Here is a 72,089-nt window from a genome sequence, read left to right as displayed (position 1 = left end):
ACAGACCAAGCGCATCCCTGTGAAATTAGGCCCCAGTGCAAATGGTGTGAATGTGTGTGTGTATCACAGAAACAGAGACAGAGAGATTGAGAACATGTGCACTTGTGAGTGTGTATCTGCGTGCGTTCGTGTGTGTGCATGTCCTGGTGTGTTGCAATATGATAAATGTGTTCCACCCCATAATCTATGTGTTTCAAAATATGATGTATGTGAGTATGAACTTTGAATTATTTCCTAAACAGAGGGCCATAAATCTTGTAACTTTGGTGAAGAGTGTGCGTTCTCCCTCTCTCTCTCTCTCATTGTATGAATAATGCAGTCGAGACTGGCCAGCTGCTTAGAGTTACAGAGTGAGACTGACTGCTGATGGGAAACAAACGGCTCTTTCCTGCTCTAAAGGTGGAAAAAAAGATACACTGTGTGGCAGATCAGACTGTCTGAAATGTTTTGCTTTCACCTGGCACCAAGGTCATGTCAGGCGTCAATCCTTTAACACAATGAGTGTGTGAGAGAATGCGTGTGACCTTGGGACTGACGTAGGTGTATTTATGTGCGGTAACACACTAATGACAGAAAGCCATGTAAGCAAACCTGGCCCAAATACACCTGTGATGTTAAGAGGATGTTATGCTGCATAATACGGGCCGAATTCAAGCACACGTATACTTCACGGGGCGTAAAATCCCATAATGCATTGCAAAAAGCTGGGTAAAAGGAAATGCATGTAAGAAAACAATTCATTCATTAGAAAGTATCAATAAAACAGTTTACTCTATTTAAAGACTAACTTTTTTATACACTGCTTTGTGTTTTATGTTTGTTTGAGTTGCACTTCAGTGTCTTCTAGCAACGCTTTTTGACTATACATAAATGATAATGATAAACTTTTACATTGTTATAAAAGATTTCTTTTTCAAATAAATACTGTTCTTTTGAGCTTTCTATTCAAAGAATCTTGAAATGTATTATATTGATATTCCACAAAAATATTAAGAAACACCAATGTTTTCAACATTCATAATAATGTTTCTTGAGCACCAAATCAGCATTTTAGAGTGATTTCTGAAGGATCATGTGACACTGAAGTCTGCTGAAAAAAAAAAAAAAAAGATTTGCCATATCAAGAATAAAATACATTTTAAAATAGTAAAACAGCTTTTAAATCATAAAAGTATTTCACAATATTTCTGTTTTTGCTATGTTTTTATCAATCTTGGTGAGCACTAGAGATTACTTTTAAAAATACACAAAAATATTTTACTGGCTCCAAAACATTTGATCACTAGTGTATGGAAATATAGATTTATTTACATATATTTAAATAGTCACCTTCATTTAATTCCAACACCATGTAATTAACAATAACAATGAATAATATTTTTGGCTTGTTCCTCACTTCTTTTTGAACTTTTTTTGATTCTTTTTTTGATTTCATTGTAAGGTTTAGTTGTGCGTGGGAGACTGCTCCTCTTGTGTTTCACAGATGACAATGATATGACATGAGGGTGTGTAAATAATGTCCAAATTTTTATTTTTGGGTGAACTATTCCTTTAATCTCACTCTCTCGCTCGCTGCACGCACTCTTTGTTTTTACTGTCTTGTTAGCTGTTTTGTTTTCGGATTAATGTTGTGTATTATTGTCAATTTTGTTTGATATTTAGGTTGTGATTATTTTAGATTGACTAGAGGAGGGGTCACGTTAAAGGTTTGTGCCAGATCAAGCGAAAGGATCTTCAGAACACCCTTAAAATCAAATAAAGCCACTTAAGCATGGTGGGGTGAGTTTAACACCTCCCTTATGCAATATTAAACGTACGTCTGTGTTGATTTAAAATGAGTCTAGGAGTGAATGAGGGCGAGTGTGTGTGTGTGTGTGTGTGTGTGATCAAACCAGGATGCTCCTGACTTCGCCCTTGTCAACATTCTCTCCTGTACACCATCATTCATCCCCCCCAGACTGAACCCAAAGAGACCAGCGCAGGCCAGTGCAACTCAGCACATTCCTCCCTCATGAATTTTAATTAAACACGCTGCCTTCCTTTCACTCACTCCCTAAAATAAATGGTCGGAAAATATAAGACATCTGCCCAGGATATATCATTTACATTTCTCTGACGATAAATCACCGGCCGCTGTTTCAGATATCAATTAGATGAGTTGCATTGATTGAATAAATTCAAACTGTCTCGGGCGGCCAGGATATATGAGGGAGGCCTGCGAGGGGTGTGGCTGTCTTCCACGGAGGGGAGAGAAATGCTGTGTTTGATCTGATTAAGTACTTTTAAATCACGTGAACACACACACACAAACACACACAGCGATAGATTGTGTTGAATCTCATTTTTCTACAGCGGTCACAGCTGTTGTCTAAACAGAGGCCACTTCCTGTTAGAGCTTGTTTGAAAAGAATCAGAACATCACTCCAATTTTCAGTAAGAACTAGGCCTTTCAATAGATTAAAAAGTTTTAACTGAATTAAATACATAATTATTGAATTACACAATTTAAAATACTTATCAAAATGTGCAAGAAGCCAAATGAAGAATAAAGAGAGAAAACACAAGAGGCATTAAACAGACATTACAAAAAGCCTTTATAAATCACTGTATATATGCATACATTTTTTATGCATGACTATATTCGTTAACTTGTTTAATTACAATATTTTCCAAACATTTGGGGTCAGTAAGATTTTTAAAAAATGTTTTTGAAATATGTCTCTTATGCTCACCAAGGCTGCATTTATTTGTTCACAAATACAGTAAACATTTTAATATTTTAAAATATTATTACAATTTAAAATAAATGATTTCTATTTTAATATATTTTAAACTGTAATTTATTTTTGCTATGACAAAGCTGATTTTCAGCATCATTACTCTAGTCTTCAGTGTCACATGTTCCTTCAGAAATCATTCTAATATTCTGATTGCTACTCTTGCTGCTCAATTTATTATTATCAATGTTGAAAAAAGTTGTAATGATTAATATTTTTGTGGAAACTGTGATGCATTTTTCTCAGGATTCTTTGATGAATAGAAAGTTCAAAAGAAAGCATTTATTTGAAATAGAAATCCTTTTTAAAATTACAAATGTCACTTTTGATGAATTTAATGTGTCCTTAATTGCTTATAAAAATATTTTTGATTAAAAAAAAAAACTGATAAAAAATAATAAAGAATTCGCTACATGAATGTGTTCAACCGAAAGCCATAGTAATAAAGTTTCCACAATGTTCAATAAACTTTGATTTGATTTTTACGCTTTGCGCAGACAGAAAGTGAATAATGAAAGATACTTATTGAGTAGAGAAAAAGGAGAACAATGGGACCAGGACATGATGCAGTCCAGACTCCAAACCTGCATCCATGGGAGTACTAAAGTAAGAGTACAAAATTAAAACCAGCCAAGTGTCACACGCATGTAAAAATTGGCTTTAGTGAGTAAATAAATAAAACTCTCCAGTTGGCTGGTAACTTTATTACAAACTGCAACATAATACGTTCTCTAACTGTAAGAATAATTATCTGACTGTAGCTGCAGGAAGTTACAGGAGCTAAAGACATGCTGTCTGCTAAAGAAAACATTTGTCACACGTCTTCTAACTTTTACCTCATTGTAAAATTCACCATCATAAGTTCATCAAGCGTGCTAAAAGTTTTTTTTCTTTTTTCTTCAGAACTACATGTGGCAACACATATGCTGAATATTCCTTGCATTAGGCAACCAAAACAAAAAACTCAGCAACAAATTCACAATGTATAGTTGTATTGTTTTTAGTTTTGTATGATTTAAAGGTGGGTTTGATTTAATTTGTATTTAGATTAATAAATGTGTGCAAAACTGGTTTAGAGGTATATATAGTTGGTTGTACGTTTGCATTTCACCGTAATATGCATGCAGTGCATGTGTGTTACTATATTTAAGCTGTATAGTCCCATGTGTGAATTGGTGGTTTGCTGGACCCATTCATTATTGCTATACCAGCTTGTATTATGTTGCTTGTTATTCACCGTGTCTGTGTGACTTGGTAATGCGACATAAATAAAGTCATCTTAAATAATATAATTTGTGTCAGACTTTACCTTACCTCCATATCTCAAATGTTATGCTTTGAGTGGCACAGTGTGCTGTTCAAAGTTTGGGGTCCATAATTAATTTATAGTATTTTTATTTATCAAAGATGCATTTAAATGTATAATCTTACAAAAGATAAATATTTCAAATAAACACTGCACAACCTTTTTCAAAAGTGATAATAATAAGAAATGTTTCTTAAGCACCAATTCATCATATTAGAATGATTTCTGAAGGATCATGTGACACTGAAACTGAAGTAATGGCTTCTGTTCAAAAATTCAGCTTTGTCATAACAGGAAAATTATATATATATATATATAGATATATATATATATATATATATATATATATATATATTACAATAGAAAATAGTCATAATACTTGTAACTCTAATTTTCTGTATTTTTAATCAAATAAATGCATCCTTGGTGAGCATAGGAGACTTCTTTCAAAAACAAACATAAAATAGCAGTAATTTAATTATGTATCAAACAATACAAATAGATTTGGCCTTAAAATATTAACAGCTGGTACAATTTCTTAGTTCACCCACCATTAACAAGTGAAGCAAAAACATCACAACTTTATCACTGCCCCAATATGATTGTTTTAGTGCAAATGCTTTGATGCATATCTATTTAGTTCCACTGGAGTCCGGATTCAGTTCTAATTCCACATTTAATGTTATCAGGTCAGTGGGGACTGTAGGAGTAACAGCCAGGTGCTTATTGCTTTATCTCTGATGGAACGACAGAAGTCACTACTCCATTTTGGACTAATCGAGTCTCTCTGACACTGTAATCTGAACAGCTCTCACCCCAGACAAACATGCAGGCTAATTAACAGAGGCTTCATTAGGATAGAAAGGAAAAAGTAGAAAGGGGACAGCACTGAATGAGATCCCTTAAGTGATTAACAAACAGGGCAATTCAGCACAAGTCGCGATACAGAGCACTTACTAAATAGAACACAAGACGACTGTGAAGTTTAGGACTTTGGACAAATTTGCTCATTTAAAGATGATTTATGCTGCATTGCATACAAAGGTGGATGTGAGACATTCCTTCTCTTAGCTGACCACAGTCCAGATAGCATGGCGCTTGGAAAATTATGTATAAAGAAAAAAAAATGGCGTTTGTTGAACAGAGGGAAGATCATTTACCATGTTATCACATCTGTCTTAATTTAACATCCAGGTCCTATTTTTACAAAATGAAGAAACCAAGATTTATTGGTGCATTTTAGTAGCTTAAGAATTAAGTGTATAGTATAGCTCTTCGAATACCATACTTTACTTCAACATTCAGAAATGAATTGTGAATGTGTTTTAAATAATTATTCAGTTCCTTCATTTGAATTGAGGTAGCAAACAGGATGCAGAATTCCAATTTGAATTTGAACACATACGAGTTAAATTAAAATAGACTACTTTCTGATCAACTGTAATTTTTCAAAGTTTGAATGTTGGCTTGACAAAGGCAGGCTGGAATGCATCAGCTGTGCTGAATTTCCTTGAATTGCCATTCAGTGAATTCCTCCTCCTGTCATTCCAATTCAAATTCCAAGTCAGCTTCCTGTGGGGTGTGACCAATTCGATTCAAATTCCCACTTATTCATTAAAAGGAAGCCACTCTTCAATTGCGAAGAGTTCAAATGTTGTTCTTTTTCACTTTTCCAAGTCTTAACGAGGTTGGACGGAACCCAGCATTAGCTTTGTTTTCAAATTCTGAGAGGGTTTTGTTTCTAGTAAAAGCATATCAATTTGCAAGTCGTCAGTTATATTGATTCGGTTGGCATATCTTGGTCAGCTCTCAGGTATCACAGCAGCACTCTGCGAAGAAGCAACTCACTGTAGACGCCGTGTTAATCAGTCTGTAAGCCTTTTTCAAGAGGACCCAGTAAGACTTAAACAGGTCAGTTTCTGGCGACAGCTGTGTCCAAAGCGTGATTTAAAATGGTCACTTTAGGCGGGAACACATACTGACAGTGTCTGCTTAAACCTGAGAGCACCTGGCAGGAAAGTGGCAGCAAATAAACCTTTTCCCTTTAAAATGTAAACGCCATCATGTCAGCTGAGGTTGTGCAGTTTTCCTCACAATAAAAAGTGATTTATTCAGTGTTGGGTGGCTGTCAACGTGTTTCTCCAGGCCTTCGCCGACTCTAATTTATACTTAAATTGCCTCTGAGGAGATACAGTGGAACAAGCCGAGAGACTAGGGGTGCCTGACTGCGCCCCCTGTTGACTCTTCCGCCCGAGCCCCTGGCCACGCCCCACCCATTTGCCCCTGCCCCCTGCCTGTCTCGGAGGTGAAGAGCTGGAAGAAGGCGTCGTAATGGTCTCATCTCCTAATGCCATTACCATCACTCTGAGGTTAAAGAGATCACTCCCAGGATCAATGACGAGCAGAAGACGCCAGCACACACCAGTCACAGAGTGGTGAATTAATGCTTTGCCTCCTAATTGATCGAAAAGTGTTGCCAGAAGGTTCAAAGGTATTAAAAAAATGACTGTTTTTCTAATTTACAGGCGCTGTCAACCAGAGAGAACAGAGGGAGTGGAATGGTGGTGTCTGGGTAATGGGCTAAGGGCAGACTTACGTAGCATGCTAACAGCCCACTGTTGACTAAATGGCTGCTGTTTTGTGTACAGGTCATGAGCCTGTAATTTATGACTTCAATTTTGAAGGTTTCTTCTTCTCTCTAGATATGGTTTGTCTTAATGACTCACAGAGGCTGCTATGAAATGCATAAACTTTAACCCTTTTTCCAGAGGTAAAGCACCTTCTCTGGTGAAAAGGAAGTTCAGAAATGCTAACCCATCATTTTGGGGTCTTTATAGTCCATTTATGTTAATGACTTTGCACTGATTTGGGTTTAAGGAACTACATATAAGAAATCTGATGCCACAAACTCAAATAAAGTGAGACGTACAGTCATGCTTATGGATATCTAGCTAACAAAAAGTTTAAAAATGTAGTATAAAATAATAAAATATATTATACTCTTCTTTTAAATGTTCAATTCATCAAAGAACCCTGAAAAATATAACATGGTTTCCACAAAAAAAAAATATGAAGCAGCACAACTGTTTTTAACACTGATAATAATAATAAAAAAGAAATGTTTCTTGATAATGAAATCAGCATATTACAATGATTTCTGAGGGATTGTGTGACACTGAACAGGAATAAATTACATTTTAAAATATATTAAAATAGAAAAAAAGTTATTTTAAATTGTAATACTATTTTACAAAATGTATGTATTTCTTATTGAAACAATTCAGCCTGGGAGAGCATAAGTGACTTTTTTCAAAATACAGACACACACACACACATGTTGATATTGGTGATTTACGGGGACTCTCCATAGGCGTTATTGTTTTTATACTGTACAAACAGTATTTTCTATCACCCTACAACCCTAACCTAAACCTGCCCCTCACAGAAAACTTTCTGCATTTTTAGATTTTCAAAAAACACCATTTCATGTTTTTTTAAGCATTTTGAATGACATGGACACAGGTAGTGTCCTCATAAACCACCTTCATATTGTAATACCTGTCATACCAATTTCATTATACAAATTTGTGTCCTCATAAACCACCCAAAACCAATGTACACAATGTAACACACACACACACACACACACAAACATTGTACCAACCCCCCAAACATTTGTGTACATATATAATTAATAATAATAACAATAATAATAATTCAGTATTTTAATAAATACATAATTTACAAGACCTAACAGTTCTGATGGTTCACCAACTAAACCAGCACTAACCAGCATAAACCAGCTAGGACCAGAATGGTAATTCATGCATTCTGTGCTGCCATCAATTAATTAGTGCGGATATCTTCAGCTTCTTTTATTTTTTAATTTCTAACACCATATAGCATAATCACAGCCCTGGGGGAGAGAGAAATAGAGAAAGACAGATAGACTGGGTGTTTTTGTTCTTTTTTATTTTATCTTGTTGTTTTATTGTTCTACAGATGTGTGTTAAGCAATCAACACCAGTTTGTTTCAATCAGCCACTGCAGCCCTACCTGCTAATTTACTCTATGGCCCGTTAGAGGAAAATGTGTGTGCTTGTGAGAGTGACAGAAGAGAGACAGAAAGACAGCAGGATACTAGGATGATATCTCATTAGTGGATTCATTACCTAAAAGGCACCTGGATTTAGTACCCCTGCACCCAATTTGTGAGGTCCTAAATCTATAAAAATGCATTTTTTATGTATTTCAAACTACCTGGAATTTACTTGTTGAGGAGTAACTACAGACAGAGACATTTTAAAGGGTGAAAATGGTCCACTCATATAAAAATAAATGGGAGAAACTGTAACACAGATGTTGTCCCACCTTACATCTACAAGAGCCATTCATCTTTTTCTCAAAGGCATCATCTGTCTGTTTACTGCTGAATGCACATATGCATTAGCTGGACCAGCTTGAGAAATACGGAAATGCTATTTACAATACAAAAACTAGACAATTTTATGATGGCAAAGAAGCAATTTAACCCACATGTCTTCTTTTTTTAAGTCATTCACCCCAAAAATGAAAATGTACACATCCTCAGGCCATCCACAATGTGGATGTGTTTGTTTTTCATCAGTGCAGATCACTTGCTCACCAATGGATCCTTTGCATTCAAATAAGTGCCATCAGAATGAGAGCCCAAACAGCAGATAAAATCATCACAATATTTTTTTTTTTACTGTTTTACGTTATTGTAGATTATGAACTCGTATTTTGGCCAGAAGCAAAAGTTTAAAGTTAAACACTTCAATGATGGATTTGTTTCTTACAAACACACAGCTTTTCAGTTCACAAGACATTAACTGATGGACTGGACTTGTGTGCATACTTGTGGGTTATTGTGATGTTCTTATCAGCTGTTTGATGCACTGCAGAGGATCCACTGGTGAGCAAATGATGTAATGCTAAATGTCTCCAAATATGTTATAATGAAGAAACAAACTCATCTATACCTTGAATGGCCTGTAAAGGTTTATTTTAGGGTGAACTATTTCTGTAAGTGAAATATATAACAAAATACTGCTGTTCTTATTGTTTTTGACTATATAAATGAGCAAGGTTTCTAATTTTATTAGTCTTAATTAGTGGTTTTAATAAAGATAAATGTAATGTTGTTTTGCTGTAGTTGCAGAAATCTGACAGTTATACATCTACATTAAGATCCCTACATACAGAAGCTTCAATGTAGTTAGCGGTTCTTTTAAAAGAGTATAGCTTAATGATTAGTTTGACAAGCTTGTGTCCAAGCAGCTTTCCCAACAATGTTTTGGTGTTTCAAAACAGTGCATCTCTCTTCTTCCTTCCTTAAATTCCCCATTTAGTCAGATAATGTCATGGCGGAGACAGATGTGGATGTGGCTGGCTTGTATTTAGCCATGCCCTTACGCAAGTGCCACATGCCGAGCCAAGATGGAGGATGTACAGCATATTCAGATACATTAACAACCTTGTTACCACTGATAAAGGCCTCACATGGCCTGGAATCTTCTCTCAGGCAAGACAAATCTATAAATAGAGTATACACTACATGTGTGAGTGAGAAAGATTAGCTTTCAACGTGTCTGATTTATATACAGCCGGGGCAATCCCTTACAGTGAGGGTGCAGCAGTCATCTCTTCATGTCTGTAATTCCCAGTATTGCCTGTGCGTGAAAGCCTCTGATACTCTTTTAGCCCCAAGGTGTAATGTTTGATAATATAACTACTGCTTCTGTCAAAGCGCTTTCTGTACATTACAGCCGCCTGGGACTCCAAACATTTATATTAAAGAGCAGAGAATGAGGAAAGAGCGAAGAAAGAAGAGTGGAAAAAATATGCATTGATTAAAAGCCTGAGATAGTCCATCCAATACCGCCCAAAGAACATCAGTTATTTTGCATTCTGACAAGCCGATTGATAACTTATACGCACGAAGCAGGAATGACAAATGCAGATGGAAAGTGGCTTTGACAAAAACGATAACAGCATCAGTCTCCGGGGGCCACGGAGGTACGCATGCGAGCTGTTTAAAATATTTAATCATTTTATGAAGGCTGCAAGATGTTGTTTGACCCTGGAGGAGCGTGAATGTCACATGGATCAGAAAATTGCAGAGACTTTGAAGTGAGACAAGGAAGGGAGCAGTTCCCGTAATGACTCCTACTTGATGTATTGTAATTTTCACATGTTATTCTGTCTCTATGTCTGGAGGATAAGTAGAATAATCTAATCCTGAACAAGATGAGAGAGAGAGCGAGCAAGCTTGAGAGAAATTGGGGTGTTTGTGAAGACTGAAATGTTATCAGATCCGAGCATCATGCCTACAAAATGTTTTGCTTGTCCGTTTTTTCATCTCTGGACAGAAAGCAATAAAAGTGCTGTGTAAAACACCTCAGGGCCGAGGTTGTCAGTGTCAAAGGTATCAAGATTTTTAGCATGTTAGCTTTTTTTTGCTGCTCACAGCCATGTCTGTTCTTCAAAGTGTCATTGATTCGAGTTGTTGTCCTTAACGATAGCTTGGTTTGTCAAGCATATCATTTTTATTTGTGAGTTCCTTTAATGGAGCGTTTTAAAACTGCACTGTTACACTTATTGCAGTTTTGTCAAAAGTATATTTATATTTATTCATTTGGCAGATGCTTTTTTCCAAAGAAACTTTAAGTGCATAAATTCAATTGTAAAATTGGGGTATATATATATATATATATATATATATATATATATATATACATATACATATATATATATATATATACATATATATATATATATATATAATATATATATACATATACATATATATATATATATATATATATACATATACATATATATATATATATACATATATACATATACATATATATATACATATACATATATATATACATATATATATATATATATATATATATATATAGAAATATATATATATATATATAATATATATATATATATATATACATATATATATATATATATATATGTATATATACATATATATATATATACATACATATATATATATATATATATATATATATATATGTATATATATACCAGATCCAGTCTCCTCCAACTAATACGCTCGTATAGGTCGTTTGTCCAAATCCCTGAAATACTACCAATCAAAGCGTATACTACAATTGCGCCCCTTTCTGCAAAAGGTTGTTTTCATATTAATGTTTTGTACTATTTTATTTGCGCTGTGATTTGCGTGTCGTGTAGCTCAGTTGGTAGATTATTGCGTTATACGTTGATATGCAATCATGCTATCATGGGTTCGATCCCAGAGAACGGACGTGCACGTAAAATGTATATGCTCAATAAATCATAATTTAGCATGATTTCTGTGAGGGTTAGGTTGAGGGGGGGGGGGTTAGGTGTGGTCATTCGAACGAATAAGCCACCTAGTAAAATATGTACGAATTACTGTGAGATCGGTGTAAAAAGTCCACACATTGCATTTAAATAAACGTGCGTTTTGATTGGTAATGACATTATACGTCATTTCATGACGACAGATGCAACGCGATATTGTCATTATTTTTACGCCCGCTAGAGGCCGCTTAACTTTAAAACGTAAATATAGGTCGTAATATGGTGCTTGCACACAAACGACCTATATGGTCGTTTTTTGTTGGAGGGACAGGCTCATATATATATATATATATATATATATATATATATATATATATATATATATATATATTTTTTGTTGGAGGACAGGCTCATATATATATATACAAATTAAATTTAAGATATAATATAAATTATTAAATTATAAAGTGAATTAGACTGTAGGTTTAAAATGTTACATTTTGCACACAATGATGCTAATTGTTTTGAAGTATTTATGTTGCCAGGGCAAAAACAGACAGCGTAGTAGTAGAACCGCTGCACATTTCTGTGCAACAAACATTAGCATTTGAACCACTGTTTTGAACAAATCCTTACTCATTAAAATGTCTGTTTTTTTGTTACTAAATAATTATGTGCTTTTGAATTAATTGGTTGAATGAATGATTCAAAGACTTACTCAGAAAGACAGTTATATTTCATTACTGAATGAATCTGCATTTTGAATTAATCACTTGTGTGAATTATTCGATCACTCACAGTTGTTTTGTTTCTTAATGAATCAGTGTTTTAAATGAATCAGAAATGAATGATGCTTTGGAAAAGACAATTACTTGTCCCAACCTGCTGGTGTAACCTGCAGAAAGCGATTACACTGATATGCCAGATTTTAAATATAAACATAAATCCACACCAACCTCCCAGTTTTCTTTTCCTTACAGATATTTTATAGCCTCTAAAACAGCGAAAAAGGACAGATGTCTTCTCAACAAGATCCATATAAAATAGTCATATTTAAGCGTTTTTAAAGAATGGCTTTCTCCATCTTCCTCAGAGAACATTTGTAAAATCATTTCACCATTTGGCCATAAATAATCCATGATAGTAATTTTTGTAGAGCAAAATTTGTCTGGTTGAACATTAGCTAATTGGCTTGGCAACAAACTGTTGCACAGATGAATGGAGATTTCTAGTCTTTAAGTGAACATGTTTGCTCTCATCTACCCGTCTTATTCCAGACTTACTCTTGAGTAATTTTACAAACACACATCATTGCAACGTTCATTAGATCTGTGCGTTCAAAACCCCGCAGGGCAGGTCGTGCAAAAACATACAAGCTCTAAAGGAATAAGTAGTTCTTCCCCTTCCTAGCAGGCCCTGGTCAGTGTGGGGGTTTTGCACTTTGTCCAAGGACTCGGCTGGTCTCTGTCCATATGGCTTTTCCACATTCCTGTCAGCAGGGTGCTGCACATATCAAAGAGTTTCAATCCCATGTCCAGCCAGGGGCCCTGTCCTACTCTGATCATCAACCCTCAATATGCTAGCAAATTAGTCCAACAACATCCGCTATTGCAATCGGCTTATGCTAAATCTGATGTCTGAGAAGCAACTCTGACAATTAAGAGACATTTGTTAATGAAGAAGATTAAAGGGTGATATTAAAGATTTAGAACGAACAAAGAGAACAAGAATTCAGACGTTTCTGAGAGTTGACTGAAGAATGAGGAGCGCACTGTCTTTGCCAGACATATTAGATACATATGCAGTTTAAAAAGACACAAAATGAGAATGACCTACGAGAGACGGAGGGGCTGAAAACGAAAAGAGACTAGGACATGTTCGACATCAATGCTTCAGAAAAAAAGAGAGCGATTTCCATTTTAATGTGTCGATGGACGTATCCTGAGGACGACTGAAAGACCTACCACAGGCTATCATTCAGAAACAATCTCCTGTGCTGCTACGCCATGTAAATCATTGCACAGGGCTTAAGGATATCTGCAAATAAAGGCTTTCAAAAGAGATTGATAACAGCTAATGTAGCCCTCAGGAATCAAGAGACAAGTCATATGCTATATTTCCTTGCCTGAAGGCCAGGCTATTATTGTACACCCATGATGCGTATGGAAAAGGCTCAATGCAATTCAACATCCACTTCATTCTCAGTGTGATGTGTTGGTCCAGGCTGTCATAATTGATGTACATTTTATATAAATGCCTTTGGACTATGGTAAAATGGGGGATGTGTCGTGGGCTTCAGTAGCAGTATGTTTCAGCACTAAAGTCAGACGGAGCCGGATAGCATGTGTGCCCACTAATGCCACACATCCTCTTGAAATGGATAGCAGACATGCCCACATAATTAAACGCATCAGATTAGCTGGGCTATTATGGTAATTAGGAGATGTTATTACTGTGGATGTTGATATGAGACTTGCCTTTAGGCCTGAGTTACCCCGTCCCCCCACCCCCCACAAAACAAAAAAAAAATCCACCCATGCCCCCTGAATGTGATACACAGACCCGCCCTCTGACCCACTTACAGATGCTCAAACTGACAGCACATTCTGATCATTCACATTCACCACTGATTGACTGTGCAGTTTGTTTCAGTGTTAAAACTCGTGTGTAAAAGTTTTCAAAGTTCAAATAATTTATTATGTCTAAGTTTAATGTACAGTAGCCAACAGATAGACAACAGCCAACAAACTGAGATTGGCACATTTTTGCTTGCTTCAGATTAAGAGAAATAAGCAGGTATTAGTACTGAGACTTTATTTCTCTTAAAAGCAATTCCCAACTGTGACTTTAATCTCACAATGTAACTTTTTTCCCCACAATCCCAACCTTATAACCTGTCATCAATGTTGTTAACTACTGTAACTAAAGCTAATGAAATAAAACTTAAACGGAAATTAGAAATGTTTTCAGCTAAAGTTGAAGTTGAAGAACTAAAATAAAAAAAGCTAAATTGAAATAGACATTAAAAACAAAAGCTAATAAAATGCCTAAAGCAAATAAAAACTGAAAATATAACAATAAAAACTAATTCAAACATTTATAAATATATAATAGTATTTAAATAATAATAAAATAGCACTTATTGTCAATGTAACTTCATATTTCACAATCACAGCTTATTATTTCTTATTTTAAACTTTATCTTTAAAATATTTTTTTATTACATTTATTTATTTAAACATTTATTTTTCACTTTAAGGCAGTAACACATTTTAACAGGGAAGGGACTACCTGTTGGTTGAACAATGGATGAAGAGAGTAATTAAAATTTTTTGTTTGATATTCAAATGCAAAGATTTCAGCATTTTTAATTTTGTAAATGAAAGACTAGGATGCTGTCATTTTTTTGACGAAATTAAATTAATTAATGAAATTATCAACACAAGTTAAGACTGAATTCAATTTTTTTATTGTTCAGTTTGTACACAACAGGAGCAGAAAGAATTACCTCAATGTACAGCAAGAAAACAATTCAATTATACAGCAGAGCTTTTTTCAGATCATACAAACCCAATCAGCCCATCTTCTTAAATCTGCCACTTATTAGGAAACTAAAACACACTTAGTTTTTCCCCCTACATCTATAACAGATCAGTCCATATGTTAGTTAGCAGTGTCTGCTATGGCACCATCTCCCCTGCATTCTATAAATACCCTGTACTATCTGTGTGCCAGCGTCCCTCCCCTTGTCGCTTGCAAAGGAAGTGCTGTTCTGTCCACCCAGCCTTGCACTGTGTGCCACTTTGCCTTTTTCTGTGAGTCCTGGCTGCTCTCCCGCCTCACCCACTGTGCCCTTCAAAATGCCAACCCTCTCTCACACCTGCAACGCTGTCACAGTGGCACTCGTCAGTCCTTGCAGTCGCCCAGAAGTGCCATGCCCATTCAAACTGAGGGGGTCTCTGCCCCCTTGCCATTCTGGAGCCAAGTGTGTGAAAATATTACACCACAAATCTTTTATACGGGTAAAAACAAAGGAATTAATTATGTTTTTACACAATATTATATATTATTATTACACTTCTCAGTAACTTACATTCTATGAACAAATGTTTTATAAATAAATATATTTTTAATAAATAAAAAGTAAATAAATATTAACATACTTTTTATTAACTTATGTTTTATGAATAAATGTTTTATAAATAAATATATTTTTAATTTTTTTTTTTTTTTTTTTTTTTTTGCTAAATAAAGATATTTTTAATAAATAAAAAGTAAATAAATATAACTTGATTTTATAAAATTTAATTTAATGCTGACTTTGACAATTGTCATGGCCATAAAACAAACAAAAACAACTCAGACAAAGGACCAACATCACAACTCCATATCCAGATAGCTTAAAGTCGTCTGTGAATGATTCACTGAAACAAACATTCAGGTAAAACCTATACAACTGTAATGTTGAATGGCAAGTGGTAAATGCATGTGACATTGGAAGACTATAAGCTCCTTATTGTTAATTCCAACCTGGGCTCGTACTGTTCATTATCATTATTCGACCAGCAGAGAGAGAAAAAATGGCAGACAGTAAAAACAGAGGGCTGAGACGAGAAGAGGATAGAAATAAATAAATATATAAACCAACAGAAGACGTAAAGATATCGTAGGGAGCAAAAAGCGAGAAACAAAGCAAGAATGAAAATTGATTTTTGAGTTTTGTTTGTTTCAATAAAGGCAGCATTACCTCAAAGCTCTGTCTTCAGAAAGACTTCTCAGAACAAAATGTACTATTAAGACAATAATAGGATTATTATTCCTGTTTGTTTGTTATGGTGGATCAACTAAATCAGGGTTAAAAGAGAGGAGATTAACTCGGCCTCGTTATCGTCGCTTCATGAAATTAGCACTAGACGCAAGACTCATCTGCATATTCATTTACTGTTGAGAGAATCTATCCCTTTAATTAGACATTGAGATGAGATAGGCACTTGTTTTCGATAAACACACAGTGACAAGCACACATCCAAGCATTGACTACTAACAGACTTTTTTTCTTCATATTCTCTTATTGCATTAAAAAGCGTTCACACCACCTGTATGAGGTGGCGAGAAAGAAGTGGGAGGTGATTTCTTCTTAAGTTGCATCAAAGATGAAAAGCAGACGGCATGTAGCAGAATGTGAGTCTCGTGTGTGTGCATGTGTGTCTGCACGCATATGCTCATGCAAAACAGGTACTGTGCCTACATTTGTGTTTACACGCCATTGTACATACCTGCATACATTTCTGCTAGGTTTGTTCTAAATGAGCAATTAAACAGTCAAATGAAATTGTCATTTGATTTTAATTACAGAGTACAAATTGAGACAACCCTTGAAGTCAGCTGTGTTTCTTTCCATTTCTGATGATATGTTGTTCAATGTGAGAGTATAATAAGACAGGCTGTTAATTAAAATCCCGCGTTATTGTCAGATGGAGTGACTAAACATTGTCTATACCTTCACCGAGTAATGCTGTTGACACACAATATCACGCAGACTAAATGCATTAAATCACACCTGCGGTAATTAGAAGCACTCCGCCCATTCACAGCTTAATATATCTGACCTAGGATCAGATTCCTGCTTCTCCGGCGCTAATCAGGGCCCTACAGGTCACACTGTTTACAAAACAGATGATTCTTATTATTAACCAAAACAAAAGGGATTCAAATTGAAGATACTCAAACATCTTTTTCAAACTGCCCAAGCCAGATGTGAAAAGATAGTGTTGAATAATATTACTGAATACAAAAACCATAGACTAACTAACAAAATGACATTTGCAGAGTGTACATCTTTAGGTTGCTGAACTAAATTTAAATTACTGCAGTAACAATCAGCTGTAATCTTTGGCATATATTCCAAGAGTAATCAGGTGGTTACTTCTGAATCACTTAACCATGGTAATTAAAGCTTCTGCCAAAATGCCACTTACTTCAGTTACTGTTAATACAGTGTCAGAAAAAAAAAAATCAGCTTGGTACAATAGGTTTTTTCTGTGGGGGTGTGCTTTTAAGAGCAGATTTTTGTAGATGCTGATTATTTTATTGTGGTGGTAATGTATTTTGTACCCTATTTGAACTATTTATGGTTAAATAAGGTACAAACATGTGCCTTTGACCTTAAAATCTTTATAGATCAATATGGAATTGTCTTTAAAAGCCGCTGTCACATTTTGTGCTCTGTTTACATCCATTAAAGAGATAGTTCAGCCAAAAATGACAATAAAATGTCATTATTTTCTTCTACAGAGCAAAAAAAGATACGTAAAGTGGTACGTATCAGTAGCGCACTTACCCACAAAACACATACCACTGCTGGCTCATGGGGACCTTGATTCTGGCCTACTGCACGTCATGTACCAATCTCCATCCCACATCTCTCTCACCTGCTTTCCAGTTTCTCTACCAATAAAACTGCAAATCAATCAATAAAAACATGAATTAATATGAAAACTGTCCTATATATAGTATGTGAAAAGCATTTATTTATTTATTTAGCAAAAATATTAAAAAAAAAAAAACCTGGATGACCTACAGATTCTACAGTATGCATCCAATAGTCACTTTAGTGGAGGCTGAAAAAAATGTGAGACAAAGAGTTTGTTTAAATCCATTATATTCATTAATTTCATTATTCATTAATTTAGCAGATGCTTTTATCCAAAGCGACAAAATGACAAAAGGATTCTGAAAGATTATAAAGAACACACTTCATTAACAGTATAGAAGCTAATTCTCTACTGAAAACAGTGCAGTTACACAATTTCAATCCAAGTAGTGTGTAAATTGTAGTGTAAATTGCTTTCAGAATATTTCTAGAATTGTGTAAGGTTAATTTTGATTAGCTAGCAGCTATAGTATACAGCTGGAAACTGCAGTTGCATCATCTGTGTATTGAAGTGCGCTTCTTCATGTTCTCTTTAGTATGAACACACTACTCACTATTTTTGCATCTATGCAATTTTATAGACACTGAGTCACACCTTTTTATTTAATTGAAAGAGAACAACTGCACACTCACTTAAGCATAGGCTCACACACACCTTTTTATTAACAAAAGCAAATTTTAAGGGCAATATTCTCATTGCATTCTCTAATAACCCCTGAAATTATTTTCTGAAAGGTGTGAGGTGTGTGTCAATAAGTCAATGATTTAAATTTAGCCATGAAAACTATTTAAAAAATGAAGAGACCTCTTAGCAAACCTCTAGTGTTTGCAGCACTACATTAGATTTGCCATGTTTTATTCCCGCTGCTTTACTGCCGCTCTCTCTGTAATGTAATGACCACTTTAGGCTCATTTTGGGATAGGGCTCTGTTCACATGGCTGCACAGAACGGGCTGGTGCGGCATCCTCCACTTCCTTTCCACCTGCTCTCTAGAGAAAAAAAATCACACGCTGACAATCTCACACAACACTCGGCAGACAGAACACTGGAACATCAGAAGATGGACAAGATGCCATGCTGTACGTCTTTCCTCTCTCTCTCTCTCTCTCTCTCTCTCTCTCTCTCTTTATCATTACATGCTGTGCCCTGGTGCTGCTGAATTTCTGTCCATCACACAGATCAAAAAGATGTTCCCCTGCCCCGCAGCTTCATGGGCAGACTGTTCAAATTAACCCTGTCACTGCTGGGGTTAACAACACAGGAATCTTTTCCCACCTCAGTTAAAATTCATGACACAAACTCATAGTCAAAATGTTTCCAGCACTTTGGCTAATGCTAATTACCAACAATATCAACTTGCTAACATGCTAAAGCGACAACAGTGTAACAGAATAGCTATTGTTACTCATCTACCAGCATGATGTGGTCCACAGCTCCGTCATAAGACATCATTTTCTGATTTTACTAATCCCCTGGTACACCCAGCTTTGGTAATTTTGGATTGTAAATCTGGATGGTTTGAATGAAGCTTTGAATGAGTGATTTATGGACAGATCAGAACACCAGTGAGGAGGAGGTCATGTGATCATCACCTAGTCTGGGTTCTCTTATCTTTGCTATGCTTAAGACAATTATTATTACAGAGAGTTCAAATCTGATGTGTCTGTAACCAAATGCTGCAAACTTGCCAAGCCATAAAAAATGTTTTTTCTTTTTCTTTTTTTTTAAATGGACACAGGCTTCAGACAGGTTTCTGAGGCACATAACATAATGTCTAATGAACCACTTATTAGAATTTAGAATCATTTATTATTATTTTATTATATAAATGCTTGAATTAATGCAGGCATGGTTAACCTAAAAATAAAAAACTAACATCACAAAAATCTTACTGACCCAAAACTTTTAATTGGTATTGTGTATAAAATATTAATTAGCTATTTTATTAAAAAAATAAAAAATAAACAAATAAAAAAATCCTGCTCTCCAAACAATCACCCAAACAATTAAAATGACATGAGAGCACCAGAAAAACTTCTGATTGGCTAAACAATAAATCTGATTTTGAACACAGACAAACTTTCCTAAACTTATATGTGAAACAAAGCATTATTTGGAACATGTATGGAACTTATTTCCTTCATACATAGGATAACTACCAGGATAAGATCTTTGAATTTCTCGCAAAATAAACATGGTAATCATTCAATATAATAGACATTTCATGTACCAAACTTGTATTCAAAGTTTTTAGGATTTTATGCATTTGACAGATGCATTTATCCAAAGCAACTACCACACATTTTTATCAGTTGATGTACTTCCTGGAAATCAAACCGATGACCTTGGGCTCGCTGGTGCCTACTGTTTGAGCAACAGAAATCCAAATGTTCTTTGAAGGGCAAAATTTCAGAATATCTCACCTCCTGATTACTCTACACTTAAAAAATAAAAATAAAACTACTCAGACATAACCACATACATAGTGTTCAATTCAGAAATGCACTGATGGACAGATTTCTACACGAGACATTTGTAAGGACAAAACATTCTTCTAAGCTCCCTGCTCCTGAGTATGTTTGTAACACTCACTCTGGGTGGCACATGGCTCTTCTGACATGTTTGATTTGCTGCCTTCCAACACAGTGGTGTGTGTGTATAAATAACAAAAGTGACTCTCCCGGCAGTGCTGTATGGGGAGGAAGGTGAGGATTGCCAGTCCTCAGCTCGTCTCCCAACTGTCTCACCACTGGCAGTTCTGATCACAGAGTGATGACAGCCTATGATTGTTAAAATACGTGTCACTGACTGGCAGCCCCGGCTTTGGCATGTGCTGAAGCTCAATTTTCCCTTTCTTTTTTTATTTTGTCATCTCCCTCTCTGCTTTCTCCACCATCCATGGGTTTGGTTAACACCAGCCAAATGTGGAAGAAGAAACATACGCAGGTGGGAATTAACTCAGTGTGTGTGTGTGTGTGGAAGAAGTCGCACTCGGTGTCACGTGTTCTGGTTGGTGTGTGTGTGTCTACGTGTGTGAGGTGACAGGAAACAGCATGGGGACATGTCAGCCCTGGAGTAGAGACCGTAGTATCTGAGACAGCTTTCAGATAGAGCTAGATCTCCCTCTTTAACTCCAGAGAGCGACGGGAGTGCATGATTGACAACTTGCCTTGTGGTTGTTGTTTTTCAAAGAGTGTCAATAGAAATAGTAGTAGACCACAAAGAGGTGGAATGAAAGAAGCCTTAAAGGAGTAGATCACCCAAAAAATGAATGTACTGTCATCATTTACTCACCCTCATGTCGTTCCAAACCTGTATGATGTTGTGGGGAAAACAAAAAGAAGAATTTTGAAGAATTGTTCTGGTCGCTGTTTTCAATGCAGTTACAATGAAAGGGGAACAAGGGTTTCAAAAAGCTTCAAAATGGATACAAAAGCACCATTCACTTGTTAAGTAATTACATATGGAATACTGTTTCTGAGTACACGTTTCTACTTCATCTCAAGTGAGAATAAGATCTCAACAGTCATTTATAAGGACTATCCATTTATAGCGAAGCGTTTAAAACCACATGGTATACACTTTAATGTCTGGGTTCACTGGGTGTCACCAATATTTTAACAATTCATAAAAAATGAATCACTGTCTGTCCAGCTATGTTTTCGCTAGAGAGATAAAGGTTAGGGTCATGATTGTTCAGCAGTAGTACAGCACACTTTGAGTGTATATTACTATTCGTTGTTTGCTTTTGAAGGAGCATTTGGACCTGGAAACTGTGGCACATGCATCAGACTTAACAACCAGACAGAAGTGACAAAAAAAAGCTATCAATATGAATAATGCACTATATTCCAAGCCATTTCTAAAGCCATACAATAGTTCTGTGTGATGAAATTCATCACACACAAAAAATTTTTGATGTTCACATTTGCTCTCAAACAAGTCTTTTTAATGAATCATTTGATCCAGTTCACAAAAAAACTGTCTGAATGACTTTGTTTACATGCACCCTTATAATACGATAATGAGATTTACAGTAGGTAATGTTGCAAATAAACATTACCTCATGTAAACACAATACTTTGATCAAACTGATATGATTAGGCTCAATAATTGTAGCAATATACGTAGCGCATGCATGCCGTAACCACATTATTCGTGCACAAGTAAACATATGATCTGTTGTCAAATCAAATCATTGTTGATTCAAATCAAATGTTGATTCAAATCATATAGATCTGATTCGAGTTCAACTTACTGATTAGAACTGGTAGCCTGTAACTTTTTGTTACAATTCTGACTATATTTTCAAAAAGTTTATATCTAGCAAATCTGAGGGGAAATAAAAAAGTGAAATAAAAAGTCTCAATTACATTTTTTTTTTTTTTTTCGTGGTGGAAAATAAGATTTCATAGATCTGACTTTTAAACAAATTAGTTTTTAAAAATAACACCTTTTGGGTTCCAGGGGGGAAAAAAGTCATACAGACTGAAACAACATGATGGTGAATAAATGATGACAGAATTTTTATATTTTGGTGATTGTTCTTTTAATGGTGACAAACTAGCTATCTCTGCTGAGGTGCCTAAATAATTATTTAAATCAATTTCACCCCATTATCCTACAAGCAGTAAGCCTCAATGGTTATTATTTTGAGTTTGAATGAATTAGGAATCGTTATGTGCTTCACAGTAGGTGGAAACACTCAGGAGACTGCGCACTGCATTATCAAAGATAAGACACTTCTTGTAATCGGGCCGCCATAGCATGTTGCAGCTGATACACCCATCCCATGAGATTCTCGCGAGGCAGATACATTTGATAGATTGCGTGGTAAAAACGAAGCAAAACAGCACTACCTACCCAAGGTTTGTGTCAAGTCCCACTGACTCGTATTTCTTTTCGTAGTGATGATTAGGAAGTTTGAAGTGACAGCCACCAGATCTATCTGCTCTTCAACTTTCCTATTTATATAACCATTCATATTCATGAAGGATGAAGCGCCAGTGCATTTAACATTATTGCAAACGTGAACTTCACCCTCGTTGGCAGCTGACGGGGAGAGATTACTCTGGCCGACTGACAGTCAAGTGGCAGGCTAGCGTGCTAAATCAGAGTACGGACAGTGCCCATGAAAGCGAGGCTCATCTACAGACTTGTAAAAACGCCTCTTCACTTCACTTTGGGCATTAAGTGGATTGTTTGCCTGATAAAACATCTCGTACAGAAGTGCACATCTGAGCAGGCCTGTTAAAGTAGTGGAGAGAGTTGCGCAGCCCGATACCCCTTTAATGGGTTTTGCCGCTTGACGTGCACGGTGTACTGTGGTAAAACTTGCGAGAGGCGATGATGTTAATGTTCTTACGTGTGTTAAGCTTGAGTGTGTGTGAGAAATGTACTCTTCACAAGCAAGAAGGCTGTTAACCTTTAAACAGATGGATAATTCCAAACAGCACTGTAAAATTAATAGACTCTAAACATTGCCGCTCAAAGCAGCCAGCCATGTCATCCCGAGCATTCATACATCATTCCAAGCAAGCATCTGTCTGTGACAGTTATGGGACGTGTGCTTTTGAGGAATAAAAATTGCTAACGGTGAAAATGTTTATGAATCTCAAGTACATGCCGGGCATACCTGAGTGTGAATAGGGCCATCGCGGCACTGAGCAATGCTCCGTTCAAGTCATGGGGAATGCTGGGAAGGATTCTCAAAGCACAGCCACATGGATGACTCTATGGACGGGGAATTCACTTGAAAGAATGGACTCATAAGACTCATTCGCTGAGAATCAGACTTCACTGATTGCACCGAACATTTGTGATTCACTTAAAAGAATGAGTCTTTCATTTGAGAATTGGAATTTATTGGTCACACTGAATGTTTGTGAATCACTGAAAGAACCAGATTATAAGAGTCATTAGTTCGGGAATTGGTTGAGCTCTTTGTGGTTTATTAAAATAAATTCAAAATCATTCCATTCAAGGAACTTGTTTTCAGTTCCCAAACATAAAACTAACATTTATAGTAGCATGATGCATGACATATGCACTTTAAATGACTTTTACCCAAAGTTCACCTCAGGTTCACAGGTTTGCTAGCAGAGTAACCACAGGTGTACTGTAAATGTAGTTTATCACATTACTTTTCCAAATGATCCACTCACAGCTTTTGATAACCAGTCTCTAAAAGGTTTTATCATTTGAAACCCGGCAAACTACTTTTTATGAATGCTGTGATTGAAAAGTACTTGTGCTATAGGCTAATTATTTAAAATAAATGCCATTTGGCTTATATTAACTGCTGGTTTGTGGCTTTAATGAGAGAAAGTACTCTCAGCCATGTTCCAAAATTTAGTGCAAAATCTTTCCAGAAGATTGCAAGTTATTAAAGAGATTTTAAAATGAAATGTTCAACAAGCACAAACTGTGTAGTTCAGATGTCCACACATACCTTTGGCCATACAATGCAGTTCTAATTAATAGGATACGGAAAAACATAGCTGGTGACATTGAAAATCCACGGAGGAGAATTATCATAAACCTTTATGACCATACCAAGCTGATCTGAGCTGCCTAAAGCATCACTTCTATCCCAGCTTGTCCAAGTATATTCCACTCAGCACCACTGGCGTGACATAAGCCCATTCCCTGTGAAGCTAACTACCGTTTAACAGATTGACTCCATACACTGCGTCAAACATAACCCAGGGCCAATTTAGTAAGTTAAAGTAATCAATGAGCTCTGTTGGCCCAATATGCAGGATTTCCCCATCGGTTCGGCCTTGTCAACCCCACTATGGTCAGAGCAGGACCCCCAGCCGCCCCAATAAGCCCCTCAGCCCGCCTAATCTTGTTATTACAGCTAAGATAAGGATTAACGCCTCTGCAGGGGAGGCAGTCGCCAATATGACCTCTGATATGCATAATGCATGGATGGACTGATGGATGAGGCCTGTGAAATACCTGCAGAGCAGTACTGCTGCATATATTAGCACTGAGCTGGAAAATAGGAATAGTATCTTTGACCTTTGATCGATTGTGCATGGATGCAACTTGAAAGGTAATGTACTGTTCGTAAAAGCAGGACTCTGGTTTCTTGCAAACACATGACTCAAGTACAATTGAGTTTGATTGTCGGTAATAGAATTATGGATCACTCATGATAGGTCCCAATCAGGGACTGGAGTAGTTGCTTTTCTGCCTCCATTCTCACTGATCTTCCGCCAAGGGGTCAGGATTTTGTAAAAAGTAGTAACTACTAGTAAAAAGTAACAAGAAACACTGTCTAAAATTTTACTCAAGTTACTCAATATTAATTGTATACCGTGTGACAAAAAGTGTGATAAAATGCTAAATTAAATAAATGACGTTTATATTCTCATGTACTGAATCCATAGCAAATGGCATAGCAATATATAAACCTAAAAAATATATATTTTGAATTCAACTTAAATGTATTAAAACAGTGCTTTTCACAAAAAATATCTTTCTAGAGCAGTTTAAAATAGAACTTTGATAGTCCTAAAAATACATTTAGTAAAAATCTGTTGATTTTTTATTTTTTTTCACAGAACCCTGAGAAGTATTTTCTGGTTTAAGTTTGAAAAACCTTACATATAGTAAACATTTTCCAATTTTTTCCATTTGTATTCCGATGGTGCTTAACTGTGTGAAGTGGACATTTATGTTTTTGTCCACTGCCTTTAATATAATTTGCCAATGAAGCACTTAGAAATGTGAATATTTTTTCATTTTTGTGGTGCCATTAGGCAATCAGTGCTCTCATGATGTCATTTTCAGCTCAGGTGATTGGCTCAAAGCAACCTGGCAGCAGAACTGAGCACCTATGAGTGAAGATGAATGATTTCAAATCACATACAGAGCAAGCACTGTTGAGATAAATAGGAATGATAATGGTTCGCTTTAGCATGGCATTACAGCCTCTCATGGTTCCCACTAACCCCAACTTTAGGATTTCTCATTTAGAGTTCAGGTCTGGCATTTCAAAAAGCAGCATTCATGAAAACAACGTCAGTTAATTAAAAAAGGAAGAAAGAAACGAATCAGCTGTGGTTGACTTTTGAAACTCTGACTTGTCAGACAGTGAATTATGTTCAAGCCGTGTTAGAAGAAGTGCACAGGTGTGTTTTTCCAGAAGGAGTAGCAGGAATGAGGAAGACCACTACAGCTCTCTGGATAAATTTCTTCCCCTCTCCATCTCTCCTTGCCTCCCCCCACCCCAGTGTCCCCTGTTCTCTGTGGACCACTGACAGCATGCCTGCACAGAAATGCGGCGTTACCTTCAAATTATGCAGGAGCGACTCGTGCTCGTCCGTGGGTTGGCTGCACGCCGCTCGACATGTGTCAGGGCCGCCACGTCTCCGCTGAGCTAATGATGCTACACCGGACAGCCCACTGTCCTTCTGAGCACGCGTGTGTGAGCCTAGACGTGACATTGTCAGTAGAGACCCTCCATCTGATTAAAACAAAACCAAACCAGAAAAAGCAGGCAGGAAAAAAACACACCGCGCAGACGCGTGTCAGGTTAAGCTGGCGATGGGGTGGACATACTGGCGTTGTTTGTAAAGGTGGGAAGGTGGATGGTGTCGAACACAATTTTGAGTGTCTGACTTGCAACACAACAAGAAAAAACAACAACAACAAAAAAAAAACACTGGACATCTTGTAACGCAGGACATTGTATAAACTTTTCTGGATTTTGTCTGAAAAAAGACAGGACTGAACAACACAGGGACTGAAAAAACTGTGGTTTTGTGCGTTTGTGCGTACAATTCACAATTTCCAAACAGCCTACTTAAACCAAATTAGACAACAGCTGAAGTAAAACATATTCTAATGTATCAGTTTGTTTAAATGTACCTATTCAAAAAACAATTCAGCAAATCCCTACAAGGCCCTTTAGGCCCTTTTTTACAGCAAAACAACAATATTAAAGTTAAAGGGGTCACATGACATTGCTAGAAAAGAACATTATTTTGTGTATTTGGTTTAATGAAATGTGTTTATGTGGTTTAAGGTTAAAAAACACATTATTTTCCACATACTGTGCATTATTGTTGCTTCTCTGTGCCCCGCCTTTCTGAAACGAGTCGATTTCTACAAAGCTCATTGTTCTGAAAAGCGAGGTGTGCTCTGATTGGACAGAATATCCATTGCGTTGTGATTGGCCGAATGCCTCAAGCGTGTGATGTTACGCTCCTTAACATACTGTGATACCGTCTCCCGGCACGATGAGACAAAACCAATAAAACCCATTACAAACGAGGCATTTGTTGCATTCAGTGGGGGCATAATTACTGATTATAATGACTTATAGTGTGTTTTTACATGATGTGTTGCATTGCACCACGTAAACATAAGACCATGTCTGCATTTTACTGAATCATCAGTGGCAAGTTCTATAAATATGAAAACATACTTACAGGCTGTGAGTCAGAACAGCGGCATTGTAGGCTACTCTCCCAGGTTCAGGAAACAGTCCTCCATAAAATGCACAGCACACATCTGAATATTTGGGTTGAACTGTTCTGGAACAGTGTTGTTCTTTCTTTGCGTGAACATTTGGGCACCGTTATGCAAATCTTCCCACACAGTGATGTAGACATGTGGGGGCGTGTTTAAACGAGGCGTTTTAGGAGGGCGTGAACAAGTTTTAACTTTTAAAAGAATATCTCTTTGTGTGTGCGACTTTAGTCTTTGCAACTTTAGGGATCTTATATATTCACGAACAGCTTGTAACACTCCAAAGAGAAAGGAAAACTTGAAATTGCATCATATGACCCCTTTAAATGCTGTCACTCCAAATTATGTTCATTCATTTAAAATGCCGGTTTTGAGAAAGAAAAAATACAGTACTGTCCAGTTGTTTGGGTTTGGTAATTTTTTTATTTTTTATGTTATTGAAAGATATCTCTTATGCTCACCAAAGCTGGATTTTTTAAATTAATTTTTTTAATCAAAAATACAGTAAAATCTGCGGTTTCTATTTGAATGTATTTTAAGATTATCCCTGTGATGGCAAAGCTGCATTTTCAGCAGCCATTACTCTAGTATATATTTAAAAATATATTGCACAACTTATTTAGTTATTGTAACTTTTAATAAGCTTGTCATGAAAGTAACTTCCCCACAGTGAAAGAGAGATATTTGTTGTAGAGTGTACTTTTATTATAAATCAAAGATGGAAACATGACACGTCATTTCAGCAACGGTAATACCCATCTGTCATTAAAGTCTTTCAGTTGTTCTCGATGAATACTGTGTAGTAAAGAAAAGAAACGCTTTACACTTACTGTACCTGTGCGATGCGAAGATAAACAAATGCGTTCAGCCAGTCGAAAGCCTCTGAGAGGAAACAACTGAATCTGAAAGAACAATCAGAAACTTAACAACAAAGTCAGTTACTTTTTCTCAGCTGCTTGGGCCATCAGGGAGTAAAAATACACATTCTTCACCAACGAATAATAATGGCAGGGAAGCATATTTGTGCTCATTAATTCACAGAGATCTTTCTTGTTCCCTCCCTTCTTTTTCTCACTCTGCATCACTCGCTGACTTTCCCTCCATCAATTTAATCTGAAATTGCAGACAAATCCCACAGCAACATTTGCAGAAGCTTTTGTCTCACAAAGCAGTCTAGCAAAAATTCAATCATTCACTGTTGAGTAAATAGCAAAAAAATGGCTTCCATCTGCATACAGACATCTTTATAGAAGGTCAGAAATTGTAAGCACTTCTATAAACTCTGTAACAGGATGAAAACAGTACTCATGATGATGCAATCACTAAAATAAAGCTAATTTAAAGTCTTAATTATGGTATTTTCTTGATTATTTTTCGATATGAGAGAAAACATGAAATTAACTTGATTAGATTGAATTGGCAAGAAAAAAAATATAAATATAATAAATAAAGAATATAAATATAATTGAAAATATAAAATTCATTTTCTCAGATGCTTACCTCTTACCTGAGACTATAATCAATAAATTATAACATTAAATGAAACATTTAACAATGTAACATCAATGACGTTTAAATGAACTGTATAGAAAATCCATTAAAAATCAAGCAAACGATTTACCTTTTTGACAAAACATGTAGAAAATCAGGATGTACGACAATGGATTCGACTCTTTATATAAAGATGCCAGAGAACCTGTGGGTGGATTTAAGTCCGGGTTTTGGTGCCACTCCCCTCCACTTTGCAATCGAGTCTAATACAGCGGCTGAACGGATGGGGCTGAAGTGAAGCTGGTCGTCTCTGCTCGATGTGAATGATGAGCAGTAGAATAGACAGGCTGTCACAGCACACCTGTAGGCCTGGCAGCTGAGTCCATCACCGGGCTGAGCCTTCACAGAGATTAAAAACACTGCATCCATTAGGCCTTGTGTCAGCCGTCATTATTCTATAAAGAAGCGATTTTGTCACATCTCCATTCTTCAGGCTGCTATCCGTACGCAGATGAATAAGCGGGACGTTCCATCTCCAAACACGGCTCACTTTTGACAGGAACACAACCATTTGTGACGCCGTCTTCCCAACACTTCACACATCCACTGGGAAAGAAGCATCAAATAAGTCTTAATGCAATGATCCTGCAGTCCATCACCTGATGGGACTCAAAGTTTTCCAGCCATATTTATTCTCGGAAATGTACGTTTCGTCCTAGAGCTGCCAATCAAACTGGCTCACAATTTATTCTGCCGTTTGCATTCATCTGACAGGCCTTTGTTTTCTACGGTGTTCAACTGTGATTCAATTTTACACATTCTGCCTTGTAGTTTGACAGCTGTCGTTTCACAGGAACACAGGCTTCATTGCGGACAGCTTAAGAATAACAAATTCAGACTGGAAATAGTCAGCGCACAGGGTGTCAAATGAGTTTTTAAAGGTTAAAACATTTATAATTTAATGGAGGAACACTTTAAGGTGTCACCGCTGGTGCATTTCACACTGCATGAGTTTTTAAAGTTGCGCATTTGACTCAAGGAGTCCAGGGTTTCGGTGAAGGTGAACACAATAATACATGCTTTCATGCTGCTCCAAACTTGTGTTTCCTTCTTTAATCTGAAGAACACAAAAGAAGACATTAAGCAGAAGTTTATACAATGAATGGTGAGGTTTTTTATTGGCATCTATGGTTCCATGAAGAACTTTGAACAACTATGGAAACTTTCCATTCCAAAAAAGGTCTTTCATATTATTTAAAATGTTCTTTAGTAGAATGGAAAGGTTCTTTGGGAAACCAAAAAATAAAAAATAAAAAAGTTCTTCTATGGCATCACTGCAAAAACTCCCTTTTGGAACCTTTTTATTTTTATTCACAGACCACAATGTGTAATTTTACAGATTTCATCATTTCAATCTTTCAACTCCTTTCAGTAAAGTGTGCAATTTCGATAGGGAACATTGAAATTATGTTGAGGTCTCACTGCTTTGCCTTTTGAAAACAGCAGATTGTAACCAGTTAAAATTCATCATAGTCCCACCATCAATGAATTCTTTTGTGCGCCATCATATTTATGCTTCACTGTCTGTCTGTGAGGTCGAGCAGCAAAGGAACAGACAGAGATGATTTATTTCCTGTTTGCTTGAAGTGAAATAACAAAACGTGAGACACAAGGTTAACTTGACGAATTCACAGTGATGAGTTGCATCAGTAATGACACTGATGTTTGACATGCAAAGACTCATGACTCCTTCAAGCCTTCATCCTGTCTCGATATGAAACATCTTAGTATTTTAGAGTGGTCACTGCACAAGTGGGGATCTGTTTTGATGTCTAAACTACATATTTAAGTAATCAATAATTTTGTTCATTAATCAATAAACCCCTTTGTCACTAGACTTATGAATTTAGTTCCAAATGCATTCTTTCACAGTCATGATTAATATTTACAGTAAGAATGTACTTGGCAGGAACACATGCTGAACAGATGAAACATGCTTGTTTACTGATAAAAATGTTACTGCCACTTCTTGCAAGTTGCAAGGCATCCAAAACCTTTAAGTCTTTAACACTGTCTCACCTAAAGCTTTGCATTTGCATTTAACTGGAGCTTTAAGACACAAACGTATGACGTGAAATGCTTCTACAACCTTTTGTTTCTCATAGCATGTGATATCTGCGGATTGGCGAGTCAATTCTTTAACAGAGACCTGGCACAGCCCCTTTATCTCCATGTGCGTCGGGACCCCAGATGTGGAAGGAAATGGAAGGCTTAATTTTATAATACACAAGTCTGCTCCATACTCAAAAGGTTTGATTTCAATAACAATATTGCTTTCAGGTTATTATATCGAAGATATTCCAATGCGTGGAAAAGTTACGCCAGAACCATGACTTGAAAAAATTAATAGTTTTAAATCTACTCCAGAACATATTCAAAGCCTAAACCTGCTTCCTTCGTGTGTAAAAATAATTCTCTGGATGACACATTTGGCTATTTATGCAAAAATAGTTGGATACTTTTGGATTTATATGGCTTAATATGTCCAATAGTTTGCACAGATATCCTGGCTTTTGAATGCAAATGAAAAAGAATTGCAGTAATTGAGGAAAGCAAAACTAGCAGATGGAGGCTCAGAATATTCAGTATGGGACCATTGGGAAATCAAAACATGCCAATTTGAGTGAGAGGATACTCTCAAATAGGACAACTAACAAGGGGTTTGATACTGCAACTCCCCAAAGCGGCTTCAAATGGAGATTGAGATTATTGTGCAAACACTGCATATTTCAGCCCTTTTCCTTCTTGTTTCGTTTCCCCTCAAGCCCCCTGTGTCCACACGTATAATCACTCAGTAATTGAGCTGAAAAGAGTAAATCTTTGATTCCCACTAGAAACTGGGCATTTATTTCTAAGTCTGAAAACCCCGTGAAATGCTTGGAGAGAGCTTGTGTGAACAGGAGAGAGAAAAAAAAATATGCAAATCTGCTTAAACTGCATCTATCTGCCGATGTTTCACTCTGCTCTGCAGGTACTCACAATGTCGCAGTTGTCATGATTGCTGTAATTTACATAGAATACTTACAGGGACTGCACCAAGATCCTCAAAAAATAAAATAAATAAATAAATAAAAAAAAGGGAGGAAGGGCTGGATCAATGCTACAGATTCAGTCCTGAGAAGCCAGATATACAGGCTTTACGGAAAAGCGTTAAATCCACAAGTTCTTTGCCCATTTTGGCTCCAGTGAGACAGAGTGTTTCCTGTTTACCAGCAGGTTTTGTGTCTGGAAACATCTCTCTCATTTACATACAGCACAGAAAAAGCGCTGCATTCAAAGAACAAAATGGACAATGAACATAGAAATATTTCAACTTTGAAGTAGCTAAAATAAAGACCATTAAGTAGTAGAAAATTTGTTCACATCCATTAATTGTTGGTTGTTGGAAAAGAGAAAAACACACAAATGACCAAATGGAGAACAACATTAATCAAGAAATGCTTCAGGTTTTATTTTACAATTAAGGGACAAAAACATTTTTTTTCCTTTTTAATTAAGGGAATTGATGGGACTTTTCACAATGGTATGATAAAACATTGAAATGTACTGTATTTCATGTTTTGCATTGCTTGATTCCCTCTCATAATCCATGCATCAACAGCGATGCAACTCCTTCAGTCAATTCATATTTACCACATCAGAGAACTTAGTTCAACTAAAGGATGAATCGTGGTTCTACAGCACTTATACTGCATATACATCTCTGTACATATTATTTCCTTTTCGTTTACTATATATAAAATGACAATATAAAAGAATGCACACCATACAAACAATGTTGAGCTGCGGCAATTGGCAAGATATGATGATGGAAATTTACACATCTTCGCTGATCATTTAAATATATGTGCTGTATATAAGATTTCAATAAAGTCTTTACAGGTTGAAACCAAAGCGAAACCATAGAAAGAGAAATAGTGGTACCAAAGCATACGTTTCAAATTGCTACTGTATAAAATGATACTTAACAACAAAAAACAATGATTATTAAAAACAAAGAAATGCCTTTGAAAAACCAAAGTGTATAATCATAGGCAGCCCATCAAATTCTTCAATATCCTTCGAGGTTTAGAAGACTCAAAATCTACAATGCACTGTTTTCACTTCAAAGGGTTGCAGTTTGATTTATGTCAAGCCAATATCTGAAAATCGGAGCTCAACTTAACAAAATAGCTCTGTCTGATTTTATACATATTCTCATAACATTCAACACTATGGAGTGCATCAATGAAGTCAGTCTTTTTGACGTATAGTAAGAGTTTAGTACAACGCAACTCGATCTATTCAGTTCTTTTTCCATTTTGTTTTAGACCATGCCCATGGATACCATGTTTGTTTCATTCCCAATTCAACAGAGTACAAATTGTAAATTCTGTTTGAATTAAGTCACTCCGAAAGAAAATAAAGAAAAAAAAAAAACATGCACATAACCGACACATATCAGATAAATACAGTACAAAGCAGGAGATAGAAATCAAGAGACTAAAAAAACGAGGGAAAAAAAATCGAAACAGATCATGGTCCAATCAGGCAGTTTCACGACAGAAGTTGGACTGATTTTGAAGGCTCAGTTCAGGTGCAGTGCAGTACAGTGATGTAGTGCAATGATTCTCAATCCAGTCACTTCACTGCCACCAGCCTGCTTTCCTTAGGCTTTTTCTAACTTTTCCAGCTCAGTAACAAAGATCAGGTGGTCCTCCGGTGACTTTCCATGCGTTTTGCTTAGGTGCAGTTTCACTGCGTGCTTGCTGACAAAAGTCCTATTGCACAGTTTGCACTGAAATATGGAATTAGAGTCCTCCTCAGTCAAGCCAAGGACACTAAATGTCTTATCTGTGATCATTTTAGTGACTGCCTGCTGGTCTCTTATGAGGTCTATTGATAACTTTGAGAGGTCCTTCAAGCTAAAGCCCAAGTGGGACTCTAAGTGGTTAATGTATGTGGATGGAGTTCTGAACTGGGAGGCACAATCACTACACAGAAACAGTGGCTGGCCCGAGTCTATGTTCTTCAGAAACTTGGTTCCACCTGTCCGCCTGAGTTGGTACTTGACGTTCGCCAACCAGTGGGAGATGGTGGTCATGGAGAGACCTGTAAACTTACAAATATGTACACGCTCCTGAGGACCTAGGTCTGTAATAATGTACTTTCCATCAGGGGTTTCCCGGAGGCTGGATGCAAACTGAGCCTGAAGAATCAGCAGATGCTGAGGGTTCCAGTTTGATTGCCTGCCTTTCCTCTTCTGAACAGGTGAAAGATCCTCCAGGCCATCCTCAAAAGCACAGCCATCTGCATCCGACTTTTCAGATACAGAGGAAGGGGTTGACGACTTTGGCGTCAGGCGACCCGTGAGGTTCTTCACCATGTCAGATATGTCCATTAGGGCATTCTCCCGAAGAGGAGATGAGACTGATTCAGTCAGCGTGGACAAGATGGGTCGGGTGCTGTTTGTGATGTTGCTGTTGTTGTTGCTGATAACAGTGAATGAACAATTGTTTGTGGGCCCGTTGCCACTTTTAGCCTTTGTCAAGTCCATGGGCTGATCGTCTTCATTGTCATAATATCTGTTTATGGGCTCGACTTGCTTGACCTGAGCTGGATTGTACATGGGCTTTTCCATCATGTTGTTGCTGATCTTGTACAGCATTGCTAGTGGGTCTAGGAGTGGGCTGACTGTTTTGGAGGCCTTACCCAAATGAGTGTTCATGATAGACTGCAATGCACTGAGGGGGTTGACTAAAGGCTGTTCTGGTGAGTGGTCAGTGATGATTCCTAAATTACTGCAACCATTGCTGACTTGCGTTTTGAGGACATCTGTTCCATTCTTTAGAGGATTATCGGCATGGCTTTCTTTGTATTCTCCTTCCCGAACCGGAACGTGCTCTAGGTCTTTATCCACCGTGCCATTTTTTGTTGGCTTGCTAAGATCATCTGGTCTTGGCAGGTCCTTTCGGTCTTTGAGAACAGGAGAGGGTAATTCAGCAGTGAGATGTTTGGAACCACGTTCAGTTGATTTTTCATCCCTGTCTTTCTTTGAATGGATTTTTCCTGTTACTTTCTCCACCAACTCTTCCATGGCTAGGACATTGCTTTTATGGTTTGGAGGTGGTGATGGGCTGCTTGGAGAATGGATCAGAGTGCTGGAGTCAGAGGTCAAAGATTTCAAGTTGCTGGCGTTGAATGTTGGTTGAATCTGGACACTCTGGACAGCAGGTATAGATGATTTCACAGACCCTTGGAACTGGTAGGCAGCATGAATGCTGGGATATCCACCCCAGGTGGGTGCACCAGTCTGAGCCTTACTGATTGCACTGGAAACCGTATTTTCTAATGACTTGAGAATATCTAGTCCACCTTTAGGAGACTCTTCAAGATCCTCTTCTCTTAGATATTTGTAACGGCTGGGTTTCTCTATCTTTTCCACCTTCTCAGCAGGATCCTCTTTCTCTTGCTTGATTTTCTTCTCCTCAGGCTCCTCCACTTTCTCCTCTTCTGACTCTTTCCTTTCATCCATGGCAGATGGGTGTACTGGTGAATCAGGCTGGGACTTGATAGTTGGAGCCGGCAGACGTGTTGTCGTGGGTGGAAGTGGAATGGATTGGATTTTCTCTTCCACCACAGGGTCAAACACTAATTGCTTACCCTTTTTAGAGGCGGAGTTTGTGACTTTGAGAAAATGTCCAGTCACCATCATATGGGCTGTCAACTGCTGCAAGGTGTCATGGGAACTCCCACACTCCATACACTTAAGAATTTGAGCTTTTCGGGCCTCAAACTGCCAGGTATAACTCGCACCGTTTTGGTAGCCGTAACGGTTATTAGCTGTGACATATGGGTTTGAAATCTTCTGATCTTTGGTGGGTGCAGTCTCTGCCAGTGGAATGCCAGGGGTGCTTGAGATTGACTCAGGTGAGCATGGAGACATCAGGTCCTGGAACGCTCGTTTTTTGGTGGAGGGCATCAGCTTTGAGGCAAGAGCTGGCATTGGTTCTTTGAGAGGCACTTTCTGGTAGTGTTTAGTTTTGATCATGTGGACACTCAAGTCCTGTAGGGATTCGAACGAGTGGCCGCAATACATGCATTTCAGGACTTTCTGAGCATCTTCTTTGCCCTCCATCTCCATTAAGGATCGTTTCCGCGGCTTGGACCATTTCTTACCCTTTTCCTCCTCCTTGTCCTTGTTATCATCGCGGTAATGGCCTGTTTCATTCATGTGCACAGTGAGACCTACAAGCGTGTCATAGGCTCCACTACAGTCCTTACATCTGAACTTGCTGGCACCCGTAAAGACAGGCCCATACAGCTTATTGTTTTGTCGGTACAGCTGCACTGTGCTGAATAGACTTGGTTCAGGCATGAGGTGGTAGGGCATATGCTGTAAGGTTTTAGCAAGAGCTGCTTGGTGCCAGTCATATGCAACACCCCCACTGTTAGCACCGTTGATGGGTCCATTGCTGGCATTGTTTAATGCAGTGGCTTTTGTAGAATTGCTGCTTGGCGTCACATTTGTCTTCAAGCTAGCACTAGCATTGCTGCTGCTGCTAGCTCCGCTGCTTGTCATGCTGCTTGCATGGCTGTTTGCAGTGCTGTTGTTCCCCTTGTGGCTGCTTGGAGTACTGTTAGTGGTACTAGCGCTAACCTGCTTGCCTTTCATAATGTCCTTTGTGATACTCGACCAGGAAGCATCAGAAATCAGGTTTGCATAGACTGCTTTCATCTGTGCCAGGCTGTCCTGCAAAGATAGTCCAGTGTCTGACTCCATGTCTTCAACCTCCTCTTTATCCTGGCCCTCTCTGGAGGAGGTGCTTTTGAAGTCAGCCAGGTGATCGCTGGTGTCGCTGAGGGGTGAGGCGTAGCCGGCGTCTGGGTTGGTGCCATTGCTGAGTGGAGAGTTCTGGTAGCTCAGCTGTTCATGGCCATCGTCTTCTTCATTACACAGGTACTCTGCGTCCTGACCGTCTAAGGAGAGTCCGTCATCCTGCAGGTGCTCCTCATCTATCTTAGCTGCCTTAAGCTCGTCCTCCGGCACATAGGCTAAGAAAACAAAACAAAAGGGAAAAAACAGATGATAAGACAAAAGAGCACCCAAAATGTGCAACTTAACATGGATTGTTGGATAAGTAAATTCACTTTAAATTGACTAGGTGTAGAAAATGTATCATTGCACGTGTGCGTGCATGCCTACATAATGATCCTAAAGAGATTTTTTTGTCAATAGTCCTGGCAGAGGACACAGGTTTGCAATTATAAAGTGGCAAACATCCATATCTTGACTATGATAGATAGCACCCTTCACTGCTGAGACTAACAAAGCTATCCTGTGTAACAGCTCAGCAAGGGTAAAGAGGGCAGAGGAGAGTCCTCCTTTGAAAATCAGTCCTCTAAAGCAAAAAAAAAAAAAATTTAAACCGGTGAATTTTATAAGGAAAAGAAAAAAGAATTTTTTTTTTATTATGAATATTAATATCATTCCAAAAAAGCATAATTTACATCCAATATCACAAAATTTACCCCCCACCCCTTTTGTTTACAAAAATTAACTCCACATGAACAACACCATATTGACTACTCTCTCTCACTCTTTCTCATCCTCCTTTTCCCTGTAGTTAGAGGGCACAGACTGTGTGTGACATTGATCCAGTTCTCCCTTGCACTAGCCAAGCTAGACTCCTCTGAGTGTGAGATTGCGTCTGAGTTATTGCCAGGGATGCAGCACGGGGTGCAGCTTGCCTCAATGCTGTTGGCAGAGGCGATGGAAGTTCTCGCAGCGAGTCATGCTAAAATGCAAGTGGAAATGGCATGTCATGTTGTCATGGTCCATGCTGTACTAACTCTCAGGGAGTCAAGAGAGTGTGCAGCAATGGGAAAAAGAGAGAGTGAGTGAAAAGACAGGAGGATACATAACCATCTTTAGAGCACCTTCCTTCTAGTGACAGGCCGGTTAATTGGTCAGTATTTCATTACTGACTGATAACTATGCCTGCTTGCAGGATTAAGCGATTTTGTCTCAAAATCTACTTCCAAATTGTCAATAACTTCATTAACTTAAAAATTAAACATAAGGGTTTAATTGGTTTTTAGAGTTTTCTTCTTCTTGTTTTTTTTTTTTTTTTTTGCCTTAAGTGTTTTTTGTTGTTGTTGTTTTTGGTCCATGCAACAAAAGTCAGTGTGGTCCATTGTTGTTTTGGAGCCAAATTAATTTCATTATTTGTACAAAAACTGCTGAAACATTCTTTAAAATATTTTCTTTTGGAAAAGTCAAGCAGGTTAGGGTGAGTAAATGACATTTTAATTTTTGGGTTAACTATCCTTTAAATAAAGTGACTAGGGTAAATTTGGATTTCATGTCAATTTTAAATTGCTTTATATGTATATCTGTACTATATCATCCACCTGCTCTCTAAGCATTGGCATCGATGTCTACCTCCGTTGTCAATATTTTGACCAAAAGAGTCCCAGCGGATTGATAAGAACCAGTTAATGCATTGATTTTTAGTGAAAACAGCATCGGCCCACAAGTGCCTGTTTCAGAAATACACATTTATGCTTATTTGTGCCAATACGGCTCTTTTTTGCTCTGCATATTACTGCTAAGTGCACATTTATTTGTCAAGGTAAAAAAAGAGGATACTGAAAAATGTTGCCAACAACACACACCAGAAAATGCTTATTTTCCTCAGCTAAATGTGTGGTAATAAGATGTACTGTCAGATGTATTACATGGGGGAAAAGGAACAGAACAATAATGTTCACAAATGTAAGGTTTCATGTTTCAGCCACAAAAAGCTCCTTCACTCTATTGTGTGCCGACAAAGCTATGACAGAAAAAACAGAGTGATAGCCCACTGTCGGCACCCACAGCTGCAAGACAAAAAGAGGGAGAGAGAGAATGCTACTCGTTTAATTCGCTTAATGAAAAGAGAATAAAGGTCCATGAGACCAAGTGCTTAATGAGGAGCAGTAGGATTAAATTCCTGTTTCATCAGCTGGTTTCGATCTGCAGTGGGAGATGAACAAAATGAGCTCTCCGTCATCGAAACACATCAAAGTACCTCTTTCGAGCGTGCTTGTGTGTGTGTGAGAGCGTGCGCATGCATCTTCACAGCATGTCCAGCTATAAAAAAAGCCTCCTGTTCGCTTTGTGAGAGTGCTATTGTTACTATCAGCCATTTTGAACACAACACGGAAAGAAAAGCCACAACAACAGCCTGCACAACTTTGAAGGCAATAGGAAGAGACAGAGCAGGAAAACACAGGAGCAGAAGAGGAGATAGAGGGAGTAAAGAGAAGAAAAAGAGACAGGCAGCGCATGAAGAGTTGTTCCTTTATCTCAGCGAACCACCAGGAGATGTCTGTCCGAGATGCCAAGATCCATCTCAGTGGTTAAAGCAGATGTGCTGTCAGCTTCAAACGGCGTGCAGCTGAGCACACGGAATCAGAACGGACTCCGTACCTGATGTTTGTAAGGTGCCATTTACAGCTGCGTGGAGGAAGATGTAGGGGCGTGAACAGCTGGGAAACGTGGTGTTTCCATTACTCGGATATTCTTTAAGGATGTCTTCTGATCCAAAAGAATCACTGAATCCGCCCTGAGCTCTCTGACGGATTTCTATCCATCAATTCCTCTGAGAAATCAAGAAGGCGGCGTGAAGCGAAAAGGATTTGGTGAAATAAACATTACGAACTGTCAAATAAATCACTTATCCAAATATCGCTTTAAAAGAAATGTTCACGCCGAAACACGGTTCAGTGGATTGAAGCCCTGATAATTCCCTCAAGTCACTGCAGCATTTAAGACAGCTTATCACGTTAAAACAAACAGAGAAGTTTTTCATCTTTGCTGTAATTACAGAGAGAGTGATAGAGGGGCCGTGAGAGAGAGAAAAGTGAGACGGGGGCGCAGTAGAAAGCCTGAACGAGAAGGCTTTTTTCGCAAAGAGATGGGCAGAACCTGACACTAAATCGAGCGCGTCTCCTCAGCCCCTGACACCGCGTGGCATCTGACAGGCACGCGCGTTGGCATGTCACTATCCTCACATCAAGCCGTCAAACACGACTTTGCAATTTTTTGCCATCTACGGCAAAAAAAAAAAAAAAAAAAAAAAAAAAAAAAAAAAAAAAGAAACCCGCCAGACGACGGCAACGACAGCTCACACTTAATAACCCAATCAGAAGTTTGACTGCTGACATCTCTTATCGGGGGCCTGCTTTTAAACATCACGCCAAACAATGAGAGAGGGATTAAGAGGAGAGGGAGGGGGAGAGGGGCTTGTTGTGCATGTCAGTCAAAAATAAGCCCGCATTGTACTGTCGGGAGAAAACGGCAGATAAGTTGTTAAGAATACACACAATTAAGCGAATCAATAGTTGCTATAAAAAGATGATGCTTTTGATGTGGCGGGGAACGAGAAAGAGTTTGATTTACTGAGTGAAGCATGCACTTTCCAGGGACAGCATACAAAACAAGGCCTGAAACTCTTTTTCAACAAAATTAATCAATTCAGGAGGCCAAAACAAAATATTACAGTTTTGTTTCCAATTCATTAGATTCCAGTACACTCCTAATTTACAAACATTTAAATTTAAATATAAATATATATGTACATACAAACACACACACATACAAACACACACACACACACACGCACACACACACACACACTCACTCACTCACTCACATGCCTTTCAGCTAATCATTTAAAACTACATGACAAGAATGACGGCATCTAGGGTCGGGAACCGAGAACCGCTTCTTATTCGTCGCGAACTGCCAAACACAGTTTTCCACAACTGTACGTGCGCTCGCGCCTTTGATAACTGTGCACGTCGTTTTGTCTGACTGTGCATGTACGGCAGTGCGCAGCACCTGCTGCCACTAAATTATATTTTATTTGTCCCATATTGTCATTAATATACATAATGACTTCAACTTGGACCACTAAATGAATATACTGCTATTGTTACGCAAGTATGAGGGTTAGATTATTTAGTGAACAGGTAATTTCAATAGTGATAAACAAAGTGATAGAAAATATTTATTTTCATGCATTTTAAAAATGTGGAAACCACTCACTGAATCACACCATCTCCTGACTGCATTATTATTTGTAAAAAAGGGGCTGTATGGAGTGTGTGTATACATGGTTATAAGTATAACAGTTTATATTTCATTAATTTAGGGACATGATCAAGTGTCTTAGCCCACAAGGGACTATTTTGCCAACCAGCTTATTCCTGCCTGAAAAGCAAAATGTTATTAATAGTGTAAAAAACATCAACTTTGAAGCACATGCTGATTGATGGACCAGCATTACTCAACATTACTTACTACCTTCCAGCAACACTACATTCAATGAAGGTAAAATAGTAAAAAAAAACATAATAATAGTTCACTTAAATTGAACCAGAAAATTCCTAACGATACCCAAACCTACTTATGAAGATCCATATACTGTAATATTTGTTGAATTTTGACATCGCCAACCTTTAAATTTAGTTGACAGTAAGTAATAAACAGTATTGAGCATTGAGTAGTTGAGTATTGTGCATCTTTCCTTATCACTATTTTTTTGATAGTTGTTTAATGATTTTAACGGAACCGGAACCATTAGGTGGAACCGGAAAATTTTGAATAATTACCAACCCTAAGGGCATCTAATTAATATTTAGGCTGATGATATTTAGAATGTGCGCACTCCCCTCAACACAATTTTAAGATCGTTTTTACGTCTGTGTGCTTGTGTGTGTTCATGTATCACACATAACACTCCAGTACGGACAGACAGAACAAAGGTGTGTATGTTCTTGAGTGCCCACCGACATCTAAAATGATCAGCCAGAGCATCGGGGCCTTGTGCTTGTGTGCATGTATGAGGTGTGTGCACGTATGTGTGTTGTGCAGGAGAGCGTGGCCATCTGTGTCCAGAGCGGAGCTGTCACTGTGGCTGCTGAGATCTCACTGAGTTTAGACAGGTGACACAGCAACAGGACATGAACGGGACATACACACACATACGCACACGAGCAGAGCTCACTGTCTCAGCCAACAAAGATCAGCCGCAGATTGAACCTTCTTGCTATAGAAACTCATGACACTGCACACACACAAACACAGCCAATGCCAGCTCTTAGAAACACTGCCCACATACGAGCACTCAAGCATTGAGATTCGCATGCAGTTGCCCAACAAACAGCGGAGAATTAGCCAGCCGTGACTCTAGAAGAGATTGAATTGTTTCTGCAAGGAAAATCTGAAAATACACATTTAAGCTCTGTTTAATAATTATTTAGGGTTGAAATAACAGGAAATGAGTCGCAGATTGGATTAAAATTCAAATTTCCCATATGAACTGCAGAACACAATGCTAACAACTAAATCACATAAACATACATTAGTTAGCATATAACACTAAAGACCTTTCATAGCCATCTTGCTTACTTATGATGCCTCAAAACGTTGCCTACAGAGCTTGTTACGTATCGTAACAAAGTGATTTTGGAGGGTCAAAAACATCTGTTGTTCTTCAAAAATACATCTTTTCTGCTGCTTCCAAGCGGTCTGCTGGACAAAACCAGGTCTGTCTGATTGAGCTGGTTGGTGCGCTTGAGACGTGTCAGGCATAAGTGTTCAAACTCGAAGAGGGGAACAAGTATGCTCACGGACAGAGCGCAGATGCTGAAGGCCTCTCCTTCCTTGACTGTCACTAACACGGCCCACCGACACCTCTCTCTCTCCCCCGCCTCCTTCCTCTTATTTATTTATTTTATCGAGGAGGAGAGGGGGCAATCACTACAGTCATTTGCACTACTAATGTCCAATTCTGCCTTCCCTCAGTCGGCTGATTTAGCCGGTCAGAGTGGTTTTGGAGTGTGCAGAGGAAAGCCTCGCAGTTTACCCGACATTTTAATGGGAAAACTGGCAAGTCTTATTTGGCTGGTCGATGTAGTTTGTCACTGGGTCTCCATTACATGCCACTCAACTTTGATGCCTTTGGACAGGGTTGATCAAACCATGTCTTTTGACCTACACAGCATGCTGAAGGCAGATAGGGAGAAGAGATGGAGAGAGAAAGAGAAAAGGAGGAGGGGAGGGGGGCAGGACACTGAAGGCTGTAAATAAAATGACATTATTATTTCCTCTGTCCTATCATGTAGAAAAGCCAATTATGGTAATGCTCTGCATGTCAGTGAGAATGCAGCAATTCCTCTCTCTCCCTCTCCCCTTTTTCCAGGGCAGTTAAAACAAGGCTTCGGTAGCATGATGCTGTCTGCCCCAGTCAACTTATGGCCTGCTGCAATCTGGCAGGGCTGTCTGTGAAACTGGCGAAGGCAACTGCGCTGCTTCTAGAAATGAATGCAGAATGTGTGTTACAACATATCAGAACTCCTGGGTGAAAAAAAAAAAATCTAAATTTACCACAGTAAACAGAGATAGACAATATGTTGTGTAGGTGTAGTGAATTGTGGCGGTTTCTCAAACAAGTTACTGTAAAGAAAGAGTCCAAAATTAATATTTTGTTAATGATTTTGTTGGTAAATAAAAAAAAAAGCATATTCTTGCATATTATGCACATTAGTTACAAACTGTGCAGGTCATTACATAACTTGCATCCTAGTATATTCCATACGATTTGCAACATTCAATAAAAAAAAAAAAAAGGCATTTTCTAAAAGTAAGTTATTTACTGAGGTAAAGGTCACAACTGATGTTTTTTTTTTTTTGGTTTTGGTTTGTGTTGAATCACTTATGTCACTTCATCAGTGAGGGTCAGATTATCATTCTTACGATTTGATTCAAGCCATGCATTATCTTGCAGTTCCATGCAAGTAACTTTGTTCAAATTAATCTCCAATGCCAATTCTTACTCCCATTCATCGCTTGGCAAGTGTTCCCTTTGGACCCTTCCTGTAAACCTTTTTTGCACTTACTTCCTTTATTCCATTTATTATGAACTGTGAATAATGATCGTTGTTTCTATTCTGCGGATGCTCATTGATTGATGGCTGCTGTTCGAAGTAATAAGGGCACTGCAGAGATGGACAGATTTCTGAGGGGGGTTTGGCTTGTAGATCTGACCCCCACCCTCTCTCTCTCTCTCTCTAGCCCAATGTGAACGTATGAGAAGAGAAAAGCCTTCACATTTTTCACCATCTTCTACACAATCGTCCTCTTTGAGGACTTCCTTTGTGCTCTGTCTCCAGGCTTTTTCATCCCTTTTCTCTGCGAGACACATCTAACTTTATTACAGACTAAACAAAAGAAGGCTTTGAAGTGCAGACGGGCGTTTTACACGGACCCTGCCCACCTCTCCGTATCCGCTGACAGTGATTTGTGCTCCTGCGGACACTCTGGAGTAGGCTCTCTGAATTAATATCTGCTTTGCCTCTTTAAGCATCTCTTGTAAAAGGCTGGCCCAGCCCCCTCCCACCATCCTCCGTGTGGAATAGGCCACCATATGGCGGAATAGCTTCAGGCCCCTGAAGAACTGGTGTGGCATTCCATTCTGCGCTCCAAATTCATCTTTTCGCTTTAGATACTTGCGGACGAGTATGGATGGAGGTATACTGTATAACTAGGCCAACAGAATGCTCTATTAAAAATATGGGGAATTACATCAAACAGAAAGGAGAACACAAGAAAAAATAGCCTGATAATTGTGGACTAATGACTGATATGTAATGACTTAAGTTATTACTTTACATTACATTTGATTCCCTGATGATTAAATTTAAAATGTCAGCATTTTAGTATATTTGGGTGTGAAATATAATACTAAACAATAATAAATAAATAAATATATCTTTGTTAATATAATATAGTTAATAGTTTTTATTAATATTTTTAATAAAATTGTATTTCTATATTTTCTACATTAATTTTTTTTGCAGTTTTATTGTGTGTTTTTGTCGCTTTTATTATATTTATTATTATTATTATTATTTTTTAAATGTCTATAGTTACATTTTTATTTCAGGTTTTAGTTATTTTAGTTCAGGTCTAACAATTAAAATGACAAATTTTGCCTTGGCAACTAAATAAAAAATAAAACAGATTTTATATTTAGTTTCAGTTTTAGTCTTATTTAAATATAATAACCCTGTCAAAAGTGTTCCTAAGTCCATAAGCCATTAAAAATGCTAAAATATCAAATTTGACTAATGCTTTCCGTATCTCTTCCAATAAAAAAAAGAGGAAAAATTCAGTTTTGATAAGTAGATGAACAAACTAAAATACTACTGTGTAAATGCTTTCACCTCACACTGACACATTACAAAATCACTCATTCACTTGCTAACACACACAGACGCATGCACACACACTCCAATGTCAAGTCCATACTTATGCAAAGTGCGGCCTACTTTGTCATTTAATTTTTAAAAACCCTAAGGTCGTATAACACACTTTCCCTGTCATTTGCAAGTACATTAACTCGGTGGCCATGCGACAGCCAAATTATGCTAATGGGCTGCTAAAATGGGTCATATAGACAGTGCATTTTACATTAGCTTCAAACAATAGGGAGGGAAGAGCAAAGCAAAGGTGACAGCAGCACCGGGGGAGTGAGACAGGGTCTGTCTCCTTTAGCCACAGTTACGTCCTCATTCAGAGCAGCCTGTGAATGGAGTTCTCATAAGCCGCACAAACCACAACAAGGCGCTCACGTCCCATCATCCCCCAAGACTGCTGAACACCGATATCAAAATGCTTGCTGAATAATGAAAGGGCTCAATTAACGGATTATTAACAGCAATTTACTCTACTTAGGTAATCCAACCTGCAAAAGTACGGTGAGGTCAGACATATTTTAAAAAGAGGAAGAACGTGTGTGTAGCTAACGTTTGCTTGTCAACTTAAATATAGCATGAATAGCTGCGCTGCTTGTATAAAAAAAGGAAGATAAACCAAAAATCTGCAGTTTACATGTATTAATTTTATTTAATACTTGGCCCTAAGTCAAGATAAAACAAAATTACCTAGAAAAGTGGGTAGCATAAATTAGTATGTGTTATTGTAACACCCTCACTAGGCCAGAGATATATGTAGCTCAACAAAATATCTCCTCAATTTAATGAAGTTAACTTCTTATATATAAAAATAACTTCAAATTGTTGTTTCTTGTCTCTATGTATTTTTTCCTCAATTAAAAATCTTAAATTAACCAATTTGATAATGACATCTAAAACATCTACTCATATATCATAATGCAAAAAAAAAAAAAATCCTTAATTTATATTTACAAAAAAATTAAGACTGATGATCATAATTGTTTTTTTAATTCAACTGTCCTTGTAGATGTGCTCCCCAAATTAACTTAAAAATATTACATTCTTTATAAAAGTGCACAGTAATATTTTTCTGAACGTAAAACTAAGGCCCTGTGCACACGAACACGGGTATTTTCAAAACCGCAGCTTTTTCTATGAGGTTTTGCCGTTTGTCGGCATGCAAACACAGCAACAGGTCACTGAAACCGAACATTTTTGAAAACTCCTGCCAGGGTGAAGATTTTCGAAAACTCTGGTTGCAGTGTTATTGTGTAGACAGTGAAACCAGAGATTTTGGCTTGTGACGTCGGAGCCTGATGTGCTGTTATTTCTGCCTACTGCCTATCTCTGCCTACTTTTTCAGGCTTCTGATTGGCCAACATGGCTTAACAGTTGAGATTATATCGCCACCTGTTGGATTGGCATGCTCTTGATAGCGCATCATAGCATGCTTTCACATTTTTATGTGGAAGGAAATGTTTTTTTATTTTTAAAACAGAAGAAGGAAAAACTATTTATAAAAAAAAATCCTGTGTACGTGTGGACATGGCCTTCTACCATAATTGGAAGCTAAAACACTGTCAAAATTAATAAAATGTTCAAACAAAAGTCAAAATAATTCAATTCAAGGAAATTATTTAAATCTTAAAAATGAGTTAAAAGCTATAAAACATAAATGTTTATGATATATATATATATATATATATATATATATATATATCATAAACATAAATATAATCATCAAGACTGAATATATATATATATATATATATATATATATATATATATATATATATATATATATAAAATCTTTGAAAGCTACTGTAACATATAATTTAAAACTAGAATCATTGTTTTTTCCCTTTTTTTCCCACAGAAAAGTTCCCTCAAGTAAAGAATCACCCCAAGACGTTTCCAGTCTGAGTGAAGCAGCTGTGCTGCATGTTGTTATTGTGCGAGCTCCACACAGTGAATTACGGAGAGCCGAGTAAACAACAAGAGGCTAAACGAGTGCATGTTAGCTAATTAAACAGCACTCATGATTGCTGAGTAATTGAAGGTACCTCAATCTTCACCTGAATACTTCCACAAATAATTACCTTCATGTAATTAGCGCTGTTGATAGAGTGTTTGCGTGCGACACACGTGTGTTTCAGTTGGAATTCAAGATATCAAATCAAATATTTGAATTGCTTGGAAAATTAATGATATTGAGGTAAATTAATGTTTGTAAACAGACATTTCGTTTTAGTGTTAATACATCCCATTCGCACACATAATTAAAATGTGTTTTCGATAAGCAGGACTTGTGGTTTCCATTGAACTGAGGTGAAGAGCTATGCTAGCAGTCAGACGAGAGAAGAATGAATATAACAGGCCTGACTTCCAGGGGTTCTGCTTGATCCTGGTATCTGAGGCAGGGGAAGAAAAAAGCCAGCATGTGCGTTGCAATCAATAATGACTTCAATAAGTGATTTTCCAAACATCCATGCAGCTGTCTCTAATAATCTCTTCAGCTGTAAAATAAACACAAATATTTCATATTGTTTGTTTATCCTCAATCTCCTGCTGCTTGTTCCTGCATTGCAGTGTTTTTATTTTCTTTTTTCCAGGGTTTTTTTTCCTCTATCCAGGTTTGGTCATAGCGGTTGGCGGGCCGTCGTACCGTCAGGCGCAGTCAATAAATCACCTTTCGCCATTGTCATAGAGGAACAGCCCAGCCGTGAGACAATGGCCATTATATCCTAAGCACTGCAGTCTCGTCCCCATCTGGCCCTTTCTGGGGAAACAGTTCTTTCGGTTGAAAAAAAGCTTGCGTTTGGTCACACAGGTTCAAAGCTACCCTAATCCTTAGCTAAACCCAGAGGTTTTGAGTCCAAACATGCCACCCATATAGCGTCTCCCCTACGCCGTGCCCTTGCTGAGAAACAGATAACACACCATCCACCCTGGTGCTCAGAGACACAACAATGTCAGAACAGACAGAGAACCCCCATGTGGAGGGAGCTACGAAGGAAACTGAGAGCAGGAGAAAGAGAGAGCAAAAAAAACGAGGATGAAGGAAAGAATTGTTTTTTTGTCTCTTTAAATCCCCCAGCACAGTCTCTCCACTAGGCCATCACCTAAGCAGAGTACCTGACAGAAAACTCGCCAGCCAAACACACACACACACACACACAGCAGCTGCTCCCATTGCCTAGCAACTACCAGTTGATAGATGATCCTAAATATGGATAATTACCATAAATCAGGCTGCTCAGAAAGAGAAATGATGAAAAACAGTAGAGCCTGCAGTACAAAGTTTGAATCTTACTGGTGACATTTTCCAAACCTGTTACTTTATTTCTAAAAGCAGCAAAAAATAAATCAAATTTAGCAGGAATGCGATACACGTGTTTGTTGATGTTGTCCTATTTATCACAAGCTAAAAACTTCCTGTCAAATCTGTGACTGAAATGCAGCTGTTTGGTAAGAGGTGGGTTGTTTGTAATCTAATCTGGTGTGAATCAGAGGAAAAACAGCCATGAAGCAAGGCTCCGTTCAGCACCTGTAAATGTGGCGAGGAGAGTGTCCAGCAATCGCTCAGTGTGACAAGTTCCTAACTTTGAGGGGTAAAATATGACTGCAGCAAAGTACAAACAGGGTTTGATAGCAGATCATAGATTAAGGTCTAAACCATAACAAAAGTGATTGCAATGAGAGCACTTTGTCGAAAAAGTTTCTTGAAAGAGGACACTTCTGATGAATGGCCATAATCAACGTGACTACAGAAAATAATTCATGTAAAAGGGAAAAATAAATCTACAGGAGGAATCCTGGGAAAAGGGACAAAGAAAACAGCAAAAGGGGAGGAGAGAAAAGATGATCAGCCGAAAAAAGAGAGAGAGAGAGAGAGAGAGACAAAGAAAAAAAAAGAAAGAAAGATCAACTACTAGTATTTAAAAAAAAAAATAGATAATGGCAAGACGTCACAGAGAGGGACAAGAAAAATCAAGAAGGACAAAAAGCACCTACTCTGTCGGGCCGTGACCTCCCCAGTTCAGTCTAGCTGAGTCTGGTTGCACAATTACCCATCAATCAAATGTGCCAGTGCCGTCATCCCACCCCTCATTTTAACACACACATACATTCCCAGTGCCTGACCCTTCCCTGACCGGGAAACCCTGAACATGCGAGAGACAAATATGGGCAGCAGCCGTTTGGTGGAGATCCCCGGACGCACATGTATATACATACAGCGAAACCACTGAAAACCTGTAGGATACAGACAAATATGGGCAGTCAGGGTTCACTGGAGAGCCCCATCACACATATACACTCTGGAACTTTGCCTTTCAACATCCTGTAATGCTATAGGAGCACAGAATTAAAAACATTATTCCTGATTTCCTGTTTTATATGATCTGTGATGGAGGCCCCTGAGGGTCAGATCTCTGTAAACTTTAGCAGCTCTCTGAAGACCAGACTGTTACTACTGGATATCAGGTTGCGCTCCAAAGAGCATTTCCAAGCTGGGGGATGGGGGGGGAAGGTGTGATGGTTTATTATATATTGCTTCATATAATATGTTAAAATCTGCTCTACTGTCCACCTTTCACTGCCTAAACGACTAAAAAAAAAATAAGTGTCTGATGTCATCCATATTCTCTTGCTTGTTCAATTCACGCCTGCTCTTAAAGAAGGGGTTTTTTGTTTTTGTTTTTGCTTTTTGTGTTCTGGGGGGCAAATTATTGGTTCTTGGGTATGTGATATGTGTGGTGTAAGCAGGGAAAACCAATGGATCAGTCACTGTATTTGCTGTGCCAAAATACACACACACACACACACAAAAAAGTATTTTAAATAAATAGAAAATTGTTCATGGCAATAGTAGAGAAACTGGTAGAGAGCATAGCGCTAGCAATGCAAGATACTGTGTTTGATTACTAAAGAATAAACATATTAAAGATATTATACATTAACATGCATATCTTGAAAGCACTTTAAAACACTTTTGGGATAAATGTCAAATGTGTGGCAAATGTGCAATACTACTAAAAATATGCATTATTAAGTTACAACAACATTAGAAAAAATACTGAATTATACTAATTTTCTAAAATCAAAAAGGTTAAACTTCTAAAGACAATAGAGATATGACAAAAAATTGTGGAAAAGGACAATAATAATAATAGAAAGAAAGTACAGTAAAATACACTAATTTAGTAAAATAGAGAATGATAAAAATGCATTAAAAATCTGTAGAGATGGTAGCAAAATGGTGGAACTGAATCAGAAAATAACATGCCAAATTAAAAATAATAATAATGAGAGAAACAATAATATACAAATTTAGTAAAATAGAAAAATTTTAAAATAAATAAATAAACAAACCTGTAGGGTTGGAACAGAAAACAAATATGGAAAAGGATAAAAAAAAGGACACAATCAAGATCTGAACCTGCATCGTCCACATGAGCACCATGGCTCAAGGTGTCAGAGAACATTGTTCACAATAAGGAAGGTATGTGTCTTATGGAACATCCAACCTCCCTAAAGAGAGATGAAAGATGACTAGATAAAAGCAGAAAGGAAAACGTGTTGCTGTATCTAACAATAAACCTCACCTCAGCTTCGACACATTGAGAGACTCAAGCTGAGGAACGGAAAATGATAAATTTGTTGTTTGGTGTCCTGAACACTCTTCGCTGACCCTGGGCCCAGCCACACAAAGAGCTGGAGACTCTTTCTTTTTTTTTCCAGAAGCTTCTGTGATGGGCGTGAAAGTGGGCTGAGAGAGGAGCGGAGTGTATGGAGGGTCCTGAGAGGAGCACTAAATCACACAGAGGCCCACATCACACACAATCAATAACAACACATCAGAGACAGAGAGAGCGAGTGAGCAGGAGAGAGAAGGGGGGGTGGGTGCAAAAAGCTCATCCCTCAACACAACATGATATTCCCAGGCAGAAGTGAATGCATAGCAAAACTCGCTAAACCTTCTAGAAACAAACGACCTCTCCTTCCGGTTACACACACACACACACACACACAAAAACAATTAAACATTCACAGCCTTCCAATTGCCCTCTAACAATACGCTGTCCCCCCATCTCCTCTCTCTTGTTCTTCCCGTGCACCTAAATAATATTCACCATGATAAATGATGCCATAACTCCGATATCCACAATCAATCTGGCCTTTAAAGACACATCCATCTTGTGTAATGTTGATGGGGGACTCAGTCAAACGGAGAGACGTGACTGCTTTGCTGACCTGAGAGTGGTGGGGGGGGGGCAGCGGCCCCACTGACTGATGCCTGTCAGCTCACATCTGGCTGCAAAAATAAATTAGGCTTATGAAGACAAATGAAAAGGCTTGCCCTGCCACCGCAAGGGAGGGAGAGATGAAGGGAGGGAGAGGAACATGAGGAGAAGTGGAGGGGAGAGAGAGAAAAGAGAATTCGTGAAAGGAGGAGCGGCAACCTGCTGAGAAAGAGAGATTTCCTCCTGAAGGGAAGATGACGTCGTACAGCACCACGTAACAATACAGATTTTTCTTCATTTAATCTTGTTCTTTCCATCTTTTATTCATAATTTTCATATCCTGAGGAAGAGCTCAACAAAATGACCTGTGAATGAAGTATCTGAACGAACTAATTAGTTCTAACTAATTCGTACTTGGAATGAAGATTCGTCCTCGGGACGGATGGGGAGAAGAAAGGGGGAATGGCATCGGCCACATTTGTTTTCACACTATGGCTTAATGTATAATGTAAAAGATTTGCACTCTGAGCGAAATATTCACATTCAAAGCAGAAGATTCATACTATAAGCATAAGACTGGTAATCTGAGTATGAATCTTTTGTTCTGAGGAAAATAGTTTGTTCAGAGCAAAAGATTAATACTACGAGAAAACCAGATTCGACACTGAATCACGGAAATAAGCGACATGTGTCAATGTATCAACAGATTTGTTCTCCAAGCCATAGATTCACACTCAGAGCAAAAGGCTGGTCATTTGTGTATGAATCTTTTGCTCAGAGCACAAAATTGCCATTCACTCTGAGCACAAATCATTTGCTCAGAGCAGAAGATCTGAACTGAGTAAGCCAAATTCAACTTCACATCATCTACATAAGCACGGTTTGCCAAACGACTTTTTTTTTCCACTTGCCAACTTTAACACTTTTTTTTATTGATGTTTACATTTAATAAGGATGTTATGCGTCTAATTTAGAACAAAGACTTGCACAAAGATTCATGCTCAGAGCAAAGATTTGTACAAAGACTCATACAAAGATTAATGCTTTAAGCTCAAATAGATTTCTCCAAGCATACGATTCATACTGAGAGTGAGCCAGATTTAACTCAAAGCAGAAGATTCATACTTAGAGAAGAAGACTGGTACTCCACGTAGAAATCTTTTCCTCTGAGCATGAATCTTTGCTCAAAGCACAGAGCAGAAATTTTGTACTGAGAGCAAGCTAGATTCAACTTCACATAAGAAACATGGCTCAATGTATCAGATTTGTACTCTGAGCAAAAAAATTCACACTCAAAATTTTGATCAGAACATGAATTGTTTCTCAGAGCAGAAGATTCATACTGCGAGTGAGCCAGATTTGACTTTATAAATTAATTGAAAATTAACAGAATTTATTGAAAATTAATGATAATTAATTTATCACCTACATAAGCACCGTGGCTCAATTTGCCAATTGTCATGTCTCAAACACTTTGTTTTTAAGATGTTTTGTCTAATTCAGAACAAAGATTGGTACTTTCGTACACAAAGATTCATGCTTGGAGCAAATGAAAAGTCATACTTCATAAACTTAAACTCACAAACAGGATCTTCTCTTTGACATTCTCTCTGGGTGGGGAATGTGAAGATTCCCATGACAGTCACTGCGTCATTAAATGTTTACAGCTCGAGGATCATTAAACACCACATATTCAGAGCTCATTTAAGGGGTCGAAGGTCGGCCACGCAGCGCTGGAACCCAGAGCTCAGAGGCTGAGGAATTCATCTATTCCCACCCCTCAAAGTGAGAGACAGAAAGCACATTTTGAGTGATGGGTGAATGTGCCCTGTAGAGTAGTACACAGCAGTGTGAACTATATTTGACCCCTCTCCTTCCCGCTCTCTCTCTCAGCTGGTGTAAGTAGACTTAAGAATGAAGTTTGCTTGAGATGACGAATGGATTTCCAGCAGAGCAACGCTCGCACAATATAGGATATCTGAGATCTTCAGCTTCATTACACCGGGTTTAATCACTTCAAATACACACGATTCTGTAATTAACGCAGGAATTATGCGGATGAAGAGTTGCTACTGCAAAACAGCTTTTGAGAAGAATAACAGTGAAAATTTTGAAAAAGAGCGAAAGAGAGGAAGGGGAAAAGAACAGCAAGTTGGTGTGTAGATGACAGAAATATTACAGACCCATTTTTTGGCAACAGGCGAGTGAATAGGTGGGAGGGAATTGTGTGTGTGAGAGAGTGAAAGAACGAGAGAGATGGATTATATATGTGTGTGTGTGTGTGTGTGTGTGTGTGTGTCTGTGTGTTGTGGATAAGGGGGAATGAACTCTCCCAGGCTTTGTCATACGAGTTTTCCCAAGCTCTGGCCCCTTTGATAAATGACACATGTCATTCTGTCACAGTGTGACAGTCCAGCTGGGAGGGCCTCTGATGTATGGCCGCACTGCAAAAGGAAATCAGGCTTTTCTGGCATGGACGCAGACCATGCCCTTTATATAAGGTCCCTGCTTTCCTACACGGCTGCTTTTTCGTCTCCCATTCTTTTCTCTTTATTTTTTTTTAACGTGAAAAGAGTGTCTTTTATGAGCAGGGACACGGAACTGAATTTGTAGATTGATTTAAGGTTTGCAGTGGGGGAATAACAAACCCAGGTCAGATGGATTATGGGTAAAAGGCTTTAATTCCACAGCTCTGAGGCATCTCTTTACCTGATACGAAACAAACAGACACAATATCACTTCTGAGAAACTACCGAACTGTACTTGGAAGAAACATGTCTATTTGCAGACAAAAACCAAACATCAGAGGAAGTACTAGAGAAGCAATACTCAAATCAGCCTTGTTGTCTTTACAGCTGTGACCTAAATTTAGTGTGAGAAAAGAGGATACTGTGGAAAGGAAGAGAGAGAGAGGGAGTGCAGGAGGGAGGGAGGTATCATTTAGCATTTTGTTAGTTGACAGTTTGCAGGAAAATCTCAAGGATGGACGTAGGTGAGCCGCACAAAGATTGCTCGCGCAGACTAACGTTTTTGCAAAAGACCAAAACTGATTTAGAGACAATTTTCACATTTTCACCGCTGATGTGGAAGGAAATCGGGATTTAAAATGGTTTTAACCATGGTAACATTTATTACACTCTTATTGGTAGCTGAACGCATAATCAGATTAGTCAAAATATCCAACAAACGAACACAAGAGGCGAGGCTTACTGTATGTAGAACTTTGAATGTCGCATGTTTAAATCCTGTTACAAGTAGCAAACATACACAAGGCAAACATTTTACATGTCTTCATCTGCAATCCTGAACTTTATACAGCCAGTGGGTTACAATCAACAGACAACTTAAAAAGACGAAGGAAAAACATCTGACATATTTTAGTGACAGGAACAGATAGGCACATTTCAGCTCTTACACAACAATAACAGCTCAAAGGCTATAAATCTGCCACCGGGCTCAAAAAACACCTCGCACGCACACAAGCTGTGAGACTGACATCAGACAAACAGGCGGTGAGACAAAAAACAGAGCAGCGGCAATGAAGTTGTGGAGAAATCGGCACCTGGACAACAGTTTAGGGAAAACATACACACAGACACACGCTGTCAAACGGACCCTCCAGGGCGTGGTAGTGCTTTCCTGACCACCTGGGGGTCGTGAACTGTGGATGACCCCGCGTTTGATTTGTGAAGGGTTAAAAGAAGGAGGGAATGGGAGAGTGGTGAGGCTAACTGAGAGTAAAGTATCATTAACCAATGAGTGATGGGTTTTAGACTGCTGGCCCCTCCTCCCTGCACTGTCTGTCCCACAACAGTGTCCTAACATTCGGCTTGAGAGCTGCTATTCACTCTAACATCAAATCACCGCCATTTTGAACGCAAGTGGCTGGAAACGTCACACTCAACCTGCAAAGTGGCTCTGGTTCCTTACTGTCTGGCAGTGAATGCCAAATCCTTCAAGGTACAGTGATTTTAAACGGGCATATCAAGGAAAGCTTGAATTTTCCTAGTTTGTATAATGTATGCTATAAAGACAAACTCCAAATAACTTGCAGGTCCACGCAATATTAATTCCAGAAACTAAAAAAAATGGGTCATTTAGAAATCATCATGGATGTGTCAACCATTTTATATTATATTACAACTTAGCAACTTGGCCCAACCTGATAACTGAAAGTGAAAAATTTGAAAAGAGGTTAGACAATCACAACAGGTCAGCAAAAGTTATTTATTTATTTTATTTAGCAAGGGTGCATTAAATTTAGAAGTGACAGCAAAGACATTTATAATGTCAGTTTTCCCATCAAAGGAATAAGTGGCATTTTAAAATATTACAATAGAAAACAATTATTGAAACATTTTATTTCATAATAATAAATGTCAAATGAAATTATCAATTAAATTATTCAATTTTTCATCTAACAAATAAAGACTTGGTGTGCATAAGATAATTATTTTTTTTATATATATATATATATTATATATATATATATATATATATATATATATATATATATATATATATATATATATATATATATATATATATATATATATATATCCTTTCTGTATCATCCGCGCCAAAAGGATGCGCTGTTTCTACGTGTATTTAGCTTTAATTTGAAAGAAAACAGCGCATCCTTGTGTCTTCATATAACCCAGATTGCACGTCTAATGGCAGATGAAGTATTCAGACCAGAACTTTCATACCTTTTATGGACCATGACACTGTTATTTACTTGACAGTCTATGAGACCTCCCGGTTTTCATCCAAAATATCGTAAATTGTGTTCTGAAGACGAACGGAGCTTTTACGGGTTTGGAACGACATGGGGGTAAGTGGATTAATGACACAATTTTCATTTTGGGATGGAGTATCCCTTTAATTCTCTGTATCTGAGACAGAGTGGAAAATGGTCATGGAAAACTAAATTAATTTTTTTTTGGTGCAAGAAAACATGACAAACAAAGTTTAGGGGGAAAAATGCTTAAAAAGCAAAGAAAGAAAAAAAAAAAACACCTTATATATGCCCCCTTAAAAAAAAGTGTTTTTTTTACTCCCAGACAAAACTATGCCTAATAGGAGCTGTTGCAGTTTTCCAGAGCACACACTTTGTGCAGCAGCTAGATATCTTCCCCTGCGTGCAGTATTGACGGACGATACTTGAAACAGAGGTATATTTACATGAAAGAAACGACACCTCAGTATTTATGACACGTCCTCGCTGAGGCTCGTCACACAGCGGCTGCTCTGACGGCTCTAAGTAGGGCTGGATTGCGCTGCCATAACCAATTTAACATGGAGACGGTGTGCTAGTGAAGAGCTACACACACACACATGCAAAAACACAGATACGTCAACTCTACATTTCAGCAGAACACTGACACTGCTTGTCTCCTATTGTTGGTCAAAAAAAAAAAAAAAAAAAAAAATCCCTGGCAGATTCACTATGTTTTTATCAAATATGATTGACACATCGTAATGTTTTGGTTTAGAACCAGTTTAGGCCTGAGATACTGAATTTCTGACCTGACATGTCAAGACTTTCAATCAGTACTAAAATCTAGAACCTCTATTGTTGATTTAATTCTTCGCTAGATAGTTTGTCTTGCTTTTATAAAGCCCAGCTCTGTTAATGGAAGAGTACATGTTTGCGTTCGTCGTTCTGATTCACCTGACTTTTCTTCTTTACAGCACATCTGTTCATCTCAAGTTCCCAAGCTCACAGACTTCAGGGGCCAAGCAGAACAAGTCAATGATCAATGATGCATCCCTCGGTTAAAGTTCCACCAACCGTATGTCTTTCAGTCAGCTGGACAAGGTTAATAGGTAATCCTCATATGTGTTGCAGCCTTGGCGTATGTGTATGTGTGCACACGCTGAAGTCTAACTGGGAAGCATATGGCTTTTTAAAGAAAGCGGTGGCCAGTGGAGAAGAGGGCAAAAACAGGAAGGGGAGGGGAGGTGGGAGCAGATTTGAAGAGGACACCCCCCCGCTGGTTTCTCAGACAGAAGATTCAGAGCAAAGGCTTAGCACTATGATTGACACTGTCTGGGCGAGTCCATCTCCAAACAAGCTTTAGACCTCTCAGAACATGTGGCATTTGGCATTTGAATGTGATTGTGTCCAAATCACTATAAATACCTATAAAGTTGAGTCTGGGAGACTAGTCACGACATGTTCGCCCATCTATTAACAGATGTGAGGAGGATTCGAATACAGTTCATGTCCCTCAGGGCTTCTGTGCGTGAATGAAATGAAAACCGGACGTTATTTTAGTCGCATTAGTATTTTTTAAACTGATATCAACTCTGCAAGTGTTTTTCAAAGTTCCTAAAATATAAAAGTCAGAGATTCATATTTTGCTTGAATATATAAATCAAAGATTGGAAAGCATATACAGTGATGATATATAGTGAGAAAGGGAACCGTCCTACTATTTGTCCCTCTACAAAAGAAACTGTACCGTTTTATTATATACTTTCCCCAGATGCCTTATCAGCACCATAAAACTGGGGACAAAAAAAGAAAAAATCCTATCAGTTAAATAAAACACTTCTCCATCCAGGAAAAAAAAAAATCTACCAAGATCTACCAGCTATTTTCTGTGTACAGGCAGGCTTTTATCAATGAAGCTAATAAAAGTGACCCTCAGCAGGAGATGGGGGTGACATGTAGCTCTTTACCTAGCTTTAGGGGTGATGGACTGCAAATGCGGTCTTAAACATCACACGAAAAACGAGCAATGAAAGTGTCAGGATAAAAACACAGAAAATCAAGCCATTTTGTGCGACCATTCGAAGATGGCTTGTAAAAAAAAGAGGAGCCGGGTCTTTATGAGAGCGATCCGGAGCAGTGCATTATGGGGCTCAATGAGAGTGTCAACACAAGCTGGAGGCTTATCTTTATCCACTCATTGTGTGTCCAGTGGCTTAGCGCTCATAGAGGAGAATACGCCTCTGATCAAGAGTGGAGGGAAAGGGATCTCCGTTCTTACATCGCCACATCAGGGGGACCCAGGGATTAGGTTCTCTTTTTAGTTCTTGTAGGGCAAAGGTCACACTCAAGCAAACACGAATCCCACTCTCAAGCATAAAGAACAAAATCCACCACTACGTAAGGGTGAGAGGATGATTTCAGACTTGGGAGTTTGTTGTACTCATCTCAACCTAGCACATACGCAAGCTCTGTTTTCACAGGTGACATGATAACCTAGTTACCTCACGGCTTGTGAAAGTACCATATTTACAGGCATAGTTCACTAAAAATGAAAACTCTGACATCATTTACTGACCTCAATAGAGTTTCAAAACCGTATGACTTACTTTCTTCTGTGAAACACAAAAGATGAAGTTCTGAAGACTGCTGGTCAAACTTTTCTATTTAATTACAATAAATGATGACTGAAGCTTACACGTTTCAAAATATACATGCACACACTAATATAAAGTCAGGATTGATAAGATTTTTTTAAGATGTTTTTGAAATCTCTTTTAGAAGTCTCATGCTCTCCGTGGCTGCATTTATTTGATCAAAATGCAGTAAAACAGTATTATTACTAAATATTATTACAATTTAAAATAACTATTTTCTGTTTTCATATATTTTAAAATGTGATTTATTCCTGTGATGGCAAAGCTGAATTTTCAGCAGCCATTAATCCAGTCTTCAGTGTCACATCATAAATGTTTTACTATCACTTCTGATCAATTTGATGCATCTTTGCTGAATACAAGTATTAACCCCCACCCCAGTAATTTTTTCAATGGTATTATAACAATTATAAGTTTGAAAGCTTCAGTTCTTGTTCTTTGTAACTGTATGGAGACAATTTTCTCATTTCAGTATCTACAGAAGAAGTTAAGTACAACCCAAGGGAGAGTAAATGATGACAGAATCTTCATTTTTGGGTAAGCTAGCCCTTTAACAACAAATAAATTCTAAAATTCAAATCTTGCACCATCACACTTGTTGCAGAGCCATTAAGACACCTACAAAGTTCTTGACAAATTTAAAGTTGAATATTAAATAACCCCAGGCATGAAAATAAATGTAGCGAAGGTTCAGCGTTCCTTCACACAGATATTACCCAGAAGCCCCCTATCTGGTCAACCATAACTCTCGGTAACCAGGAGCACCTTCTACAGCAAAGGGCCATTCATTTAGCTGAAACAGACCACGACACCTCACTAATACTCTTGCCTTTTACAAGCCCCTCTCTCACACACACACATACTCAAACCCTATCAGCGTTCATCCAGGGCCAGTCTGAAATGGGGCTGTATTTCAACCCCCACAGAGGTGTTGTACATGTTTGTGTGTGTGTGGGTGCATGTGGGGCCTAAGAGGGGCCTGTCTCCGTTACGGCCACGGGTGATGGAAGGCCCAACAGGGCCCCTAAGACTGTGCACTAAGATTGTTCTAGACCTCAGGGCCTCGCAGGAAACGTATATCCACCTGGCAACAGGGCAGCATGCTATGAATGCGTGTGTAAGTGTGTGTAAGTGTGTGTGCGGGCAGATCTAATCAAGGGCTAATAACAGCACAGAAGAAGTCATTGGCCCTCATAAATCAATGTGTAAAATAATTGCTAATACACTGGTTATCGATTAGCGTTGGGGCGACTCATTTTCAGAGGCTATGGCTACGAACTAACAAAGTGACAAGGGTAAAGTGTTATTTCTCTGCTGCGCAGACAGCTGGGCTGCACAGAGGACTGAGGCAGGCAGTAATTCTTAATTGACACCTGTCAGGATAATGACTGCAGTCCCAGCTGCTGCGGGAGAATTTCTCCCCACTCCTGTTCATCTGTCAGCTCTAATACCTTTCTGAGCACCACTCCTTTCTTCTATCGCTCGCTCCCTTCTTTTTTTCTTTTTTACTTCTTCCTTTTTTTCCCTTACTTTCTGCATTTTTGAACATCACTGCTTTCTGACAAAACCCTCAGATTCGCAGTCTGGTTCCCGAGGCCCTTTCTTGGGATTTAAACGCATAATGTTCTGATATAAAAATGACATATACCAGTTTCACATGCGGAGTAAATAAGCTATCATAACACTAGGTCTACTCCACCAAGTGTGCATAAAATCTGCATTTAAACATTTTGGTTCACTAGTTAACTTTTGTACAAAAACCTGTACAAAATATCTAGGCAGAAAATTTCAGTGAGAAGTTCTCCTGTGCATACAAATTTAAAATAATCCGTTAAAATGGAATTATTAAAATGCAATTATTAGTGAATGAGACCCAGTACTTTGTTTGTTTGAGCATCCCGGATAGCCTAAACAAACGTTGGGAGGCTGGACTAGTTTTTGTCTGACCAATGACAGAAGGGGAAGTGTTTTAAAAAAATGGAATGGAAGTGTTTTTTTTTGTAGTTTTTTTTGGAGTTTTGTTTGGTTTAGGTTATGATTTAAGTCAAAACAATGTATGACTTTGGTTTACAAAAATAAGGCAAAGGGACCAGCAGACAAAACTGCAAAGTGTGCTTTCTCTCTTTCATCTGTCTTTAGCTGGTCTTTTGTGTTCAGACAGACAGGATATTTTGAGTTGAGAATACAGTGGTTGATGGGAGGAGGAACAGTGCGTCCCAGGACGTGACTTCCCCGAGTTTGAGGGGGCTTCATGGGTGTTTACTTAACATCAAAGAGCTTCCTTTCGTTTCATGCTGTCAAAATGAATGTTGCTAAATATGAATGTATGTCCGCAAGGCTTAATCCTTAGTACACCAGGCCGTTCTTGATAAAATGATGTCAACCACTGAAATATCACAATAACTAAGCTATGTATAAAAATACACAACTAATCAGATAATGTCACAAACAGCATTATCCTGTTCGCGATGCCACACACTCCTCAGATCCTACAACACATCAAAGCTCAATCTCCTGCTGGCCTGTTGTAAACATCAGCACAGATCTGTTGGCTGAGCCGTTTGTGTTTTATCTGATGAGGATGTATAAGGCACACCATGAGGAAAACAGCATACTGGGATGAGAAAACTCCGCAGAGCCTCTGAAAACACCCCATCCTTCCTGTGAGCAAGGGAAAAAAGCAAGTGAAAGCAACAACAGATGAGTGCAGGGCAGGACAGAGAGAAGGCAGACGTGGGCTCCCCTGGGTACACGTTGACCTCCGTGTACTCCTCTAGCTTGGAGACTCCCGTTGCTGGGTCATGACTTGAGCTTTTTTCTCTTTTGTCTTTCTTCCCCTCCCTCTCATCTTACTGACTCACTGTGGACTAAATTAGCTGAGAAATGAAACATGGGGGATCAAAACAGACAGGACGAGGAGAGAGAGAGAGAGAGAGAGAGAGAGAGAGAGAGAGAGAGAGAGAGAGAGAGAAAAAACACAGCTGGCCCTTTTGATAGTTTTGAGTTCCCATAATGGTTCAGTACCTCTAATCCAAACCTCCTCTGGTGACACGCTAGCTTTTTGTGGTCCTCTGTGTGCTCGTTTTTCAACATCTATCAGCAGACGCACTCGCTTTTTTCACGCACAAACACACGTCTGGAAGTATTCTTAATTTTAGACTTTACAAAACTTGAGGAAACCAGATAACTCCCAAATGTGACTAAGCTCATTAAAACCGCAGAGCACTGTTTACCGCAGACTGTGTACCATCACACTTGGCTCATGCAAAGTCCCAACATATTTTCATTTTGATCCACTCTTCCCATAAAAACTGTCATCGATCTTCATTAATCAAACTCAACCTCCACGATCTAGGACAAGGGGAACGGCAAGCTCAGGACTCAGAATAACTGGACACACTTTGATTTCCTATAGGCCACTGGCTTGATCCCCAAATGCAAATTAAACTATTAGATGTAAGTGCTGGGTCCCAACATGAATATTGACTAAATGGGCCAATGTCACCTGTTAATGACATGATCTACCCTCCAGAGAAGCCAATCCAAGGTGAGCCCAGATATCATGCTGCATTTGCACGTCTTGCGGATAGATTTTTTTTTTTTGCTAGCATGAAAACAGGCATTAAAGAAAATGAAACAGATGACATCTAAATGTACCCCTACAGATTTATTTCTATTATTTGTGCCGTACACGCAAAACAAATGATGGACGTCAACTCCTATCTCTTAATACAATACATCCCAAAATGAGAAAGGGTAATTCAGAATATTTCACATTTCTCACCTTATATGAGAATGAATATGGAGAGGCACTACGCTTTTTTTAACAGACTACAACAAAACCTCCACATCTTTAATGCAATACAATAAATCTGTGTAAAAGAATAAAAGGGATTAACCTCATACTCTTGCTACAAAAACATATAAATCACAATTGAGGTGTAACAGCCCTGCACGTGAAATAATCTGTAAATTCAGCTCTCAAAGCTGGCTGATTTGTATGCAACACTGCACTGAAAGACTTAAGCAAAGCGAGCTGCGCAACAGCACTCAAATTCTGACAGTATTTTCAGATTTCGAGAGCGTGGTGGTGCGATTATTGTCAGCAGCAGCACGGTGTGTTGGTACACTCAGAGCTCAAATGGCAGTGCGACCAATGACACAGAACAGTGGTACGTCCATCAGCACTGAGACAGAATGATGGTGTGTTTGCCGAGCGCCGGCCTCGATTGGCTAACGCAGGGGCTGTTCTGATTGGTTGCCTCAAATGCTTTCTGGGCCCAGCGGTGCGGTTAAGAGCCTGGATTACTGAGGTCATTAGGCAGCATTGCCACGGTGACGTGATTAGTCAGGTAGCAAAGTCCATTTGTCACCTGCACCAGAAAATTGAGTTAATTCAGCACTACAGGCTAAAGGGACTGTATAATATCAACTTGATTACATCAAGGCAGCTGCAGACCTGACACTTCGCTGAATTTGTCAGCTTTAATCGTTAGAGCCTGTCACAAATCCATCAGGAGCTCAGATAATTAGGGTTCCTCCCTAATGAAGCCAGCAGAGAAACCTTTACCTTTATGTCGGATAATTAAGAAGCCTCTGGTGCTGAGGACAGAATGTGTTTTAATGACTCCCTGTGCTGGTTCCTCCCTCCTCATATTTTATTTTCTTCTTCTTTAGAGTGTGTTTGTATGTTGCTGTTTTTTTTTTCACAAATTTGAATAGAATTCAATTAAGTAAATGTTAAAAGATAATTATCTAAGAGGTAAAATAAAAAAAAAAGTGAAACTGAAAGAAAAGTAATAAGTGTATTAAAAATAAAAAATATCGCAAACCACCTCATGGCAGTCTTTATGCCCCAGCTTTCCAGAGGACAGAGGTGCGTGGAATGGACACAAACCGAGCGTGTCTCTATCTGTGTGGGAGGTTGTGAAAATACAAAACCAAATGAAACCTGGAGCAGCGGAGAGATACCGCATTCATCGCCGAGTCCTCCCCTGGCTCCTCTCCTCTCTGCTAGAGCTGAAACTCACAGACATAGTCACTGCTCTACGTGGGAGGCCCGTGTCTATTTCAGAGAAAAGCCAGCAAATAAATACAAATGACTGCAGCAGCCCAACACAGAGAGGGCCACTCCAATCCCACTGCACCAAAACGACCTGAGCCCACAGCCGACGCATGTAAATCACTCAGAGCAAACAATGGCAATGATAGCAACTAAATAGAAGCAAAGTCATCCGTTAAAAGAGGTGGAGCATAACGGAAGAGTGGAGCGCTGGAGCGGAGGTAGAAAGTGCTTTTAGCACAGAGAGTAAAATTTAAAAAATGCTAAGGCAGCTTGAATGATTTGGAAGAAGTTTTAGTAAAAACAAATCACCTTGTCAAGTTAAGCGGTTTTTCTTTTTATTCCCTCAATCAATAATTCCTAACATTTTTATTTTGATGGAGAGGGGAAAGTGTCAGGCTCTGGGAAAAACGGAAACAATGTGCCTGCCAACTTTTGAATGACCATTAAAGCAAATGATGAACATGCCTGTCAGAACAGAGAAAATTAAATCAATATTCAGCTGAGGTGGAGGGGGCTGATGGCTTGTTTTTGTGGAGGAGCTGCCAGGTCAGATTACCAGGCGCCATCTCACCTCTGTGAGCTTTCGAACTCCCCATGTCAGTCTCCCCATACAGCCAGGGAGACGACATAATCCCTTCAAAACAGCACTTCCCTCCGCCGAACAAAAAGGTAAACGTAAAATAAAGGAATAATAAATGTTATTCAGTGCAAAGGAATGAAACCTCAACTATGTATCGCACTTGTTAGTCGACCTCAGTTACAGCAGTGTGTCTGGTATGTTGGCTGTTCCCTCTTCAGTCAAATATCAGGGCATAATTCTGCAGATCTGTAACTCTGCTGATGCTTGAACTTAAAAGAGAGCCCTCATTCAGGAGAGAATGGACTTGTTAGTCACAGAGATTAAATAAAACTAAGGAACAAAAAAAGTGTGAAAAAGAAAGCCAAAAGGACTAAGTAGAACTCCCTTAGTACAATACAACAAAAATGGTTTCAAATATATGGCTAATTTATGTTTAATCACCCCAAAAAAAATCCAACAGTTTATCATCACAAATCAGAGGTTCGCTCTCTTGCTCTTCATGGAAGATTAATTAAAAAATGAAACCAGCTCTCTCTCTCGTAACATCAAAGAGCACAGGTACATTTCGCATGAATAAACTGAGCTGAGAGGAAAACCGATCTTAGTACAGAGGCCTTGCTCAGTGACATCTATCAGGGAAGAGATGTTCTCTCTGCTACATTTTGTGCTGTCGACACGCCCCAGCAATCCCTTATCCCCCTTTCTCTCCCTTTGAATGACGGAAAAAAAGTAGTGTATAACCCTGGCGAAAACTTCTTTCCTTTCTCTATTTTCCCGCACGACGGGGGCAAAAGTTGTCCTTTGAGTGGCTGCGGCCCCACGGCGCATGCGTGTTTCCATGGTGAATGATTTACTGATGTTTATCAGGAATGAATAGATCAAAGGCAGCCCCATGACAGGCGATCAATCAAGCATCAAATCAAGGATGGCAATCCGCATCTAAATAGACAAACTGGAGCACTCTGAAACTACATTTTCACTCGACTATATAGCCCACGGTGGACTGAGTAGTTTTAATTTGGCACAACTTCAAAAAAGTTACTCACGCGTTCTACTCAGGTTTTTTTGTTTTGTTTTTTACAAGCACATCGAATACATTCTGAAGGGGAAAGTACCTTTGTTTTGGCATTCTTTGTAAGTAAAAAAAAATAAATGAAAAAATAATAAAAGTCCCAAAACTGGATGTAATGTTTAGATTAAGCATTTCAAACAACACAATAATGAAGTGTAAGTACTTTTATGTATTTTGTTTTTCCTCCCTATGCACTCTTATTAGTAAACAAACCATGCATGCACCGCTTACCTGAAGACCGCCTCGGCGCTTGCTGCTTTCTCCGCGGCATGCTGTCGTCGTCCCCTCCACTTGGCTTCTCATACAGAATCAAAATGCCAGTGACGAGCGAAAAGAATTATTTATTTAAAAAATGTAATAAAGCATGTATTAACGCGCTCCTCTTCTCTTCAGAGTCTGTTTTTTATTCCACCTCTTGAAAGTCACTTTGAGCCGATGCAAAGTCTAAGAGGGGTCAATAGGTCTTGAGAGGTTGTAGATGTTTTTACAGACTAAAAACGTCTGTAAATAAAAAAGTAAGTGTATCTGGCCAACACGTTAATTAATTATAAGTCATAGCATGATTGCCAAGAGCTCAGATATATCTCCCGTCCATGTCTAACGGTGCAGAAACACACAGGGGGGAAAAAAAAGCTTCCTTAGGTTCTCCTTAGATTATGGCAATAGTTTGTAGCAAAACGGAAGAAACTTCCAGTTATGGAGAGCCCGTCCAACTGTATTTCCGTCCTCTCGTTCGGTGAAAAGCCTAAAAAGGGGACAAAACCCAGGGAAGAGACAGGCAGACAGGAGACAGTTAATGTCAGTCACAAATGGGGCTCGAGCTCAGTGCGCATTTTCAACGGACTAAATTCCCCACGCGCGCAGTTGAGAGTCTCTGCTCGTGCTCCTCCCGATATTCACCAAACACACTGTCCGTCCATGCTCAGGGAAACATGTGGACAGTTGATTCGGGCGAACATGACGCGTTTACTACGGAACGATATATAAACAAAAAAACACTCTCGCACCGAACGTGAACTAATTACTCTCCAAAAAAAAAAAAATACCTCGAGGGAGCGAAACGGCGTTCTTGGTCTCGCGGCTCTTCGCTGAAACATGTATCGCGCGTTCAGGATGCGTGAGCGGTTCAGACAGTCTCAACTGATAGACAGACACATCGAGTTGCCTTTCCTGCCTCTCTTTCTTTACTCCACCCCTCCGGAGCGTCACTCTGACAGTGAAAACCCACCTGTCAATCTTTTTAATTGTTCTGTTTTCTCCCTCCCCACAAAACAGGAGCGTTTGAAAGACAACGAACTGCCTTTTTGGAGAAGACATCACTTGTTTGGATGTTGTCCGTTCACATGGATATAGGCTACTCAATAGGCTATGCGGTTTTATAAAAAACAAACAAACAGTGGTATTAAAAATTAACAATGGTTGTACTAGCCTACTGTTCTTCCAGTTGTGCAATGTTCTTGTCGTCATCGTAAAAATAAAATAAGTTTCACGTCACGCGCAAACATTCAAAAGGAGGGGGAGTCCGCTGTAAACATTTCATTTTATTTCCATGCATTTAACAACATATTTCCATGCATAACAACATATCTTTGCTCCTTTTACTGTCTTTTTCCCTTTTTGCCAGTTTTGTTTGTCTCGCGCACGTTTGCCTGGGCGAACAATTGCACTGCGAGCTATTCCACGCGTTCAAACGCTAAAACGAAATTATTTGCGAACTTTTTTCCATCGCCGAAAAAAAAGGACAGTTGGGAGTTACAGATTGATTTGTTACACCTTACTAGGAAGTGAACACTTTGCACGGGAAGGGGAGGGACTCCTGGAACAAGTTGAGTATGACCGTAACAAGCCTCTCTACAACGCTTACACATTACTTATTCATCAATTGCAAAACATCCACAAATTAAATAACGAGTCCACGGTGTTAGACATTTGGGATCCTATTAGGTCAAGACCCGTAATAAATCCACCGCATATCTGCTCTTCAGTACTTTGTTGACACTGGTGAACCTGGCACCCCCCAAAATCAGACTTTAATCTCAACTTTGTTTTTGTCTTTATACCAGCGTTGACGCAATGTCCACTCTTTCTATAATCGGCGAGTGGGTGGGCGCGTTTTTTTTAAAGTCGCTCGGAAGAGGAACGGGAGAAATGTTTGAGGTGGCCTTGGTTCGCTCCGGTCGCCTGATGTTTCTTACGGATTTTAATGTTCTTCGTCGCGCGGTGGTTCGGCACGCGGGGATTCTGCTGCGATTTCAGCGGACCATTCAGTCTGTGGACCGACGCGAGAGCTTCGCCTTGCATCCCGGTGAGTGTACACATTTGTTAGTTTAGTGTAAATGTACGAACAAGCCAGGCTAGGATATTACACACCATCACCACCGCTGCCAAAGCGTTGATATTTCACGCGACGTTTAAATCATGTTCTTACCTTTGGCGGTGTTGTGCATCCTTGAGGTATTGCCAGTTGCAATCTAACTGATCATATATGCTGTTCGCCTGTCGGTAGTGGCTAATAATGTGGAAATATGTCCAAGTTCCGCCCCAACATCTGTCCATCTATCCATCCTCGCGAGTACCTCGATCAGCCTGTCGCTGTTGATGGCTCTTACGTCACCAATCTCCCATCAGAAACTCATCGGGCTTCAAGAAGCCGAGATTTCTCCCGCTGTAGGGCAGGAGTATCGCTGGGTTAAAATGCTACGGTTTTCCGAGATTGTTGCGTGTTAAACAACAGATTTCTCTCGGTCTCGGTGCAAGACAACAGCACAATGATAATTAGTTTGTCATTTTCAAATAAACGTTCGATTTCTGTGTATTTTCTAAGAATCCAATTCTTTTCTATTACATTTAATTTTTATAACACTGATATTAGTAATTAGTAGGCTATATTTACTGTTATTATTATTGCCGTGAAAAAAAAATCATATTCAAAAACACTTGACTAAGAAGCTCTACTCTGTTCTTCCACTTTTCTTAAACCGATACTCACTGTGCAACTGTCCCATTGAAATTAATTTGCATTCTCCAGAAATGAATGCTTTGTGGGGTTTTTTTCCTCGTTTTATTCATATCATTGTGCGTTATTAAATCCTAAAAGACTTTAAAGTCAGTGACTTTTTTCTTCTTTTATGTTTGGAGCAGTTCTTGTGGCATTGTCTTCGAGAAATATTTTTTGGTATTTAGCATTGTGAAGAAGTTCCTTCAAGATGTTAGTGTGCACTTAAAAGGCATTTAATGCTTTATATAACAGTGCCTGTGCGAAACATATATTAAGCAACAACAACAACAATAGGAATTTACAAATCCCCAAAATAATCATTACATATTAAATATATATCTTGCTCATTTGTAACAGTAATTTGACTGTTAACACTGTAATGTAAAGTGTAAACAAAAAACATGCATTAAAAAAAATCCATGCTGGGTTTCTTATCGTTCACCAAACCCAGACGAGTGTCTTGGCATGGTGAATTATCCACAGCTGTGCTCATTGTATGCTGATGAACTGTTACAAGCCTGTAGAAATAATTTTAGATTAATAGATATACAAATAGTTTATTGATGTGTTAGAGAGTTGTAATGGTCACATCTTTTTCTAGCACCTAATGAAAAATACGTAAAACAAACCATTATTTATGCACTTTGTATTTTATTAATATATGCCAGCACAAATCATCGGCAACGCAAATTTTGGTAGTGAGCATTAGTTAGTGTTGACAGGTCGGTGTATGCTTGTGTGTGTGTGTGTGTGTTTTATGTGTTTTGGGAATGGCTATCCATATATAATATATAAATGTTTGTGTGTACCTATCATCTTATTCAGTGTAGTACATCTTATTCTTTTGTAAAATGCCATGCTTGAAGGTATGCCATGCAAGCACAAGCATAAACCTCAAGATGCAATGTCAACACACTTTAAAAGGTTCGTGTGGTGCCTGAACTGTGCCATTTTCAGCTCTACAGTCCTAGTTAAATCTCTAATAGTAGTTCTTTAGTTTCTTATTAAATGAATGACTAAAGATGAATGCAAAAATTAGAGCATTTAAGCATCGGTGAATTGTAAAAAAAAAAAAAAAAAAAAGGTTCCCTCAATGTACGTCCTCACCTACATGCATTTATTATAAGTAATACGTATTTACATTTTTTAATTTATCAATTGAATGCATTTTAAGAGAGCAGCATTACACTGAGGGATTATATAAGTTATGCCTTTTATGGTGTTATATAATATTTTAAAATGATTCTCTATCATTGTTTTTATGTGTGGATACTTTATAATGACTGACAGCAAATGGATTTGGTTCATCTCCCTTATGCTATGAAAAATAACCTCAGATTTATATGCTTTTCAGTCTGATCGGCTATTTACTGTAGATGTTAAGATGGCCCTATTTGCATTAAAATGGCAGGACATGCTATAATGCACATTATATGTTGTAGAAATTCTTCACGTCTTAATATTACACTGTCTGCTTAAAGGATCGCAGACGGATGTTACAAGATTGGAACTAAAAAGGCGAGGGAGAGTTGAGGTGATAGTCTTTGAAGTAGTTTTTTTTATACGTAGCATGTCATATCACATCAGGAAATTATGATCCAAATTGCTCGCACGCTACATGAGGCGGAATGCCGTCATACGTGTCCACAGAAATGTATGGCGAGATCTGAAGGTTAATAAACAATAACATAGCATGCTGTCACTGCTGTATTTTTGAATAGAGAAACTCTATAGCCTGTCAATGACAATGTTTTTGACAAAAAAAGGTGTTTATATTTATGTTTATATAAATATGTTTATATATAATGTTATATATAATGTTTTTGACAAAAAAAGGTGTTTATATTTATATATATGCATGCATGTCAATGGTGATGTAAACAGTCTGTGGAGCCAAATAAAAGCACATTTACAAGCAATCATAACAATATGTGTGTACTAACACATCTTATGCAAATATGTGTGTCAAGTAATGTTTCGTTTTTTTATTTTTTTATGATGTATTTCACAAAATCAGCAGGCAAGATAAATACCTATTACAGGATACTGCATTTTCAGCAACACATCTCCCCCGTGGGGTTACAGAAATACCTTTGTGACTCTTGTGAAAAAGTATTCTAACATTGCATTTGACTCAGATGTATTGATTATGCTTCCAAAATGTTGTTCTTGTCTTGTAGGTGATGTTGCCATTCTCCAAAAAAGAAGGAAAATTGCAGGTCAGAGGTCAGCAACACTTGTATTTAGAATAATTTAATATTATTCCATTTTTTGTAAAGCTGTACACTGTTCACAATTGTACATGACGCCATCCAGTTATTGATAGTGATGACCGTTTGGGTATTAACCTCAGTACTGCTAAAATTATAACTGTGCACTTAAACGCGGCAACCCAAGTAGTAGTAATAACACACCACATCGGCTGTGCGGTGTAACCTTACGTCTGTGATCATGATCAAAGCCATTTCAAATGCCACCACTGCAATTATGTTTATTAAAACTAATATTACAAAATCTCTGCATTTACTTATGAAATTTACACAGTATTACACTTATAGTCCTCGATCGCTGGATCAGCTGTTGTTGCTACTTATTCTTGAGCTTTTTGTTATATTGCTAATAATGACATTTTACTGTATTAATACAATACATATTACACAATTATATTTTCACTTTTTTAAAATAATTGTTCATTTTAGTGTTTGAAATAAAATGGAAACAATTTACTGATTCATTTATTTGCTGTTTTTATGTATACAATCATGCAAATAAAGGATAGTGGACAAAGTTATGGTGTCTTTGGTATCATTTGGAATTATATATGAAATGTATTTTTTATTAATTCATGAAAAGATGATGGTATAAAAAAAGAAAGTAAAAAAAAAACTCAAAAGAGAGTGAGCAAGTTTTATATTACTCAAGTCAGAAATCTATTTTAGCACAATTATTCCTTCATAGGGATTTTTTCTTTTGTCATGAAAGCAGGAGATACTTCTCACACTGAGGAGATTTGAAGCTCTTGATAAAAACTATTTTACACAATATAAAAACTTCCACCTTCATTCAACGAAAATGAATTTTGTACAGTCACTGACAGGCAAAAACTAAGAATATATAATACAAAAAACAATAAAGAGAAGGCTTTTACTGGGAAGAATATCTTGAAATCCATCAGATAAGGCAGGGTAATTAAAATGTCACCTTTCTCTGGAGGAAGGAGGCCCATCACAGCTTTACATAACTCATTACTTTTGTACTTTCACTAAATGCTGATCACAAATCTTATTTGACTTGAGAATCTGACATGAGGTGGAATCCCTCTATTTGAGTCTTTTCCCCCCTTCAAATTATAGAGAAAAATGTGTTTTTGTCTTGATTGACAATTCATGAAAAATAATGACTTTTGAGAAATGTGATTTAGGGATTCATTTTTTATTTGTTTTAATAATTTGAAATGTTTATTCATTGTAAACTATAAGAAAACCCTATTGCTATACAGCTTAATGCATTAAAGTGTTTTCAAGTTTAAATGCTACCAAAAAAAAATTATAGGATCCAAACAGATTTTCTGTATATATTTAGTCGCAC

The 72,089-nt window shown here is 38.2% G+C and overlaps 1 protein-coding gene across 3 annotated transcripts; it reads right to left on the bottom strand.

Moving 5' to 3' along the window:
- Positions 1-32,327: 32,327 nt before the first annotated feature.
- On the bottom strand, positions 32,328-68,204 carry LOC109057845 (teashirt homolog 1-like). 3 transcript variants are annotated; one of them, XM_042776635.1, is made up of 3 exons: positions 67,932-68,204; positions 65,735-66,248; positions 32,328-36,935 (listed from the first exon to the last, which is right to left on the bottom strand). In XM_042776635.1, the coding sequence occupies exons 2-3, from the start codon at positions 65,772-65,774 to the stop codon at positions 33,550-33,552; spliced, it is 3,426 nt and encodes a 1,141-aa protein (XP_042632569.1). In that variant the 5' UTR covers positions 65,775-66,248; positions 67,932-68,204; the 3' UTR covers positions 32,328-33,549. The 3 variants fall into 3 exon arrangements, with proteins under 3 accessions (XP_042632569.1, XP_042632570.1, XP_042632571.1); XM_042776636.1 differs by lacking the exon at positions 67,932-68,204 and adding an exon at positions 66,550-66,663; XM_042776637.1 differs by lacking the exons at positions 65,735-66,248; positions 67,932-68,204 and adding an exon at positions 57,087-58,828.
- Between the last annotated feature and the right edge of the window lie 3,885 nt (positions 68,205-72,089).

This window comes from Cyprinus carpio, chromosome A19, assembly GCF_018340385.1.
Source record: "Cyprinus carpio isolate SPL01 chromosome A19, ASM1834038v1, whole genome shotgun sequence".
Lineage (NCBI taxonomy): Eukaryota > Metazoa > Chordata > Actinopteri > Cypriniformes > Cyprinidae > Cyprinus > Cyprinus carpio.
This window is presented reverse-complemented; position numbering and strand designations above follow the sequence as displayed.

Coding starts and splice junctions, on each gene's coding strand:
- LOC109057845 (XM_042776635.1), bottom strand. CDS start 65,774: ATGCCGCGGAGAAAGCAGCAAGCGCCGAGGCGGTCTTCAG. Junction 36,936..65,734: donor AGCGCCGAGGCGGTCTTCAG/GTAAGCGGTGCA, acceptor TTGTTTTCTTAG/CCTATGTGCCGGAGGACGAG.